Here is a 72,089-nt window from a genome sequence, read left to right on the forward strand (position 1 = left end):
TAATGGGTGTCAAGCACTGTTCTCAGTGCTGGGAATATATTAGTGTATAAAACAGAGTCTACACTGCAGGGGGAGGCAGACAATAACCTTTGCATATAGCATGTTAGAAAGTGGTCAGAACTATGGAAAAAACAGAGCGGGACAGGGAGCATTAATTGTGCTGGGAATGAAAATTAAGGCCTCGTTTTATATAGGGTGCTCAGACCTCTCTGAGAAGGGAATGTTTCAGTTATGCAGCATTATTGTAACAATACCTAGCTGACACGGGGAGCAAGCTACACAGACATCTGGGAGCGTAGCTTCCCAAGCAGAGGCAGCAGCTATCTCAAAGGCCCTGAGACAGGAAGTGAGTGGCTATTGTGTTTAAAAAACAGCAAAGAGGCCTGTGTGGCTAGAACAGACTGAGAAAGCAAGAGAGTAGAAGGAAATCGAGACAGGGTGGAGAGTTGGCCCAGTTCCATTAGGGTCTTGAAGGTTAATGTAAGGACTTTGGTTTTGAATGAATGACATGGAGAGCCCTGCAGGGTTTTGTCCAGGGGAGGCACATGACTTATATTTTCAAAGGACCCCTTTGGCTGCTGTATTGTGAACAGACTGAAGTGTAGAAGCTGGGTAAGGAGTTGGGAAGCTATTACCATAATCAGATGAGAAAGGATTATGGTTTAGACCAGGGTAACAGCAGTGGAGGTGGTGAGAAGTGGTCAGATTAGGGATCTATTTTAAAAGTAGAGCCAAGGGATTCCGATGTGGAGCACTCTAACCTTCAGAGGACTGAATATGGGTAGAAGTGAATAAATAAGCAAGGTGATTGAGAAGGTGCAGTTCATAAGGGAGGAAAAAAGCAGTACAGGGTAGCATCCCAGAAGCCAAGCAAAGACAATGTTTCTGGAAAGAAGTGATCAGTTACGTCAATGCTGCTGATAAGTTAACTAATATGAACCTGACCATTGGATTTAGCCATATGGAGGTCATTGGTAATTTGAGAAGAGCAGTTTGGTGGACTAGTTTAGGGAAATGCCTGATTGGTGGTACGTAGAAGAGAACGGAAGAAGAGAATCTGAAGACAATGGTCTAGACAACTCTTCTGAGGATTGTTTTGCTATAAAGGCAGCAGAAAATAATGGGGCAGTAGCTGGATGGGTAAGTGAGGTCAAGGGAGGGTCCCCTGAACTCACTGGGTAACCTCATAACTTCCTGCTTTTCTGAGCTTTCTCCTCCCTCTACTTGGTGAACTTCTACATTTCCTTGAGGAGTAAACTGAGGTGTGTCTACACTGACCCTTCTTTACTGTCTGGATTCATTCATCAAAAAGGGCTTATTGTGGGCCTACTATGAACCAGGCACTGGGCAATGAATTCATCTGTAAACAAGCCTGATAAGATCTCTGCCTTCCCGAAGGTTGTTCCAATAAGAAGACAGGCAATATACAAGTAAACAAATAAGGAAATAAAGTCATTACAGATAGTACGTGTTGAGGAAGCCATAAAGTGCTGATGGGATAGAATGTGAGATGTGGTGGTCATAGAAGGCCTCTCTAGAGAGGTGACCACTGAAACCCAAAGGATATGGAGGAGCTGGTTCCAGGAAGGGCCGGGAATATCCTTCTGGTCAAGGGAATTAACCTTTAGAGGCCTTACTATGGGAAGGGGCTAGAGTGGTGGAAGAAGAGAAAGGGGTCCAGTGTGGCTGGAGTGGCATGAGCTGAGGAAGATGGTGTGAATACATAAAGGGCAGAGGTTATGTAAGGCCTAGGCCTTGGGATGGGGTTTTAGCAGGGGTCCAGGCCCTAGACCAGTGGAGAGATGATAGTGGCTTTGTCAAGCAATGACAGTGTAGAGATGGTGAGCAGTGAATGGATGGAGATATCTTTCGGAGGTAAACAGACTGGTGGAGTGGATGTGGTGAATGAGAGAAAAGAACAAATCAAGGCTTGCTTCTTTGGCCTATGCAGCCCGGTGGATATAGTAGCATTTGAGATACTTAGAAGAAGGGCATTGAGGCATGGGGGTGGAAGAGGAAGTGGGGCTGGGGAGTGAAGTGGTAGGAAAACAAGGGTGTGGAGTTGGGGAATCATCATGAGAAAGTGCTTCAAGAAGTGGGAAAGGTCAACCAGTTACAACGCCGCTGAGAGATGGCATGGGGTGGGGGCTGACTGAGAAATCATTAGCGTAGCACTTACTTCTCCATAGCCCTCACATAGTTGTCTGGTCATGATTCCTTTCTGCCTTTCTCCTTCGTTACTTGACAAGCTGCTAGAGGGCTTGGGCTCCCTTTTTTATTCACTTTTATGTCCCCATGCTGAACTGTGTGCCTTAGGAATAATGTTGATTGCATGAAAAGACTCAGACTGAAAAGTGAAATAACCCTGGGAAGGAGCTGCTATCAGTTCAGGGATCAGCTGCCAGATGCCAGAGGGAGATGGGAGGGCCCAGTACTACTCCCTGAAGAGCCCGACCCAGAAGCTGTGTGTAACAGGTCCACTTGAGTGCCTTATAAGCTGAAAATGGTTGTCTTCTCGAAGCTAGAAAGGGTGTCCATGATAAGGCAGGGTGGGACCCTGATTCACTGGCGCACAATTGGCCGGCTTTTGTCTTCGCATCTGACTGGAAGTGACTCATGGGCTGGAAAAAAATAAAAAAATAAAAAACCTTTTGGAAACAAATGGGGGGGGGGGAAGAAAGTTAAGCCACTACTGCATTTTATTCTCAGATAAAGTGTGGATCTGCTGGCCCATAAATGTTGAATACTGTATATTTCCTCAGCCTTCCTTCAACAAAAACCCAGGGGGAATTATTAAGCCTGACAATTCACTCATTTTCTCCAAGAGTTTTATTAAATGCAATTTAGAGGGGATAAAATTTCCTTTCTTTTTCTCTCTCTTTCTCTTCACTCAAATAAAACCTAATTACCAGTAGGGCAGAAAAAAATGGGCTTTTAGAAGTCTGCTGTAATCGGTTAAGGATTTCCCTTTAAATTAACCCCTCTCAGGCTCTTCAAACAGTCACCAGGGCAGTTCCTGTCCACTCAAACCTTGCCCCCTTCAATGTGAAGAGCACATTGGTCACGCCACTGACACACGTGCTATGGGGGATGAAAGACAGTGGTGTCCACTCGGGGTTTACGCTTCAGTGGGGCAGCTAGTGTTGAACTCAGTGGTGCCATGTTGGTGTACTAATTAGGACTTTTTTTGGTTGCAAGGAGCAGAAATAGCAAACTAAGTTAAACAATAAGGAGAATTTATTGTAAAAATACTGTGCCGTCACAGGAATCTGGGGCAGGCAGGACTGTACCAGGGAACAAGAACAGCAGCTGGAGCTGCCGCCTTCAGAGCTCTCATTGCTCAGGGAGTCAGTCTCTCTCTGTCTTCAGATTGGCCTCTTGTCGGCAAGATGGGAAACACAGTCATACAGAAGGTTCCCAACTTGATAACATTTTGTAGTTTTATCCCTGGGGAGAAACTGACTTTCTCACTTCCAGTTTCAAAATTCCCCAAATGTTCTGATTGGACTAACCTGTTAGCCCTTCACTCTCTGTGGATCTCCTGTGGCAAGGGGAGGAACTTAGGAAGGGAGAGTGAGGAGTCCAGTTTGGGTCAAAGGCTTATCCCCCTACAGGCAACGAAGTGGCTCTAGTCTTTAACTCCGGGGTGGGGGTGGCTAGGGAGAGACTCCACCAAGCTAGGATGGCACGGGGAAGGGCTGAGCTTAGAAACAATGGGCCTAGCACTTCTGCCACCCAGGTTTTCAGAAATAACCCTAGATGATCTGGCCTGGTAGGTGTAACTTTACTAAATGAAGGCAAAGGACTGGTATATTTGAAAAAGAGAGTCCCTAAGGAAACCTGGATTTCATTATTGAAGGAATCATTGCTACCCCCATTTTACAGATGACAGAGAGAAGTTAAGCACCCTGTCCACATTCACACAGCTAACAAGTAGCAGAACAGAATTCAGCTCAGGCGAGCCCGTGGCCTCGGTACTGTCTGCACCACACCACACTTCGCACGACTCCACAGGGAGAAAACGACAGGCAATCCGAGGAGGAGCCCAGGATGACAGTGGGGGTGGGGCAGCACTTCGGGAATCACCGGTAGGATTTCACCAGGCCTAGAAGAGGGATGAAGGGAGCACCCCAGGCCAGGAGGGCTGTGGGCGCCGGGTCCCCAAGGTGCAGCCAGCCCCGGGTGTGGGCGGGAGGGGGGCGCTGCAAGGCCCAAAGGAGAAGTCCAGGCCTAGGAGGGAACGGCACGCCCCAGGCGGGAGTTCTTCCCTTCAGATCCCGGCCTCTGTATTCAATTCCATTTAAGGGCAACCCAGCCCGGTTCACACCTAGCCCTGAAGATGACAGATCGCCCTGTGGTCAATTTGCAGGCTGAGAACCGGAGCCTCCGTCTCTGCACCTGCACTGCCAGCGCCATAAACACAGCAAACCATGCCCCATAACATGTCACCACCGCTGAGGTGCCATTTCCAAGAGGGAAATAGACCACGGAGAGCGAGCCCTGATGTGCACAGGCACCGCAGCACCGGAGGCAAGCTGCGGACGCGGCCCTGGTGCAGGGTGGGGGAGGGAGCCGGAGCCCCCTTCCTGCCCCTGCTCCCCGCTTTGTAACCCAGCTGTGCCACGTGGTGAATGCTTCCAGGGGCCGGGGACGGCAGCAGTTCTTTCTGCGGAGGAGTTTTGGACAAAACGTAAATCGACGGCGTCGGCGCTGGAGCCCCGAGCCCCGCGGAGCCCCGCCTGGGCTCCGTGCAGCGACCCCGACGCGGCCTCGGCGGAGCCTGAGCGCCGAGCGGCCGCCCCTCCCCCGCCCGGGCCGCGAGCCCATTTTCGCTTGGCCGGTCCCCGCGCTGCCGGCTGGGTTGCGCCCCACCCCCAGCTCCTCTGCTCAGTCATTCAGACTGGGAAAGTCAATAACACGCTGACATCATCAGGGGTTTGTGTATTATTACACGGCTGCTTTCCAGAGTACCTGGCATTATCTAAGAGAGGCGCACTCCGGCCGCCCGAGCAAGGGCGCCGCGCGGGGAGCTCGGCCGCCTCGGGGCGGGGCGGCTGCTCTGAGCGAGGCCTTGTCCTCTGTGGGGAGCATCTCCAGGGTCCAATTAGAAACATGAAGGGCTTTTGCGGCACTAAATGCAGATGCACTTTAGATATCGATACATACTTCATTCTGGCTTGGGGTGCACTTAAGTGACCTCTATTTCTGCCAAAGACATCCACTTGGCCTTTAAGAGCATTTTTAGTGATTCTCACAGAGAGAGAGAGAGAGAGAGAGAGAGAGAGAGAGAGAGAGGAAAAAAAGGCATGTTATATGACAGGAAGCCAAAGTCCGATTCTTTTCAGACTCTTGGGGTATGTGTGTGAGATTCTCTATTATGTAATCGCCATCACGGGTGATTAGTCTTCTCTTTTCCCTCCAGGGCTGCGCTGGGTGGCTTGGTTGCTGTGTTTTTCTTAAGCCTCATGCAAAAAACATGTCACAGATTAATGGTGCAAAACTGCTCTCCAAGCAAATTGGCATAGAAGAGTGTCTCACTTTTGGAGAAGGGAAAAATTAAGATTCCTTATCTTACTACTCTGGCATTTCCTTTTCCTAGAACGGGTTTTTTTTTTTTTTTTTTTTTTTAAAGTAATTGTATGTATTTTAAATGTTCACTCCCTTCCCTCTCAGTTGTAATGGTAGTTGAGATAACTTCAATAACTAATTAATTGTATAGATTATTGTCCTTTTAAAACATCCCCTCTGTCCACAGAAAAAACCAAACCCTTTGGCATGGAGTGGATTCCTACTTATAGTACAGGACAGAGTAGAACTGCCCCACTGGGTTTCCAAGAGCTGCCCCATTGGGTTTCCAAGGAGAGGCTGGTGGATTCGAACTGCCGACCTTTTGGTTAGCAGCCGAGCTCTTAACCACTGCAGCACCAGGGCTCTAGTTCTCACATAAAACTGACACAAAATGGTACCTTTTCTGTTTTGTCAAACAGGCTCTGTACGCACATGAGGCTGATCTCATTTAAATTCTCTTAGTCTCTTAAATTGCAAAAAATGGCAGCTGGCCCCAAAATGGCTACCTGGGGAATTACAAGGTAAGAGCTGTTAATTGGTCTTATCCCTTGTACCTCGGACAAGGAGTGATCACTGACTGATAGAAAATTCTCTAGGGCTTCCCAGGGGGAAGCTGCAAAGCAGACATGTTTCTCAGCAATGTAACAATTTCCCTATGTGTGCTTGATCATTTCAGAAGAATTTGTGGTAGATTATGACTACTTCCCTCCAGATGGTCTGAAAGTAAAACTCCCATCTTGCACCTCTAAATCATCACCCCCAAGCTTGCCTCCCATCCACCGCCTGCTAGGCCCAGGAATTCCCCCTTCTAGGGTGCAGGCAGCTGGGGAGGTCCAGTGCACCAGCTCTTCAAGCAAGCTCATCAAGGGTTCAACTCTCGGAGCTTGAAATTGTCTAAGTGGGGAAGGGGGAGTGGGTAACTCACCACCAACCATGGACTCTACTTAAGGGCTTTCCCTCAGCTCATCAGAGAGGTGTGTAAGGCCTGGGGAGTTTGTTCCTTTGGTCCACCGGATTAAAACCGGTACTAAACCAGCTGCCACTGAGTCGATTCTGACTCACGACAACCACCCCCCCTGCCTCCATGGCGTCAGAGTCACAGTAGAACTGTGCTCCATACGGTTTTCAATGACTGGTTTTTGGGAAGTAGGTTGCTAGGCTCTTCTTTGGAGGCATCTCTGGGTAGACTCGAAACTCCAGTGTTTTGTTTAGCAACCCAGCGTGTTAACCATTTGTACCACCCAGGGAGGCCCCACTGGGTGAAGAGGCTCTTAAATCTCTAGGCACTTCTGTTTTCCAGCCCAGCTAACCCTTTGACCTTTGTCCAAGTGCCTCCCAGACACAAGTGCTCTCATCCCCTGACTCGGGCTTGGACAGAACCTCAAGGGGAGGAAGTTAGTTGCCAGGCATTAGCACTCAGCTTAGCACCCAGAACAGAAGTAGGTGGTTGATTCCCTTGCCTAGTAAGGACCCCTATATTTGGACAGGAAGAGAAGAGAATTCAGTGGAAAGGGACCATGTTGGGGAGACTGGGAAGCAGGAGTCTTGGCCCTGGAAGAAGTCAGTGTGTTTAAGGAGGTGGATATACATGTAAGAGTATGAGAGCATGTCCTCTGCCCCATGGTGAAGTTACTGGCCCTTGCCTGGGTGGGTCTTCCTGTGGAGGAGGGGGAACTCCAGGTGACAGTTGTCATCAGACCACTCCTCTCATGGTCCTGGAGGAACTGTGGTGGCCTTATCAACCTAGGAGCAGTCCTACAGGAATGACCCTGGCTTTTTCCTACACCTCTGGGGTAAAAAAAAAAAAAAAAATTTTTTTTTTTTTTTTTCTGGGGTAGTGGTTAAGTGCTACAGCTGCTAACCAAAAGGTCAGCAGTTCAAACCCACCAGGAGCTCCTTGGAAACCGTATGGGGCAGTTCTACTCTGTCCTGTAGGTTGCTGTGAGTCAGAATTGACCGGATGGCAATGGGGTTGGTTTTTTTATTCTTTATTGTTTTCTGAGAAGGAAGGTCACCCTCTGGGCGTTTACTGCCAAGTATTTGTCAACTGGTCAGAACTGGGTGCCTTTTGATTTGTAGACTTGTCTCTTTTCAGGTACCTCTTTGTGGCCAATGGGAAGATCTTGCAGAGACTGACAGTCAGTTTTCAAGCACTAATCTTGGTTGAGGAAAGATGGCATCTTCAAATGGATGCTTGACCCTAATGAAGACCATGGCAGGACTTCTCAAACTATCTGTGGGCAAGGATCAGTTTTATCTATTAAGTTTTTTGATTTCCAATCCATTGCAGACTGATATTTTTGTAAAAAAAAAAAAATTAGAAAAATCAATTAAAAAAACAGAGTCACAAAATACAAGCCCAATTTTTATTATTAGATTCAACAAACACAAAAATTACCCTGTCAGACTTTTATGATGTTTCTAAACGCTTATTTTCCATTGTGAAGTGTATGTCGCTGTGAATGTTATCAAACAATTTTTGGACCTGGGTCCTTGCTTTGAAAAGCGCAGGAGCAGAGGGTGCGAACCATAAATCCAAGGGCTGCTTTTGGCTCAAGTTTGTGTTTAGCTTGGCCTGAACAGCTTTTTTTTTTTTTTTTTTTTAATTGGATTTAAAATCCAGAGATTTCCTGTAAAAATCCAGCTTTTTGTGAAAGGTGAGCAGCTTATGGCAGCATACGCTTTGTCCATAATTGGCCGGTTTTGAGCAGCATCTGCCCCTAGGCACAACAGCCTTGGGTTGGCCACAGTTTTAACCTGTCTCCCTCTTGTCTTAGCCCTAGCCAGGCTTACTCATTTAAGCTGCCTGTTTGGCTCCAAAAGGCATTTGAATCTGTGTATCCTCTTGAAATGGGCTTCTTGGGTATTTTCCTCTGCAAAGGCCAAAGGAACCTGTCCAGGGCCATGTGATTCTGAGACTAAACGTTGTGGTGTCAGTACAAAGAGTTTCTGTGAACCCTTAGGCACCCCAAACACTATCTAGATGAGTGGATAAAAACACAAAAAACAAAACAGAACAACCTGTTGCTGTTGACTCTGACTCATGGTGACCCGATCTGTGGATAAGACACTTCAAATCTAAGTGGGTTAAAAATTTAAATGATTGTTGATGCTACTTTGATAAATAACTATTAAAATTTGTTTATTAATTAAAAATTGTTAGTGTATACTTACTAGCTTTCTGTTACTTAGGTTTCCTTGGTCAATAGATACAGGAAGTAAAACTACTACTGCTTTTTTTTTTTTTTTTAAGGTTTAAAGAGTGTTGCGTTTACCTGAAAAAGTTTGAGGGCTGCTGTTAACAGTAGTTATCTTCAAGCTGTTTTGTGCTTGCACCCCCTAAAATAATCTTGAAAAATGAAGTCTCCCCAGCTCTTTCTAAAAATGACATTTACATCTTTGCATCGTTAGTTGAAATTGTTGCAAAGAATATAATGCCCTTGTATGGCAAAAATTGACCTTTTAAAATAAAACAGTTACATTGCTCATTTAAATGTACCCGGTTGGATCCACAGCCCACAGTAATGGTATATCCATCATCATTCATTTAAAAAATAATCAAGCAAGTTCTTCTTTAACTCTGGTAAGTTTTATATCGTCCTCTTCTCCTTGAATTCATAAGCCCACCTTATCGTATGTCTCACCAACAAAATTCATATAAATTTAAATTATAAAAATTTTGCATGATTATATAACTCTAAGTTGTAAAAATTTTATTGGCAATATATATCTCAATGAGGTGAATATGGTTTTTCTTCCAATTAGCTTATATATCCATGGATGACTACTACCAGTTAGTGCTAGAATGAGACAGAGTCTGTATCAATTCTATTTCTAATTTTTTGTTCACACCACACACACACACACAAAATGTCATAACATAAATACGTAGACAGGAATGGAAGTAATTTTTAATCGCAGTATTATTCCCAAATTCTTTAAACTGCTTCTGAATGATTTGCCAAAGTTCTCATGGCTGGCCAAAATTTAGCTGTGATTAGATGCTACTTCAGTCTGGGGGAAGGCCAAGCATCAGAGGCTAACTGAATAGCAAAAGCATTCATTTCAAGTCTACACCTATTTTAAAACCTATTCAATTAGACCTGTTCTAACACCTATTCAATTCCTCCTTCCCTGGTGCTCTGAGTTATTCATGCCCTGAGGTGGTATACCACGGGAGAGTGCAGAGTGGGTAGAAGGTACGATTTTCTTTTGGGGTAAGAGGTGAGAATGTGGTCTCGTTCACATTAAGCTCTTTCTTAGATAGACAGTTCTTATACAAGTGGAAAAAATCGACTTCCTTAAAACTATTCCTTTCTTTGTACCCTTTGGAAGGTCTTTGTGTATCCACAGAGGTATATGTGTACCCCAGTTTGAAGATGGCTGCTCTAGAAAAAGCCAGGCCTGGGTCCTTGCAGTGAAGGACGATACCTGGAGGAAATGCTAGTCTCAGAACATATTCATTATGTTTGAGATCGTAGCCCTAGCTAGATCTTGTGGCCTATTCTGTGTGAGTTCCGTGTCTGGCCATTACTAAATTATGAAGGGGATCATTGCTGGGAGCCTTTGGTGCCTTGTGAAGGCTGCTAGTGTTTGCAGCTATACTACTACTGCTTGCTAATATAATTGAAACCTGGCTCAGGATGTCATTAGCATGATTCTGCCTTTTTCACTGGGATTCTAATGAGGTTAGTCTCTCCTCTACCCCCCAACCCTGGGTCGATTTAAAGAACAATTCCTATACCTTTCTAGGTGTGCTCAGCTGTACAAACCATCTCTGCCATTTATTGTTGCTGTTTTGAAGAAGATGGCCCAAAACAGTAACACCAAGAATTTCTAGAGGAAATTGTTGATAATATTCAAAGAACACCCTTTTGTTCTCCACTGGCATTTTCTTGTTTTTACTTCTGGGGCTTGCAGGAATTTCATATATGAAATAAAGCTGAAAGGTAAGCCAGTCTTCAGTCCTCCTAGCTATTTAGTCTAATGTCACCAATGACAAATGTGAACATCTCAAGAAGTCAGTTCCATTCTGGAAGTACCTAGGGGTTAGGGTACACATGAGTAAATCAATCTAGGACACTTGAACCAGTTTTAAACTGAATCTAATCTCCTACAGGTCTGCTGGAACAGGTCTGATCTAGAATCATAAAGAATTTTTTTTCTAGATACAGAATATTCATTCTGTATCAAAAGACCTCTGAATTGAAGGGAAGAAAATGGTGGGAAATTAAAAAAATTTTTTGTTTTTGTTGAAATTCTTGAGAATCTAGCATGTGTCATGAATTTTACACATGTTATTTCATTAAATCTTCACACTGTCCATGTCAGGTAGGTATCAGTACTCCATTTTCCAGATGAAGAAAGTCTCAGAAAACATGGAAGCTGAACACTTGAGCCATCCTTTGTTCCGTGTTTGCCTAAATGACCCTTGAAGTACTTATTACTCAACCTCAATTTTCCAATATATTAGGATGGACAGAAATTTGGCATAGATCAACTTTATAAAATAGTATGTATATAATTACATACAAATTATTTTTCTATGGTAATGTCAAAGCACCCCCATCAAGGTCCATTTAATCCTTCTGGTCTCTAGAAGATACCAGTTTGGATCTGCTAGTTACACTTTAAAAAGCCCTGTGGCACAATGGTTGAGTGCTTGGCTGCTAACCAGAAGGTTGGTGGTTCCGACTCCCTGGCCACTCTGGGGGAGAAAGTCCTGGTGATGTGCTTCCATAAAGATTACAACCTAGAAAACCCTGTGGGGAAGTTCTGCTTTATCATACGGGGTCACTGTGAGTGAATCGACTCAATGGCACCCAGCAGCAACAGCAGTTACCTTTAGCAAAGGGTTGAAGACTGAAAACTATTTCTTAAAAACATTTAGATTTATTATATATCTTCCAAAGTGGTTATTGAAAAAATTTTTTTCTAACATGATTGACTTTTAAAGTTACACGAACAATAGAATGAAAAGAATGAATTTGGACTAATTGGATCAGCACAATGATAAAAAGTACAACTCTAAGATATTAAAATACTTTACCCACACTGGCACTGGTGGCCCTCAGTGTAACAACACTGACTGGATTGTGACACTGTTCAACAAGATAGTGAACCCGGGGAGAACAGGTCTGGGTTGAAAGAAGAAGAGTTTGGTTTTAGACATGTTGATCCGGAGAAACTTCTGGAACAGCCAAATGATGATGCCCATGGGATCTACGGTTCTGGAATTTAGAAGGAGATCCAGACTATGATTGCTGTTGTTAGTTGCTGTCGAGCCGGCTCTGACTCGTGGTGACCCGATGTACAACAGAATGAAATGTTGCCTGGTCCTGTGCCATCTTTATAATTGTACATAGGGTTTTCACTGGCAAATTTTGGGGAGTAGATCACTGGGCTTTTCTTCCTAGTCTGTCTTAGTCTGGAAGCTGCACTGAAACCCGTCCCTCATGGGTGACCCTGCTAGTATGTGAAATACTGGTGGCATAGCTCCCAGTCTCATAACAACATGCATATAGATGGTGATTGAATCTTTTGGAAAGGAAGAGATCAATGGGAGAGTGTGTACAAGAAGAGAAGAAAGTTGGTTAACAAAACCATTAGATGAAATTAAACTATGAAAAAGGATGAGCCAGCAAAAGAGACTGTAAAGAAATAGCCAGAGAAGAAAAGTAAACACCAGAACAATGATTTAAAAGGAAATTTTCTTGTTTTTATTTTTTGCAAGGAAGATAAGGTTAGCTGGAGTTTTTGACAGTAGCAAAAGTAGCTGTTTGTGGAAGATGGTAGGGGTGGGTGTGAGACTGCAGGGGTGAGCAGGGAGCGGGTGGTGAGGCCAGGGAGCCAATGATTGGGTATAACTTTTTAAAGACACTTGAGTTGTGAAGGGCAGTGGGTGAAGGAGGGACTTTTTTTTCAAGATGGGGATTATAGCATGTTTAAATGCCAGGGATGGCAAGAAGCCAGTAGAGAGGGAGAGGCTGAAGATAGGAAGCAATTGGGACAAACAACAGATTGAGGTGGCAGAGAATGTCAGAAAGGATGCGATCAGAGGGCAGTAAAATTTATGACGCATTGAAGGTCTCACCCTCTTCTTTCTACATACGGTGAGATTATTGAACACAGAAAACAGGTATGTATCATCACATTTATAGGTCGATTGTCTTTCTTGTCTGTCTGATTTACTTGCTAGTTTTGAAGATGTTGTAGGAAAACACTACACATATTTAGCTCTATATTTCCACTTGTTAACTCGCTTTCTGTGCTTATTAGGCATTTTGATTAGTAACATTTTAGTACTTATTTATGCAATCAAGGAGCCCCGGTAGTGCAGTGGTTAAAGCGCTCGACCACTAACCGAAAGTTCGTTGGTTTGAACCCACCAGCTGCTCCGAGGGAGAAAGATGTGGCAGTCTGCTTCCATAAGGATTTACAACCTCGGAAATCCTATGGGGCAGTTCTACCCTGTCCTATAGGGTTGCTATGAGTAGGAATTGACTCAACGGTTGTGGGTATTTATATGATCCCAAAAAGTTAATGTTTTTTTTTTTTAAACAGAAGGATAGAACGTTAGGCTCCATCTGTAAGAGAGGAAAAAAAAAAAAAAAAAGTCCTAAGCCAGGGTATAGACCATGAAGGGGAGCAGTTCCTGTGAGTTCCAGGCCTGGCTATTGATCTCTCCAGATGTGTTGCAATCAAGTCAATCCATCAGGGAACGACTCAGGTGCATCATTTACCGCCTTCACTTTCTAGTTCAGCCGTGTTGGTTTGGCTGCATACCAACGTGATTTTCAATTTCTTATTTCCACAGAGAAATTCAAAGACTGACAGTTTATGGATTCAGAATCCCCAAGTTACACACATACAATCCATAATATGCTGGAGAGATATTAAAAATACAGGCTTGCAAGAGCAGTAGGAAATATATAGATGTTCTTCACAAAATATAGCCTGATGCTTTAGCTTGGTGTCTTGGTTTTGCTTTTGCCACATGGCTTTAGCAATGGAGAACAATTTTGTTATGTGCAGTCCTCCTACAGAATGCAGATTAGGAACCAACCTGCCACAATAGGGAATATAGGCAGTGATATAAACTGTGTCTAAGTAAGAACTCGCTGTTCCAAAGCACTGTCAGCTGCTCTAATTGAATCAATTTATTAGTGTCTCTCGTCAGCACAGGCTCCTGAAGATGATGTACAAGAATATAAATACATATTCAGGAGTAGTAGACAAGCCATGATTTTGTTTATTAAAAGAAAGTTCACTGTTTTAAAACTTGCTAATAGAATTCCATCCATGTATGGTTGACTAGAGTTACAGAAAGGAGCCCTGGTGGTACGACGGTTAACTGAAGAGTCAGCAGATCAAACTCATTAGCGCCTCTTGGGGAGAAAAGACCTGGTGATCTGCTCCCATAAAGATTACAGCCTAGAAAACCCTATGGGGCCGTTCTACTCTGTCATATAGGGTCTCTATGAGTCAGATTGACTTGAGGGCAAACAACAAAGTTTCAGAATGACTGGCAGGATGAGTTCATTCAAGTTGGTTTTACTGGTCAAATTTTCAGCTGAAGCCCGTGAGGAATTTGCCAAATGAAGAGGAAAAACTCAGGCTCTGTCCCGACATGTAGTTTGGAATTATTCTAATTCGCTATTATTGTCTTGTGGGGCAGCTTTTCAGCTGGTAGCTAGGCCTGGGTAATTCTATTTTGAAATGCCTCTTGTATCTGTCTAATTCTTTCCTTTCCTTCTTTTACCACCTGGCCTATATCTTCATAACTCACCTGTCAATTACAGAAACTGCCCCTCTGCTTCCAGTCTCTGCCAGCTTCAATCTACGTCAAGAGAATGTTTTGTAAATCACTACTTCCCCTTGGTCGTTTCCCTGTTTAAAATCTAAGAGTCTTGATATTGCTTACTGAATCAAGTAGGGGTTTGTATTTTGAATACAAATCATTTTTTAGCATAACTAAGGCCAGGTGAATAGCCACAACAATCGATTCCAACTAGCAATGACAGTGACGAAGGTGGTGCAGGACCGGGCAACCTTTTGTTCCATCATGCATAAAGTTGAGATGAGCTAGTTTTCTGGCCACTCAACAGCAACTAAGAACAACAGCAAGACCAGGTGCCTTGATTAAAAGTGACATAAAATGACAGTGAGACTGGGTTCTTTCTTGGAAATATAAAGTAAGAAAGGCATTAAAGAACTGAAGAGATGAAAAAAATCTTAGTGCAAACCAGGGTCCTCTGGGGCCTGAAGCTCGTACTACTTGGGGGCCCTCTTTCAGAAAAAAGAAAAGAAAGTATATGAATAAATTAGATATGGAAGAGGTCAGTCAAGTGAGGGGCCCTAAAGCTTAACCTTCATTAACTTCATACTATATCTGCTTCTGGGTCAAATAACCATGGCCCTAGTAACTGAGTTTATTTGTCTTTAATTTTCACATTTGGATCAAAGTAATACATTCACATGGTATCAGCTCAAATAGTGCAGAAATGCTTAGGATAAAAAGCAGTGTTCTCTGGTCCCCAGCTCTCCTTATTCTTAGTTCCAGCCTTAGAGACAAGCTATTTTAACTGTGTCTCATTATTGTTCCTCTAGTACTTACTGCAAAGCTCTAATAATATATGCTTATACTTTTTTTTTAATAAATCAATAAATCAAATTTAAATAATACTTACTGGTGCCTTGCTACAAAAAATGATGATTTGTGTTACAGAACCTCCTCCCAATATTTGGTAGTTAATTCTTACTGCTTTTAGTTCTTCTCTGAGTCTTGTGTAACTTAGAAATTGCTCCATAAATCTAATTCTTCTGCCCCTCGATGTGAAGCATCTCTTCTCTATTGGTTTCTCTGTCATTCCCTTTGTACACCCCACTGCCGTCGAGTCGATTCCAACTCATAGTGACTCTGTAGGGCAGAATAGAGCTGCCCCATAAAGTTTCCAAAGAGTACCTGGCAGATCTGAACTGCCATCCTCTTGGTTAGCAGCCGTAGCACTTAACCACTATGGCACCAGGGTTTCTGCAAGGCTCATAGCATCTCTCCTCCTCTCCCTCTCAGGCCTGTCCCACTCTGCATTCCAAAGTCCTTGAAGGCTCAGATCAATCTTTACCTCATCCATAAATCTCAGCTGTTCCAATGCACTTCGGTATCTCTCTTTGAATGCTTCTCACTTGACTTCTGCAACACGCAATTTAGCACTTAATTATAAAGCTTATTGCTTGTTTTTGAGCCCAGCCCTCTTGCTCTTCCTGGAGCCAATCACTGTATTCCTTGCAAGCTTGATTCTCAATAAATGTTTATTGAACTGAATAATTCTGTTCTCTAATTGTTTAAGGTTTGTGCATCTTATCTGCCTCACTTGATTAGAAACTTCATATACGTTTGTATTCTCCCATGTTGTTAAATACAAACTAGGAATTCAACAATAAATATTACTGAATAATTTCGACAGTTCGTTTCATCCACATTATATCTTACAGCATTTCCCTGCAAATTTCTCCTGCATTTACTGGAAGATAGCAAAGGGCTTTTTTAGCAAAGGGTAGGTGAAAAGGCCCTACTAAAAAAAAAAAAAAAAAATCTTTTTTTTTCCTGGGCCTTTCGGAAACCCTGGTGGCGTAGTGGTTAAGTACGATGGCTGCTAACCAAGCGTTCAGCAGTTTGAATCCGCCAGGTGTTCCTTGGAAGCTCTATGGGACAGTTTTACTCTGTCCTACAGCGTCGCTATGAGTAGGAATCAACTTGATGGCAGTGGGTTTGGTTTTGGTTTTTGGCTTCTGGGCCTTATAAATATCAGTATACATTTTCCCTGCTTTCTCTTTGTCTGCTTCCTAAACTCCCAAGGATGTTGTTAAATGTGGTTTTAAAAATATTCTTTAAGGTAGTTTTTGTGGGCAGAAAAGATTACTCAGAGGTATTTTTGTTTTAAAAATTAATAATCAATTAATATGACAAACCCATCAATGTAGCTTATTAAACTTTTGAGTTCAGCTTATAAATCTTATTTTTCTGTTTATAAATCTAGCTGATTTTAACAATCACTTATAAGGGGGTCTTTGACTAATGCTTGGTCCCGTTTACAAACTTAACTAAACAGCCTGGGACATTTGAAATTTTATTTTTCATTTAAGTATGATTCATTTTCTTTTTAAAGACTGCGATTATTTAACTGACAAAACCCTTTGTAAGGAGTTGAACTGTTACAAGTCTAACGAATCGAGCTTACAGATATGGGAACACTAAGATCTCTTAAATCTTCCGATATTATTTTTACTGTCACAACTCTAAATCAATAACTCAATTATATACAGGCAGTTCCCGGGTTATGAGATCCATTCCTCAGTCTGTCTTTAAGTAGAATTTGTAGATAAGTTGGAACAGGTACATTCGGTTCTTATTTAGCACCAGTTAGTCAGATGTTTGTCTTAGTATATATTTTACCTTTCCATGCATATCAAACACTTAAGAAACACTTCCAAACCGTGCCATGTTTTCATGAGCATCTCAATGTAGTGGGTGCATTTGTTATTATGAACCATTGTATTTCACTCAAAGGTTTAATGTAATAGGCTTTATGGAAGTCCGTCCTTAAGTAGGAGTTGTCCATAAGTTGGATGTTTGTAACCTGGGAACTGCCTGTATTTTAAATTGGAATTACAAGGCTGAACTATTACTCAAAGAAACTAAATTTTCTTACAAATACTGAAGATACCAAGTATGTACAAATTCCTTAATACAAATCATTAACATTATAGGTTTGATTTTATTTAAACATTTATAAACTTATTTCTAAGTTTTTTGAGGTCTAAAAGATGCTTATGGATTAAGAAAAAAGATATGCTGCCCTGATGAATTTTTGGTGTTGTCTTCCCACTTGATTTTGGGAGTTGCCTGTTAAGGCTGCTTAATGCCTGGAAATGTCTTTGGCTTTGCGGTCGTGATGTCTAAGCATAATCTATTACCAGACATGAGATGGGGATAGGTTTATAATATTAAGTCTAGAAGTGAGCAGTGTATATAAGCCAGTGATTATTTTTCTTCCTGATTCTTCCATGCTGTAGTGAGGAAGAGAGAGCTAACGGTGGAACAAAATGTGGTCTCAACACAACCCTGTACAGCTACAAAAGGTCTACAAAAGGACACGTCAGTCTCACGTAAGTAGCTGTGCCTCCTCTGAAACTTCGTCTAGAGGCCAAGAAAGGGGCTTATGTCCTGCAGGGTGATTTTCATAGAATGGAGTCCACGTCTTCCTCACTTAGGGTGGTGTCCTCAATGCCCAGAACAACACATCGTAAGTCTTTAATAAACATATGTTGGATGGATGGATGGATGGGTGGGTGGGTGGGTGGATGGATAGATGGATGGATGGATGGATGGGCGGGCGGGTGGGCGAGCGGGCGGACGGACGGATGGACAGATGGACAGCTGGATGGGCAGACGGATGACAGGGGGCACTAGGCAGGCCTACTTCCGTTCGTGTAAAGGATGTGTGTAGGAGACTATTCATCTAGCTGCCATTTGACGTGGAGCTAGATCCCGATAAACTGCAAAATTCATGAATGGAGCAGAGGAAGGTGATTTACTTAGGAAAGACTTGAGCCGCTTAAAAACAAAGAAACTCAAAGTAATACAACAATAACAATAATAACGTAAAAGCCCTAGAACCTGACTGTCAAGTGCAAGGAAGCACTTCATGGTGGCCTTGATGTGATGAGTACAATGTATGGATTACACTTAAAAATCAGGACTGGGTTTCTCCAGTCATCCTCTGGTAATTTACTATAGGCATAGATGCGTGTAACCCATGTCTACAACACCAATGAGGCCAGACCAGCAAGTAGGATACCCTGATCTGGCCTGTGATCGCTGAAATAGCAGGATTTTTCAGACTGGTATTCCTCCTTAGATTCTCTTAAATTCTGCACCAAATAACACTGTAGCTGCTGGTCATAGGGATCCTCTCTCACACAGCAGACAGATTCTTGCTTAACCTGGCATTTCTTACTATGCAGTTATGGAGAAAAACAATTGAACAAGGAGCAAACATATAAAGCAAAGTCTTGGTTACATACAGGCACTGCAATATATTCATTTTGTGGGCTGTTGTGAGAAGAGAACTCACAGGAACTGCATGACAGGGTTTGTGTATAGGGAAGACTGAGACAGAGGTTAAAAAGCATTTCTGAAGAGGAAGTAGGATTTCAGGAGCTGCTAAATGATGAAATGTGAGCTCTTACTCAGAAGAAGATGATACTTTAGTTACAGGCTGGATCTGAGGGGGTTGTGGAAGGATGGCATGGGGCCTTGGAAGGTAGGGAGAGGACTACTGGGGACAAGAGAATTTACCCTTGTGAAGCAGCGTTTGTTTTTAATGTCTGTTGTTGTTGAGTCGGTTCCGACTCATAGCGACCCTATTGGACAGGGTAGAACTGCCCCATAGTGTTTCCAAGGTGGATTTGAACTGCCGACCTTTTGGTTAGCAGCTGAACGCTTAACCACTATGCCACCAGGGCTCCTTTTAATGCCTAGGGGATTGAAAGAGACCTGGGTTGTAAATCATATTAAAGATTGAATAAAGAAGCGCATTTTGAGCACCAGCTGTATGCAAAAAAAAGGGTAGTGCAAATGATTAAAGCTCTTAGCTGCTAACTGAAAGGTCAGAGGTTCCAGTTCACCCAGAGGTGCTTGGAAGAAAGGCCTGGAGATCTTCCAAAAAATCGGCCATTGAAAAACCTATGGAGCACAGTTCTACTCTGACACATAGGGAATCACAATGAGATTATAGTTGACTTGAGGACAACTGAGTTTTTGGTGTATACATGGCACTGGAACATTCTTGTGCTTTTCCCCCTTATATTTTTTGTACACAGTTGCTTCTCCTGAAGGCATACGGGTAAGGAAAGAAGAGTTCGACCATGTCTGTGTATCTTTGGTCATTTCTACCAAGAGAGCACAGACAGACAAAGACTGAGCCAGCCTTGAAAAAGGAACGCATTCATGCACTCTCCCCCATTACTTTTTATTCTTATTAGCTACAACTTAAGCAGTATGACACCCTAGCTGTAATGCTCCCTACTGCTCTTCAAAATATGGCAATTACTGAAATGGTTCCTTTCACATTATGTAGCCCAAAAGGAGTGAAGTCATGAGGTAGGCAGCAAGAGAAAACAATATTTAATTTGTTCTCGAAGGGTGCCGTGGGAATAAAAATATTCTCCTTTTCCCCTGAGGTTTAAATACATGGACACAACAAAAAAATGCAGGAGCCATGCTGCACACCAAACAAGCCCACACTTCACAGCCTAATTAAATCATTTTAATCTAATGAATATAAGCAACAAAATAAATTGGCCTAGCGATGAGTCAGGGAGTGATTCCAAATGAAGCAACTGGGGAGCTGGCACTGCCTTGCTGGGACACGCACAGCCGTTCCACTCATTGCCCAGCGACGCCCTATTTGCACTTTAGCCCCAGTCACGTAGGGCTGAGAAGGCAGCTTTATCCGGTTGCTTTCCGAAGGCGGGGCACCTCCCACAAGTCTTCACCTTTTGCCTGGTGAAAGCTAGATTTTAGCAACCAGGACAGAGTCTTGGTATAGGTGTGTCCCCCAGGGCTGTGCTCGGCTATGGTGGTGGTGGTGCAGGGGTTTCCCCAGCTGGCCTGGAGTTTGGTGGTAACAGGTTCTTTGATCTTGGTATTGGTGGATGGAAAAAGTTCATGGTGTTATTCTGTGTTGCTTTGGCATGAGATCAAAGATGAGCTGTGCTCTGCCTCAGGATGGTGAGGGGTAATGGGAACCTTTAAAACCAAAAAAACTGGTTGCTTTCGAGTGGATTCCAACTCATAGTGACTCTATGGGCAGAGTAGAACTGCCCCATATGGTTTCCAAGGAGCAGCTGGTGAATTTGAATTGCTGACTTTTTGGTTAGCAGCCGAGCTCTTAACCACTGTGCAAGCAGGGCTTCAATGGAAAACTTAGAGAACAGTTTTTCAGCTTTTATCATCTTGTTTGAAAATAAGTCTACAACAAGCACAGGTTAGTGCATTTTACGATGGAAGAATCAATGATTTTAGAATCATTCTGATACACACTCACACACACACATACACAGACACATACATATGCTGAAAACCGGGTTCCACCGCTCACTGGTTCTGGGGCTGTGGGCAAGCTCAGTTTTCCACCTGTAAAATGGGAATAATAATGCATATTCAGTTAGATCACTTATGAAAAGCACACACAGACCTGGGGTTCAAGGAAGTCCGGTTTCCTTCTCCGAGATAGATGTATACACTCCATTTACAGCCTTACTTTCTAGATGCCTCTGTGGCAGGGGATTCCCATCTTGTCACTTCGACAGGAAAGTCCCCTCTTGCTCTGTGGGTTGCAGGGGTGTGGGAAGATTTCTTATCACTCTGGCAGTGAGGGTTAGGGGAGTCCCTTTTCACCCTTCAATACTGATAGGAAAGGAAGGAAAGAAAACATGGGGGAAGTCACTTTTGGGCAGTGTGGCTCAGGGGTTGATGGGAGTAGAGACAGACTCCATTCTTGCTATCAGTTTTGCATTTCTGAAGGTGGAGTGCTGGTCCATTTCTAGTGCATATTTCGCTGTAGGCTGAACCTCCCTGCCCCCATGACGCCTCCGCCCAATCTTGTAAAAGCAGTACTATCGCATTATAATGTGTTCTTGCTCCTGTAAGTCTCCTTTTCTTATTTGTTCTGGCTCTTAATTTCGGCTTGCCAATAATGTGGAAACAACCCTATTTCTAGCTAAAGGTGCCCTGCTTCAGTTTTCACAGCACACAATCCTCACCTTTAGAGAGCTTGCTGCATAGGGGACAGAAATGAGTATGTGGGTACTAGGGTACCAGTGTGATGGAGAAGAAGCTTTGGACCTTCAGGTGGCCGTGGCACTTCCAAAAGTGTATACATTAAAAACAAACAAACAAAAAAAAACCAAACCCACTGCCATTGAGTCAGTTCCAACTCCTAGCAATTCTATAGGACAGAGTTGAACTGCCCCATAGGGTTTCCAGGGAGCAGCTTGTGGGTACGAATTGCTAACCTTTTGGTTAGCAGCTGTAGCTCTTAACCACTGTACCACCAACCCAAAACCCAAAACCCACTGCCATCGAGTCAATTTCAACTCATAGCGACCTTATAGGACAGAGTAGAACTGCCCCATAGAGTTTCCAAGGAGTGCCTGGCAGATTCGAACTGCTGATCTCTTGGTTAGCAGCCGTAGCACTTAACCACTATGCCACCAGGGACTCCAACTGTACCACCAGGCATCAGTAAATTTAAAGGCTAGATGATTTCATTGTGCAGCCCAGGTTGAGAATAAGATCTCGAGGAACCAGAACTTAAACAGATATCAGTTAGAGACCGAGTTAGCAAAGCCAACTGAGAGGTAGGATTAGCACAGAAAATGGGGGAAGGCTGCTTCTTTAGGCATTTGGGATTAGTGGAACCTTCAATACAATGTTGAAAAGAAATAATGATTGTGGTCATTCTTGTTTCATTCCTGATTTTAAAGAGAATGGTTCCAACATTTCCTGTATCATAGATACTATGCTAGGAAACTCCCTTCCAGTCTTCTTTTGCAATGAGTTTGTTTTATGTTGAATTTTATTAGATGCTTTTCCTGTACCTGTTAAACTGATCTTATGGTTTTCTTTTATTTTATATGTTCATGTGCTGAATTACATTACGGGGTTTTTATTAAACCACCCTTGTATTCCTGGGGTGAAATCAACTTGATAATGTTATACTGTTCCACAGGGGTTCAGTGGTAGACTTCCTGCCTTCCATGTGGGAGACCTGGGTTCGTTCTTGGCCAGTGCACTTCATGGCTCCGCCACCTGTGTGTAATTGGAGGCTATGATGCTGAACAGGTTTCTGTGGAGCTTCCAGACTAAGACGGACTAGGAAGAAAGGCCTGATGACCAACTTCTGAAAATCAGCCAATGAAAACCTCATGGATCACAACAGTGCTATCTGGAACCTGTAAGGGGATGGTGCAGGACTGGGCGGCATTTCATTCCACCGTTGTGCTTGGAGTCGCCATGAATCGGGGGCCGATACCACGACTGCTAGGGACAAAAACAACAACATACTGTTCCGTTTGACATTGCTAGTATTTTGTTTGAGATTTCTGCATCTTTATTTATGAATTAAAAAGGCCTAAAAGTTACCCTTCTCTTAATGTTTGGTATTATGTTTATGCTCAATGTGTAAAATGACTTGGGCGCATTCTCCCTTTTTTCTTTATTTCCTGAAAGAAATTCTCTAAGACAGATGATCTTTCCCTTTACAAGTTTGGTAGAATTTTTGTGTAAAGCCATCTGAGCCTGGTGTTTTCATTGTGAGAATATTTTAAAATATTGCTTCAATTTCTTTAATAGTTATAGTACTCTTCAGGCTTTGTATTTCTTCTTAAAACAGTCTTGGAAACTGGTGTTTTTCTAGCTCTCAACCTCCTGTATTTCTGCATCTATTTCTAAATGCCTTTTCAGACAAATTTCTTTCTGTCTCCATTTTTTCAATTAACATTTACTTCTCAACACACTAAAATCTGGCTTCTGCTTCCCCCGAAGCTGTTTTGATAAGGTCACTAATGGATCTCCATGATGCTGACTCAAAAGGAGTCTTTTTAGTTCTTTTTCTTTTTGACCTTTATACTTTATTTTGAGAGTGTTTACCAGTTACTCTTTCCTGAAGCTTTCTTCTTCCTTGGCTTCTGTGACAGATTCTTCTCTGATCTCCTCCTGTCTCTCTGAAGGGATTCTAAGAAGTCATAATTTCCTTCTTCTCTCTCGTCTACCTTGTGAATCTTGACATTTTCAGGTTTTCATTCTCAGTTCACTGCTCTTTTCAATCTATATACTCTCTTATGATTTAAACTCCACCTGGGGGTAGGTCCAGGCTTTGTGAGGTCTGATGCTTCTATAACTTTGGGGTCTCCCTTTAAAAAAAAAAAAATACAAAATTAGGTACCAAAAACCCAAAACCAGACTCATTGCCATCAAGTCGATTCTGACTCATAGTGACATAAAGGACAGAGTAGAACTGCCCCATAGGGTTTCTAAGGAGCACCTGGTGAATTCGAACTGCTGCCCTTTTGGTTAGCTGCTATAGCTTGTAACGACTATGCCATCAGAGTTTCCAAAATTAGAGACAGGGCCTCATTAATGTTGCAATAAATGTGCCTCTGCTGCATCTCTGGATAGATGACTTCTAAACTGGTATTCTTCTTTGACCTCTTTCCTAAACTCAGGTTCGTATAAATTATATTACATATTGGGTATATGGAAACCCTGGTGGTGTAGTGATTAAGTGCTACGGCTGCTAACCAAAGGATCAGCAGTTCGAATCCACCAGGTGCTCCTTGGAAACTCTATGGGGCAGTTCTACTCTGTCCTATAGGGTCGCTATGAGTCGGAATCGACTCCACGGCACTGGGTTTGGTTTTTGGTTTTATTGGGTATATATTGGTTAGGTCCCACAGTTTTAAAATATGGCCCCCAAATTATTGAGAAATGGAGTCTATGACCCTCTCTTTGAACCTGTGCTTTGTGACTACTTGATCAGTAGCCTATAGCAGAAGTGACTGGGTGCTAATTTCTAGGCCCAAACCCTTAAGAAGCTTCCACTTTCTGTGTTTTGGACATTTGCTCTTGGAAGCTTGACACCTGCTGTGAAAAAGTCAAGCAACCACATGGAAAGCCCACAGATGGGTGTTCTGGCTGATAGCCCTGGCAGAGGACCTAGTGGGCAGCCAGCACCAACTTGCCAGCCATGTGAGTGAGCCATCTTTGAAGTGGGTCCTCTAGCCACAGTCACGCTGCCCTAGTTGACACCACGTGGAGCAGAGGTGAAACTTGCCCGTTGAAGTCAGCCCGAAGTGCAGACTGTGAGCTAAATAAGTGATTGTTATTTTAAATTCCTGAGATTTAGGATGGCTTGTTTCACACTCCAATAGATATAACCGAAACACATAGATACTGCAGCTTGTTCCTTCCCCTGGATTCCCAATCATAATTAATGACACTACCAATGGCACTCTCACCCATACATTATATGCGCGTTCATTCCCATTTTTCCCTATTCCCTCATCCCCCACATCCAATTCATCACTAAATTATATAGTTTCAGATTTGGCCTCTTAGGTATTTCTTTCATCTATCTCTTCCCTATTCCTTCGTTAGTAAGGCCTTCCATACCCCTTGCCTGTGGCTTTGTAGGAGATCCTAATGTATTTTTCAGTGTCCATCTTTGTCCTGCCCCAAATCCATTTCCCACACTACGACATTGCTCATGAAACAACCATGCTGCTTCCCCGTTTAAATGCTTTTGAATAAGTAAACATAAAATAAAAATTTAATACAATTAAAACATTTCTGAATTAAAGACCTGAGCTGCAGATTTAAAAATTGCAACACTAACACATGAATATATTCTTAAAATATTCCCTACAGGCATCCTAACCTCCATATTGCCCTCACCCCTCTTACCCCCCATCAAACAATCACCACATTTTACCTACGATGAAATAAAAAGCAAACTGCTTTTGATTTTCCAATCTGCAAGTGATAAATATAAAAAAACAAACAAACAATAGAACAGTGTCTGTGGGGCTTGAGGGAGGACAGCTGCTAGCCAAAATTTTAACACCCAGCCAAGTTGTCATTTTTGAGAGAAATAGAAATGCAAGAACTCAAAAAAGAATTTCGCCCACATACGCTTCCTAGAAATAAAAATGATTTTAAGTCTTACCTGTAGTCTATCTTGTCCTATTTACAATGAAACTTTCCATGCCTAGTTATGTCATGAGATTGGAAAATACTGTAGTAGCTATTACAAGACTGGAGCAGTGGTTAAACGCTCAGCTGTTAACCGAAAGATCAGTGGTTCCAATCCACCAGCCGCTCCTTGGGCGAAAGATGTGGCAGCCTGCTTCTGTCAAGATTTACAGCCTTGGAAACTCTGTGGAGTAGTTCTACTCTGTCTTATAGGGTCGTTATGAGTAGGAATCGACTCAACAGCAATAGATTATTTACACGATTGCAATGATAAATACAGTAGCGTTAGTCAATGCTTTTCGAATATATCAAAATAGCTCAGCAAAGTTATGGGATAAACTGGCTTCTAAAGACTAGTTGTGGGGACTAACTGCCATTTCAAAATCATGTTTCAGTGAAAAAAATCGTTTTCAGCTTCCATGCCTGTAACTTAAACAATTTTTGGAATGTAACCTGAGGTGTCTGAATTAATTTGTCTGTCTGTCACACAAATGATAGCTTGAATTTGAACATTTTACAGCCAAACTGCATACTCTTGATGTTTAAAAGATTCGCATATTTATGAGAGTGCTAAACAATGCTTTCCTGAATAACATTCCTGTTATGTTTTGCTATTTCTTTAGATCGGTGAATGTTTGGAGACCGGATTCTGAGCCTGTCTCAAAAATGCGACACCCAAGAATTGGCTTCAGTTTGACATCAATCAGCATTGCTTTTTAGTTTTCAGGTTGCCTTGGGTCTGAATTATTACAGCAAGTGACTCCCCTAAATCAACAGGACACAGGTCTTGGGATTTAGAAAAGAATAATATTAATACTTCAATATTTAATTAGAAATTTTAATACTTGGAGTACATAATAAGAAGAATGTATGGTACCAATGACCAGGCAACATTTCATTCTGTTGTGTATACGGTCGCCATGAGTTGGACCTGACTCAATGGTAACTAATAACAACAGTAACATGGCATTAATATCTTTTCCAGAATCACATTTAAACTGTAGGGATGTTCAGGTATAACACGTTCAGAGTAACTTGTAAGTAATGGCAGCGCTGAGACAGTTTTTGTTTAGGGTTGATTTTAGCCACATTTTTTTTTCACACGTTGTTACCACGGAAGTGGTTATGCTGCAGTGTAAGTATGTGTTGCTGGGTGGTAGGTGACAGAATATTGTAGGTGACATAATTCTAATCCAAATTTCGCATTCAAAATGGTTATTTTCACCCAGAAATGATTTTGTTGGGTAGCCTGGTAACAAGTTTAACAGGCAGGAGCAAATGAAGGTAGGTATCTTCAACCCTGTGATAAGGAGTGTGGTATGTAACTGCGTCATAGATTGGACCTTGCTTTTTACCTCTATTTTAAAAATTTTCCTCTTCACAAATATAGGAGAAAGAGAAGAAAAAGAGAACTAGTTGATTCTTTTTTTGCACCCTTTTAAAAAATGGGTGGTGGTAAAAGATATTGTATGTTTTTCTAAAGACTCAAGTTACTAGACTTGAGAAAGTTAGCTTTTGTTTTCTATTGAACAGATTATAAGGAGAGAAGGATTGAAAGAAATGTGTCAAATGTAAAATGATCCTCTTGTTAGGGTGTTGAGTTAGAATGAAGAAGAAGGACTGGGAATTCAGGAGATAGCTTCTAAGTTAGGCATTAGTCCCATTCCCCCCGCCCCTTTCATCCTGTGTCTTAGAAAAAAAAGAATCTGAACAATGAAGAGCCAGGCAGGACCGGTCATGCAAATAAAGAAAGGGCTCATTCTACAACTTAATTTGGTTTCAACATAACCTCAGTGAAACCACAAAAGACTTATGTAACCTGAAATTTCTCTTGCCTGGGGCTTGTAGGTCCCTAGTTCAATGGAACCTGGAGAAAATCCTAGAATTCTAATGTTATCTTGGTCAGTCCCCACAGTCATCTGTTTACCATGACATGACTAAAACAAAGCATGAACGTCAAAGAGTTTCCTGGGTTGGTCAGCGGTGGCTTATTCTTTGTTTTCCAGTCTTCTCATTCATCATCATCATCATCATCACTTAACTCTATTTAGGACTTCTACCATCTAGCCACAAAGTGCCTTGTTGTTGGATTACTTGAAGACTGTGAAGGCTGCAAAGTAGTTATTTGAATCTTACTTCCTTTAAACTCACCTTACGATGAAAGCAAATAGTTTGCTTAGCTGTTTGTTAGTATTTTCTGTGGTTATATGTGAGTGGTACTGTTTTGCCAAATATTAAGGTTAATCTAATATCATTTTGGAGCTTTGCCTAAATCATAGACAGTGCCCTTGTACTAATTTATTTCTGCTAACATTGGACTTCCTTGGCCTAGAAGGTTAAAGGAGCCCACGAGGGAACCTCAAAAGTCTTCTTGACTAGGAGGTATTCCTTAAAAAAATTAAATGGATCAAGTAAGATTGATTAAAAAAAATAATCCTGTGGTTTTATTTTTGTTGATACACAATTCATAATTATCCAGAAGTGATAAGCAAATTTGTGTTTCATCGTATTGCACCTTAAAAAAGGGATTTTTACCTAAGTTGCTGTAGCCTGAATTTTCGTACCAGCTGAGCGATGAATGGGAATCTGCCTGGCTTAGGAAGTACAGTAAAATTATAGGTAAGGGGATTGCGGGGTTTGGACATCTTGTCGTTACGGGTAGCAAAAAACCTGTATTTCCCTATGCCATTCTACTACCTATTACAACTCAATATCCTAGTATTAAAGAGGAAAGGATTTTTACTGGGACAAGAGGCTGCAAAGGGTGCCGTGGCCTAAACTTGACTGGGGGAGGGATAACAGCTGGTGCTCTCATTTTTGAGCTCATACTTTGTGCCAGGTATTGTGTTAAGGGCTTTACAAACATTACCTCTAAAACTTAGCCCCCCCCAAAAAAACAAAGGCGGGTATAATTAGCCTCATTTTACAGGAAGATGATCCCTGAAAAGGGGTGGGGGAGGGGCAGAGTTCTTCTGACTGTGAGGACTTTCATTCTGCAATGACTGGGATAAATTTTCCTGAACTTACTAGAAGTCATGAAGCAAAAGGTACAGGGCCTGACAAAGAAATGATAGGTTTTTAGAAAAAAAAATTTTTTTTTTTTTTTGTGTGTACTAATAGTTAAACCCATTGCTGACCAATTGATTTTGACTCATGGAGACTCTATAGCAACCTTATAGGGCAGAGTAAAACTGCCTACATAGGGTTTCCAAGGAGTGGCTGATGGATTCCAACTGCCAACGTTTTGGTTAGCAGTCATAGTTCTTAACCACTGAGTCACGAGGGCTCCATACCAATAGTTGAGGATTGTGAAATTACCAGAGTTTCCCGATTGTGAAATTTGTACCTACTAAATAAACCAAAAAACATACCTATTGCCACCGAGTCAATTTCAACTCACAGTGACCCTATAGGGCAGTAGAACTGCCCCAAAGGATTTCCAGGGAGCAGCTGGTGAATTTGAATTGCTGATCTCTTGGTTAGCAGTCAAAGGCTTAACCACTGTGCCATCGGGGCTCCACCTACTACATATGTACCTATATATGTCTTTACTTTGTTTAGATGGTTAACTCATTAAGTATTCATTGGGGACCTACCATGTTCATAGCATTTTGCTAAAGTAGGGGACTTCCATTAGTTATTTCTGATCAAATAATTTTGTGAGTTTTCTCCTTTGTCTGGAAACTCTTATTCATGCTTCAAGAAGTAGCTCAGACTTCACATCCTCTTTGAAGCCCTCCCTGGACCCACTGAAGAGACATTAATGAACCCTGGTATACATTCATGTCTGTACTGTTTCTATTTGGAGTTACTGGGTTGCTTAAATAGTTAAGTGCTCGACTACTAGCCAAAAGGTTGACTGTTTGGATTCACCCAGAGGTGTCTTGGAAGAAAGGCCTGGCAATCTGCTTCCAAAAGATCACAGCCTTGAAAAACCTATGGAATGAAGTTCTTATTCTGCAACACATGGGGTTGCCATGAGTTGGAATTGACTTAATAGCAACTGGCTATTTTTTGCTATAAATGTCTGTAGTGCTTCTACTAAAGAGCTCTGGTGGCACAATGGTTATACACTTGGCTGCGAACTGAAAGGCTGGCAGTTTGAATCCACCTGGTGGCTCTATGTGTGAAAGACCTGATGATCTGCTTCTGTAAGTACTATAGCCAAGAAAACCTATGGGGCAGTTTACTCTGTCACATGGGGTTGCTATGAGTCAGAATTGACTCAAAGGCACCCAACGACAACAGTATTTCTGTTAAAGAACTGATCACTGACCATGCTTTTTTGTTAATATTTCTGTCCCCTCCTACTAGACTGTGAAACTGGAAATTCTACTCCAGCAGGGTCTGGTTCTTTTTCACGCCATACCTCCTCTAATCCTGCCCCAATTCCACAGTGGTTATGTCAGTCTGACACATAATGTGGGGAAGTGAATTAATATGGCCCTTCTAGCCATAGTCTTTGTGACTCACACACAATGATTGAGTGGCACTATGGAAATAAGGTGCCTGTGGTCCATTAAGTGAATTGGACAGCTTGCTGATAATGCAAATGAGGTACATGCCACCCTTGTGAGGGCGGGGCCTTGCAAATAAGGAGTATGGAACTCTAAGAAGGGGATTGGTCAGTTTTGCCATCTTAATGTAGGCTTAAAGGGATCCAATTCCAGAAGCAAAAAGGGGGACCTCACTATCATCAAGAAAGAAGAACCAGGACTGGAGCACATCTTTTACACCTGGGTTCCCTGTGCTGAGAACCCCCTAGGCTCAGGAAACAAAGGGAGCTGTAACATGGAAGACAGCAAGAGATGGCGGTGCCACAGTAGCAAAAGCGATAGTAGCATGAGATGGCAGCAACCAGGAGACTGGTGCAAGACAGCTGTGTTGGTATTTGCAGTCTCTGAGAAGGCTCTGAGCGGGGCCCAATGGCAGAAGGCGAGAAGAAGTTGCCCGAATTGACAACTGTATCCTGGGTTGTTTCCGTTACTTCTAAGTCATTCCTGACTCCAAGTTGTACCCTGGCACTTCCCTAATAAACCACATAACTGTGAGTATGGTTTGTGAGTTCCGTATGGCCATTACAATGAATTATTGAACACAGCAGAGAAATAGAGAGTGCCGTGGTAGGGATGGCTGGTGTCAGAATTGGTAAGAAGGTTAGAGAGAAAAGGCATGTCTGACTTCCACTTCATAGGAATCAGTCTTGGGCTGTTGATGATGCTGATTCTCCCCCCTTGTGTATCTAGACAAGATCTGACATTACCTTACCATTTTTACACATAATGGCTGTGCTTAATACACAAATGAATGTATACCAGCGATTCTGGGTGAAGCAGGAGGTTACTGTCCTTCAAACTCACTCAAAATTACAAGAGGTATGACTTACTGGGCACCTGCTACTGGATATTTGTGGGGTTTAGAGTTAACTTTACCCAAAGAATTTGGTCTTTGTTCTTGGTTCCTGAGAGATAACCTCTAAAACCTTGGAAATTCTCTAGTAATTGAAGTGTCTTTGATGAGCCTCCAGGCCACACCTGAGGGTTTATGCTAATGAGTCACTGAGTGATATCAGCTGATTTCAGGGAGGGGCGGGCATGGTTCAATTAATTGGGATTATGTAATGAGGCCCTGGTACGGGCTCTGGACATGGAAGCTCTATGGGCTTCCTGGTTGGTAAAGACATGGATGTATGTGGGAGGGTGTGTCCCTTTTTGGGACAAGGATGTTGCACATTGGGAAGCCTCCCAGACCTTGCCTTATGTGTCTCTTCATTTGTGTCCTTTTTTTCTGTAATACAACTGTTGTTACAAGTATAACACTTTCCCTGAGTTTTGTGAGTCATTTTAGTGAAAATTGAACTTTAGGGAGAAGTGGAGCCAGTGGTGGATTTGAATCACTGACCTTTTGGCTAGCAGCTGAGCACTTAACCACTGCACCACCAGGGATCCCTGTTAGTATTTAGTAGGAGAGAAAATGTCTCTGTATCTTTCCATCTGGTAATAATCGATACACTCAGCATCCACCAAAGTTTTAGGTATCCTAAAGAGGAGAGCACACCCAGGGTCTGAAACGTCTTTACAGCTCAAGACTATAGGCTCAAGAGAGACCAGGAAAATGCCCGAGTGGCTGGTGTATGTGGCAGGCAGATAGATCAGAGTGTTGTTCTGATAAACACTATCCCTGGAAAATTCCAGGTAAGTTCTGAATCTCTCAAAAGAAAGACATTTGCAGCCTGGAAGTTAAACCAGGAAGACAGAAGGCCTGTGTGGAAGAGTCCCTTCTAGATGGAGGATATTCAGTCCTGGAGATTGTGAACTCCCTTTCAGATAAAAAGTTACCCAGGATGGGGATGACTTGCTTCACCAGCATACCTTGCTTACAGTGTGTAGTGCTCAAAAGATCTGCTCAATAAATGTGTGTTGATGAGGTCCTATCCATTGTCATAGAGATCAGCTGGAGCCATATCCCAAAAGAATACACTGTGGTTAAAAAATAAACTATTCTAGATTTGAAAATGAGATATAGGATATGCCCAGCAAGGTTGAGAAGAGAAATTTTGGGAAATCAGGATATCAGCATAAAAATCTAGACATCATTTTTTTGAAGGGACTGTAATAGCACAAGGAACAAGCAACATGGCTTTATTAATAGCTAGTGAAATGGCAGGGCATACACTTCATAGAATAGCTCCATATGGTGAGAGCTGAAAGACTACATCTTTTAATACCACACCTTCCCCAGCAGCTAAAGTGATAGCCTTGGAGTGAAGAGCTGCCAATAGCACACTGCAAAATGACAAGAGCCCCACAGCACATTCAACTGCTAGATTATATTCATGCTCTGCACACAGAGCAGGAAAATCCCACTTATGATGTGATTGTGCACACGTGTTCTGTGTGTTTGAAGCTCAGCCTACTGCTTGAGCTTCTGCAGCTAAAATCGAATAGAACTGGGCATGTGTCTGAAGGCAGCAAAGGAAATACAAGGAGAACTGAGATTTCTCATAAACCAGCCATAAATGGTCATTCTCCTTATCAAACTTAGTCATCTATTTAGCTCATATATTTCTTTGAAGCAGTAAAAATATTTCAAGTATCTCAGAAGTGCTGAGCAAAGCATTATATTTTTTTGGAATCGAGAGTGCTAAGATTATTGCATTGTGTGAATGTGACACTAACTTTAGCATGTTGGCTTCAAAAGTTCATTATATAAATAATATGAAATTAGAGATAAGACCTGTTAAGAAATACTGATATTCTCACTCCTAAGAGATAACCAGTCTTAACATTTGAAAAACATATTTATGGACCCACAAAAATGGGCTTATGCTGTGAATATTGTTTTATAACATTTTTCATTTATAAATGTATTGGGGCCAAATCTCCATGCCAATACAATTTTTAATTTATTAAAATAAAAATACCTATAGAAAAGTACACATACTGTATTTTATCAATGCATATTTTTTTTTTGCTGAGAACAAATTTGATTTTTATTTTATTTATTTTATCTTTTTTTTTTATTAACTTTTATTGAGCTTCAAGTGAACGTTTACAAATCAAGTCAGTCTGTCACATATAAGTTTACATACATCTTACTCCGTACTCCCACTTGCTCTCCCCCTAATGAGTCAGCCCTTCCAGTCTCTCCTTTCGTGACAATTTTGCCAGCTTCCCACTCTCTCTATCCTCCCATCCCCCCTCCAGACATGAGATGCCAACACAATCTTAAGTGTCCACCTTATATAATTAGCTCACTCTTCATCAGCATCTCTCTCCCACCCACTGTCCAGTTCCTTTCATGTCTGATGAGTTGTCTTCGGGGACGGTTCCTGTCCTGTGCCAACAGAAGGTCTGGGGAGCATGGCTGCCGGGATTCCTCTAGCCTCAGTCAGACCATTAAGTATGGTCTTTTTATGAGAATTTGGGGTCTGCATCCCACTGATCTCCTGCTCCCTCAGGGGTTCTCTGTTGTGCTCCCTGTCAGGGCAGTCATCGGGTGTGGCCGGGAACCAACTAGTTCTTCTGGTCTCAGGATGATGTAGGTCTCTAGTTCATGTGGCCCTTTCTGTCTCTTGGGCTCTTAGTTGTCGTGTGACCTTGGTGTTCTTCATTCTCCTTTGCTCCAGGTGGGTTGAGACCAATTGATGCATCTTAGATGGCCGCTTCTTAGCGTTTAAGACCCCAGACCCCACATTTCAAAGTGGAATGCAGAATGTTCTCATAATAGAATTATTTTGCCAATTGACATAGAAGTCCCCTTAAACCATGGTCCCCAAACCCCCGCCCTTGCTCCGCTGACCTTTGAAGCATTCATTTTATCCCGGAAACTTCTTTGCTTTCGGTCCAGTCCAATTGAGCTGACCTTCCATGTATTGAGTGTTGTCTTTCCCTTCACCTAAAGCAGTTCTTATCTACTAATTAATCAATAAAAAACCCTCTCCCTCCCTCCCCCCCCGTAACCACAAAAGTATGTGTTCTTCTCAGTTTATACTATTTCTCAAGATCTTATAATAGTGGTCTTATACAATATTTGTCCTTTTGCCTCTGACTAATTTCGCTCAGCATAATGCCTTCCAGGTTCTTCCATGTTATGAAATGTTTCACAGATTCGTCACTGTTCTTTATCGATGCGTAGTGTTCCATTGTGTGAATATACCACAATTTATCTGCCCATTCATCCGTTGATTATCAATGCATATTTTAATATCATTTTTTAATGGCTATGTAGTACGCCATTTTATGCGTATATCACAGTTTTTTTAACGAGTGCCTTGTTTTAGAAACACAAGATTTTCCCATCCCCTCCACTATTATGAGCAATGCCTAAAAGAATGTGAATGTATATATATCTTTGCGCTTTGTTGTTGCTTCTGCCTCCTAGAAACCTTAAAGGGCAGAGAAGAACTACCCATAGGGTTTCCAAGGCTGTCATCTCTACAGAAACAGACTGCCACATTTCTCTCCCTCAGAGTGGCTAGTGGATTCGAACTGCCAACCTTTTGGTTGGCAGCTAAGCACTTAACCACTGCATCACCAGGGCTCCTTTCTCTGCACATATCCTTAACTTATTTCCTTAACACTAATTACAAAAATTGGAATTACTGGGTTAAATGAGATGAACTTTCTAAGGCCTTGCTGTATCACTTTCCAGAATGGTTCTGTCAGCTGTATTACTACCCACAACACAGGAGAGTGTATGGGGGGCAAGTGTTGAGTTCCATTTACTTCTTTATTTAACTTTGTTGTGCCTAGGTGAAAGTTTACAACACAAACTAGTTTCTCTTTCAAAAATTTGTGCACAAATTGTTTTGTGACATTGGTTGTAATCCTCGCAGTGTGTCAGCACTCTCCTCTTTCCACCTTGGGTTGCCCATGTCCATATGTCCAGAGTTCTTATCTTTTCCTGCCTTCTTATCTTGCCTTTGGGCAGGAGTTGCCTATCTGGTTATGAATACTTGACTAAACTAAAAAGAACATTCCTCATGTGTGTTATTGTTTCTTTTATAGACCTGTCTAAACTTTGGTTGAAAAGTGGGCTTTGGGAGTGGCTTCAAGTCTGAGTTGATAGGGTATCCAGGGGTTGTAGTCTCAGGGCTTCCTCCAGTCTCTGTCAGACCAGTAAGTCTGGTGTTTTTTGTGAATTTGAACTTTGTTACTACATTTTTCTCCAGCTCTCTCTGGGACCCTCTATTGTGATTACTGTCAGAGTGGCCGGTGGTGGCAGCCGGGTATCATCTAGCTCTTCTGGGCTCAGGCTGGTGGGGGCTATGGTTCATGTGGTCCTTTAGTCCTTTGGGCTAATATTTTCCTCGTGTCTTTGGTTTTCTTCATTCTCCTTTGCTCCGAATTGTATGGGGCCAATAGACGTATCTTAGATGGCTGCGTGCAAGCTTTTAAGACCCCAGACGCTATTCATCAAAGTGGGATGTAAAACATTTTTTTTCACGAACTATGTTATGCCAGTTGACATAGATGTACCCCAAGACATGGCCCCAGCCTTCAGCACCAACAACTCAATCCCTCAATGTGTTTGGTCGTGTCTATGAAGCTTCTATGACTTTGCCTTCGTCAAGTTGTGCTGACTTCCCCTATATTGTGGTTGTCTTTTCCTTCACCAAAGTTGACGCTTATCTACTGTCCAGTTAGTGAGTTTCCCCATCCTTCCCCTCCCTCGTAACCATCAAAGTTTGTTTTTTTCTGTGGGTAAACCTTTTCTTGAGTTTCGTAATAACGGTCTCTCATGCAATTTTTGTCTTTTTGTGATTGACTTATTTCACTCAGCATAATGCCCTCCAGATTCATCCATGTTGTGAGATGTTTCACAGATTCATTATTGCTCTTTATCATTCCATAGTATTCCATTGTGTATATGCACCACAGTTTGTATCAAAAAGCAAAGATGTTACCTTGAGGACTAAAGAGCACCTGACCAAGTCATGGTATTTTCAATTGACTCCTATCCTATGCATGGGAAAGCTGGACAATGACTAAGGAAGACTGAAGTAGAATTGATGTCTTTGAATCATGGTGTTGGCGAAGAGTTTGAATATGCTGTGGACTTTTAGGGGAATGAACAAATCTGTCTGGGAAGGTATACAGCCAGAATGCTCCTTAGAAGGGAGGATGGCGAAATTTCATCTCACTTACTTTGGACATGTATCAGGAAGGACCAGCCTCTGGAAAATGTTATCATGCTTGGTAAAGTAGAGGGTCAGAGAAAAAGAGGAAGACGTTCAATGAGATGGATTGACGCAGAGGCTGCAATAATTGGTTCAAACATAGCAAAGCTTGTGAGGATGGCACGTTACCTGGCAGTGTTGTTCATAGGGTTGCTATGAGTTGGACCAACTTGATGGCATCTAACAACAACGTACGTGTGTGTGTGTGTGTGTGTGTGTGTATACCTGAAAGGCAAATGAAGAAAAATTGAATTATTTATACATAGGTGTCACAGTGGTAAAAATGATCAACTGCTAACCAAAGGTTGGCAGTTCAAAACCATCATTAGCTTCATGGGAGAAAGGTGTGTCGGTCTGCTTTTGTAGAGACTTACAGCCTTGGAAACTCTATGGGGTTACTATGAGTTGGAATCGACTTGATTGCAGTGAGTTTGATTTGGGTATATGTAACCCATAAAACCCAGTGCCACAATATACATACATAAAACTAAAAAAATTTTCACGTGTAGACATTTTAGATTTTTATCTAGTGGCTTAAAACAACAGAAATTGGTTTTTTATAGTTCTGGAGGCTAGAAATTCAGTATCAGGGTGTTGGTAATGTTGATTTCTTGTGAGGACTCTGAGAGAGAATCTGTATCATGCCTCTCTCCTAGCTTCTGATCATGGCTGGCAATCCTTTGTGTTCCTTGGCAGCAATAAGTCCAGTCTCTGCCTCTGTGCCCATCTTCACATGTCTCTGTCTCTCTCTTTTTCTGTATTAAAAGCCAGGATTAAAAAAAAAAAAGAAATTATTTATTTGCTGTTGGTGAGAATGTACGCCAATGCAACAATTTCTGTGTGTGTCAGTTAGTGACACTGATTACATTCCTCGAGTTGTGCAACCATTCTCATCCTCCTTTTCTGAGTTGTTCCTCCCCCAGCTGTGTCCCTTTTTATAAAGACACCAGTCATATTGGATTGTAACCCACCCTACTCCAATATGACCTCATGTTACCTAGCTCAATCTATTTCCAAATAAGGTCACATTCACAGGTACTGGGGTTAGGACTTCAACATACCTTTTTGGTAGACACAACTCGACCCATAACATTAATTATTTTTTATTTTTTTAATAAATTTTTAGTGTGCTTTAAATGAAAGTTTACAAATCAAGTCAGTCTCTCACACAAAAACTTATATACACCTTGCTACATACTCCCAATTGCTCTCCTCCTAATGAGACAGTCTGCTCCCTTCCTCCACTCTCTCTTTTCATGTCCATTTCACCAGCTTCTAACCCCCTCCACCCTCTCATCTCCCCTCCAGGCAGGAGATGCCAACATAGTCTCAAGTGTCCACCTGATCCAAGAAGCTCACTCCTCACCAGCAACTCTCTCCAACCCATTGTCCAGCCTAATCCCTGTCTGAAGAGTTGGTTTTGGGAAAGGTTCCTGTCCTGGGCTAACAGAAGGTCTGGGGGCCATGACCACCAGGGTCCTTCTAGTCTCAGTCAGGCCATTAAGTCTGGTCTTTTTACAAGAATTTGGGGTCTGCATCTCACTGCTCTCCTGATCCCTCAGGGGTTCTCTATTGTGTTCCCTGTCAGGGCAGTCATCGGTTGTAGCCAGGCACCATCTAGTTCTTCTGGTCTCAGGCTGATGTAGTCTCTGGTTTATGTGGCCCTTTCTGTCTCTTAGGCTTGTAATTACCTTGTATCCTTGGCGCTCTTCATTCTTCTGTGATCCAGGTGAACATTAATTATTTTAAATTCATCCTCCATAAGAGGACAGAATGCTATGATGGGAAGAGTCTTGAAGGAAGACAGAGCTGGATTCAAGTCCTGTTTTCTCTCCTTACCAGCTGCGTAATCTGCCAAGTCAATGCTTAAGGCTGAGTTTCCTCACCTATAAAATGATAATACCTTCTTCAAGAAATGAAAGGATGTTTGCAGCATACCTGGCACAGTATTTGGAGAGATGATAGACGCTTGATAAATGTTGGTTAAATGTGTGTTTTATTCTGTTTCCTTTTTTTCTACATTGGGAGAGATGTGAATCATAATCTTTTTGGCATGTTTGTGGAATAAACAATTTCATAGTATTTTCCATGAGTCATTTGGTGAATTGTTCTGTCTTACAGAGGGAAGAGCAAGCAAATGATGGACTCTTCCAGGGAGCATGACTCTTCCAAGTTTCCAGTTAGAGATCATTGATTCCTGATCATTAGGCCACATAAAGTATGACCTCATGTCATCAACTCTTATAAGTTTTCAGTGCCTTTGCTCAGGGCTCCCCTCTGGCTTGGATAGTCCCTCAGCCACATTCCTTTCCCTACCCCAGCACTGTGCCTGGGAAACAGCTTTTAAGACCTAATTAAAGATAATGCAGTGAAGCCTGTGACAGCCAGAACCCGATGGGACTTCCTTGTTTTTTCGGGTCTCAAAAGTTTCCACCTTTGACAGGGTGCAGACTTACTGCTTTTCTATAGCTCATTTTAGTGGAAAATATTTGAGTCTTCCTTCTCTGGCAGGTGTCTAGGTTACAAGGCTCTGGCTTTCTCAGGTTTTACTGTAGTTATATTCTCTTCGTGTAGCCATTCCTTTCCCCTCACAACTCATCAGCATGCTTCCACAGAACCTGCTGTTTTTTAGAGTACTTATTTGTAATTATAATCTTTACTTCTATTTGGTGCCCTGAGCTACATCCCCAAGACCCAGCACAGCACTTGGCACATAGTAGGTGCAGTGATTAAGAGCTTGGCTGCTAACCAAAAGGTCAGCAGTTTGAATCCACCAGCCACTCCTTGGAAACCCCATGGGGCAGTTCTAATTTGTCTTATAGGGTCACTGTGAGTTGGAATTGACTCAGTGGCAATGGGTAGGTGCTTAATAAAGGAGCTCTGGTGATGCAGTTGTTAAAGTGCTTGGCTGCTAACTGAAAGGTGGGCATAACTGCTTTGCAGGAGAAAGATGTGGCATTCTGCTTCTGTAATGATTACAGCCTTGGAAACCCTATGGGGCAGCTCTCCTCTGTCCTATGTCACTATGAGTTGGAATTGACTCTTTGGCAACAGGTTTTAGGTGCTTAATAAGTGTCTTTTGAAGGCATGAGTGATGAATTAATGAATGGTGAAGGTAGAGAGTGGTTATGATGGAGGTCATCACCGTAGAAAGTGGCCCACGTGCTGTCTTTGGAGTACCACAGGGCACTTCATATGGGCCTTCAAATAAGGGGGAAAGGCCTATTTCCTCAGCTTTCTACAAAGGTGCCCACTGGGCTGAGGGAGTTCAAAGGTGACTGGGATACTTGCTAGAGAGTCAACAATGCTTTCTTATTGTTTTGCACAGTTAAGATGTTCATCATTTCACTGATCTGCCTTATTTTAAAATTAAGGGTAGCAAATGATCGTATAAATAAATGGAGAAGAGACATGTCTTTCTTAGAGAATTCCAGATAATACATGTTGACATTCCCCCCCCACCGATGTTATTTCTCCCCACCCTTTTTGAATATAGGCTGGACTTAGTGACTGTCTTCTAAAGAATAAATCAAGCAAAGGCGAAGGTAGTTAATTTATGGTGGAGAAACCTGGCAAATAATACACTGACAAAGGCTGAAGGTTAATGTCACCACTGATGTCAGGTAGATGTCACGTACTCCCTGATATGATGTGACGAGAAGAGCACTTCATGACTGTATTATTCTTTCAAAAAAACCCCACAACTCAGTCTAATCACAAGAGAAACAGTAGACAAACCCAGATTAGGGGACATTCTACAGGATGCATGACCAATACTCCTCAAGACAGTCAAGGTCATCAAAAACAAGGAAAGACTGAGGAACTGTCACAAACCTGAGGAAGCTGTGGAATCATGGCAACTAAATGCAAGGTGGTGCTATAGGTGGATCCTGAAACTGAAAATGGACATTAATGGAAAAGCTGATGAAATCCAAATAAAGTCTGGAGTTTTGCTAATAATAATGTGCCAATGTCAATTTCTTGCTTTTGACAAAAATGTCATAGTAATGTACGGTGTAAAAAATGGGGGAAATGGAGTATCATGGATTGTATTGTGTCTCCCCAAAATATATGTCAACTTGGATAGGCCATGATTCACAGTGTTGTGTGATTTCCCACCATTTTGTCCCCTGACGTGATTTTACTCTGTGTAGTAAATCCTACCTTTATGATGTCAGTGAGGTAGGATTAGAGGCAGTTATATTAGAGGCAAGGCTGAATCTACAAGATTAGGTTGTGTTTTAAGTCAATCTCTTTTGAGATACAAAAGAGAGAAGTGAGCAGAGAGACAGGGGGACCTCATACCACAAGAAAGTAGTGCTAGGAACATAGGGTGTTCTTTGCACCTGGGGTCCTGCTCTGAGAAGCTCCTCCAGCAAGGGAAGATTGATGACAAGGACTTTCCCCCAGAACTGACAGAGAGAGAAAGCTGGAGCTGGTGCCCTGAATTCAGACTTCTAGCCTACTAGACTGTGAGAGAATAAACTTCTGTTTGTTAAAGCCATCCACCTGTGGTATTTCTGTTATAGCAGCACGAGGTGACTAAGATACTGGATGAGAGGTATATGAGAACTCTCTGTACCACCTCTGCAACTTTTCTTTTTTAAATAAGCTATTTATTTATTCCGAAATAAATAGCTTATTTAAAAAAATAAAGGAACCGGGTATCTTAGTCACTTTATTTCTTTTTTAAACCTATTGTCAAATGACGGAAAAACCTTTGGAGATAGACAGGGAAAAATGAGTGCTTTGAATGTGGGAAATTCCTGCTGTATTTCAAATTAAGTCCTATTGTACCAAAAGCTATAAAGGAAAAAAAGAAAACAAAAAACAACACTCTATTAAGAAAAAAAAAAAAAAAGAATATTTTTGCAGGTTATGTAATCTATACATTCCAAGGGAATGGTACTTTTCTTTTGCATGATAAAACTCAACTCAAGGACTGAAGACCTCTTCCCCCTTTAAAAGCATTGTTGCCTTGCTTACTTGGAGGCTTCGGTTATTGCTTTCCTGGATTTAGCAAGTACGGATTTGGTAATCTGTGAGGACAGTGGATTAATTAACCAGTATATTAGTCCTCAAATGCATATATATTTTCTGTAAACATTGATTTTTTTTATTTTCAATGTGAAAAAACAAAACAATGAATGGTGGATAATTCTCTGGCAACCTACCAAGGTTGGAGGAGAGAGAAGGTGAATTTTCTTGCTTACAGGCTAAAAAATACTCTTAGCCCAAATCACAATTCTAGAAACGTGATTAGGCAGAGAAGGAAATTTTACAATGTTTACCCCTTTGATTTTTCCATTTGCCACCCAGCACTGGCTTCTTCGACAGGTCAGTTCGCATCGTTAAATGCGTGTGAAACCAAACTGGGGGTTTTACCGAGCTCTAATTGCTGTATGATTCGATGTTACTGTGCAGCCAGGCTGTGTTACCGGGCAATCATTTTTCTGACTGCATTTCCATCTCTTTTTTTTTTCCCCCACCCTGGGTTATTCTGCCTGAAGGAGCCTCTAAAGCAAAATCTGAACAAACAAAATTCTCTCAGAAGACCATCTTTCTTTCATTTCCCGAAACATCATTTGCAATGGGTAGCAGCCTCGGCATAATACGGGCAATAATATGACAGATAACTGTAATTCTTAATTGGTTTCAACTTAAGGTTTTATTAGGGGAGAGAGCAAAGGGAGGATGGGTGGCTGTAAGGAAAATACGGTTTACTCTGTTTTCATTGCCTTTTCTGGCATTTCAGACAATAGAATGAGAAAGTCATCCTTTTAGGTCTCTTGCTAGGTCCAATTCTAGTTTTGGAATGTGGGTTTGCGTTACAGTCCCCTAGTACATTATGTCATCTGCAGCATGGTTATTGGAGGAAAATTCATGGAAACAAATTAGATATTTGATTAACCACTTGAAATACTGATCGATTTGTATGGCTTCCTGTACATCGCCTTTTTCATACTAATCAATAGCTCAGGCGATATATAAACAACAGCCTTCTGTAATAAATAAATGCATTATATCATGCTAGTTAAATTTAGAAATTGCTATTTTATTGCATTTCTCACTCATAAAACGTAGTGCCAAATAGTAATTGAGATTGAGTTAGTCTCTCATAATGCTTTGCTTCCCAGTCCAATCCGGGAATTGTTTCTCTCCGAAGACCTATAGAAAGTGATCCCATGGGTAATGATGGATGACTGAGGAAGAACGGGATGGGGGGGGAGAGAGGTGGGAAAGAAAAGAGTTCTAAATGAGATTGGAGTGCGTTCAGAAAAAAAATAAAAAGCTAGATGTGGCAGGTTGCCTCTTTTGGGTCCCAGCAAACCATTTTGATGGAAATGGGCGGTAGGCAGGAAGCGCTTAGTTGGGAAAGGCTGAGATGCTGGCCCTGTGTCCTCAGGAGAGCCAAATGTCTCAAACAATAAGATGAGAGATTTATTACAAAGAAACAAAATGTGCTGTTTCCCTGGTGTTTCTAAAGCTCTTTGCTTGGTGATAGAATGTAGACTCCAGTTAGCTCCAGTTGCTTTAGGCATGTCACTGGCTGCTTTGAGACCAAATATCTACTGACTATGAATCAGTTGGGGAAACCCTGGTGGCATAGTGGTTAAGTGCTATGGCTGCTAACCAAGAGGTCAGCAGTTCAAATCCGCCAGGCACTCCTTGGAAACTCTATCGGGCAGTTCTACTCTGTCCTATAGGGTCACTATGAGTCGGAATCGACTCAAGGGCAGTGGGTTTTATGAATCAGTTGTCTCCCTGGCTACACCCCCAAGGATAAGCTGTATATCTTTCTTAGATAATTCTGTCATCACATACAAGAAAAATGAAAGTCTCCCAGGTGGTTAGAAAACTTGGGAAAATGAAGCTATATTACATTAGTTTTGTAATTGGAAGGTGTACCCTCATCTCAATGCAGGGTGATAAACAGTACTCCTTGCAGCCCAGCTATCTGGAAGGGCAATATTTCCAGTTGAAAAATATGTAGTAACTGTGTTTTGAACATTCTTTACAAACCTCAATATATTTTGATTATATGTTAAAATCTAAATGAGAAAGTAAGACCAACATGGAAGGCAAAAGAATCAAATGAAGCCCCACTGGTGATTAAATAAAGTAAAACCTGGAGCTGTGCCTGCAAAATTATTTCAGTTGTGTGGTCTTGGAAGAATGGTTCTTCCTTTCTTGGAGACCTGACATAGTCTTCTAAGCCAATCAGAGTTGATGTGAGAACTCCAGGATCTGACCTAGTCTTCTAAGCCAATCAGAGTTGATGTGAGAACTCCAGGATCTGACATAGTCTTCTAAGCCAATCAGAGTTGATGTGAGAACTCCAGGATCAGCTCAAAACTACTACAGCTAATTGTGTCTACAATTTATTTCCTCTTCTCCCCAACCTGGAATGAATTCTCTTATTTCTTGCTCTTAACGAAAGTTTACCATCTCTTCAGGGTCAGTTCAAACTCTACCTTCTCTTTAACAAACTCCACTCTCAGTGTTTTCTTCCTTCCTTGAAGTTTTATTGCTAAAGCTAAACTCTTTAATACATAAAGATTCTTTAGTTTTTAATAAGTGTCTTGTCTTTCCAACCAAAGAGTAGTAAGTGCTTTGAGGAGAGCAATCAGGTCTTATATTTCTGTCTGTGGCATCGTCAATGAACCTAACACAGAGATGAACTCATGGAGTACTTGTTGGTTGGTTGATTGGTTCAGAAGCATGAAGATCTTCTCCAGATATTTCCAATGTAGCCCAGGAAATTATCATACAGCAGGCATAATCAAATAGAATAAAGGCCTTAAAGTGTTCCTTAAAGTGTTGTAATGACCACACATCAACTCCAGATCGCTGCCTAGGCATGGAATGAAATGTTTTGTCAGCCTGTTGATAAGGATCCGATAGGAGGAACCTTAAACTCAGAATTTAGAGTGTATTTGACTCCACAATCTAAGTAAGGCCCTCACCAGAATTCTTCTCATATGATTCCTATTCACCAAATTTACCTTCCTCTTGAATGTCTCTTTCCTCTGCACTTGGGACAGATCAAGCAACCTGGCTTTGCTGTTGTTCTTAGGTGCCCTCAAGTCGATTTCTACTCGTAGTGACCACATGTGACAAAGTAGAACTGCCCTGTAGGGTATTCTTGGCTGAAATCTTTATGGAAGCAGATCGCCAGGTCTTTCTGCCTCAGAGCTGCTGGATGGGTTTGAACCACCAACATTTCGGTTAGCAGCCAAGCTCTAAACTGTTTGCACCACTTGGGCACAACTTGAGGTGGGGTGCCAATTAGTAGTTTCTATTGGCCATCACAGTTTCTATCACCAGCTCTGAGAGACCGTTCAGCAATTTAACACTACCTGCCTGAGGCTCTATTTTCCTCATTTAGGCCCCTGACCACAGACAATGTCTTGTTGGTCCAGTCTGAATTTTCCTCTGATTTTGGGACTAAGGGATATGAGTGGTTGTCATACCTCTCTTCTAATTATTTATTTTTTTTAAAGGGAGAACTGACTGAGCAGTATTCATGCATTTAGCACCTTAATCCACTAGAAATTACCAGTTGCTGTCCAGCTGATTCCCACTCACGGTGACTCCAAGTGTCAGAGTAGAACTGTCCTTCACAGGGTTTTCAGTGGCTGATTTTTTTGGAAGTGAATTTCCAGGCCCTTCTTCTGAGATGCCTCTGGGTGGACTTGAACCTCCAACCTTTCAATTAACAGCCAAGCATGCTGTTTGCACCACCCAGGGACTCCCATTAGAGATGAAAAAACCCAACAACGAAGCTTGTTGTCATTGTGTCAATTCCAAATCATAGTGACCCTATAGATTAGAAGCAGCAATATAAATGCAGGAAAATAAATAGCTGTGGAAATTTGGACCAAAGCAGGATATGGGTAGGGAATCAATACAGCAAGGATTGAGCATGATATACAAAAATGTATATTACTGGTTCGTGGTCCTGCAGAGTTGCTGGATATGAGCTATATGTCAGCATCGTAGCAAGGATGGAAACACACAGGTGCAGAATTCACCATGTTCACCTTTACAAAGTGACTATTCAGGAGAATTCAGCTTTTCCTGATACTTAGTGCAACAAGAAATGTTTCCCCACGGTTCTTGGTAAGGAGGACACTGTCAATGCAGTGGACGATGATGCCTTCAACAACATCTTCGTATTAATTTTGTCTTTCAGTGTTAGATGATAATGTCCTTCAATGTCAGCTGATGGCTGTACAGCTTGCTAGTGTTCTTGCTTGATCCAAGGATGAAATTTGAAATGTCTGAAGGAATTGACAGACAGCGTATTCTCCAGGCACCCTTCCATCAATATTATCTTGGTCAAGTACTTCCTACCTGTTTTAACTCCTAAGAGGCAGTACAGTGAGTGGTTAAGCATGCATGCTTTGGAATCAGACTAAACCAAAACCAAATCCACTGGTGTTGAGTCAATTCTGACTCAAAGGGACCTTACAGGACGAGTAAAACTGCCCCATAGGGTTTCCAAGGTTGTAATCTATACGGAAGCAGTTTGCCACATCTTTCTTCCGTGGAGTGAGCTGGTGGGTTCTAACCAGTGACCTTTCAGTTAGCAGTGGAGTGCTTTAACCACTGAGCCCCTGGTGCTCATTCTGGAATTAGACTGCCTGGGTTCAAATCCCAGCTCTTCCAATATGACCCTCAGTTTCTTCATCAATAAAATAGGGTAATACATACCTCACAGAGATGTTACAAACATTAAATGAGGTAATGTATTGTAAAGTGCTGAGTATTGGAAGTGCTCGATAAATACAAGCCATCAATACTCATAGGTCATACATGGATCTCAGCTAGGGTGGCTTTACTATCTCAGTTCCTCACAGGGTGACATTCTACACATTTTTTTATTTGACTCTCTTTTTTCTTCTCAGGGTTGGAAGATAACTGATGTGCCACCACAAGGCATTGACTCTTTCTGCTGACATCCTAACAGGGTCCCTAGCCTAGGCCCCTGAACTTGACCTGCTTTCCTTTCAGGATGAACACCTTTTCCATTTAGCACATGTGGCCGGCTTTCAAGGGCAGCCCTTCTTTCCCTCCTTGTTGAAGAGTTTCAGACCGGAGTTTTAACTCAGACCTGAGTTTTTAACCCAGATCCGAGTTTTTAACTCCCAACAGGTCCCTTCATTCTGCCACGAAGTTAATCAACTGATATAAAGAAAACTCTGGTCAGTCTGCCTTGATCTATCTACATTCCTGAGAGGGGCACCAAGAGTAAACTCTTTTTTGGTAACTTGATATTCATGTACTGTGTAGATAAGACTAGGACCAGATATTGCAAATAAGGCCCCTAGTCAGCACAGTATTTCAAAATTAATTTGAACTTTTAGGACATGGGAAAAAACCAAACCAAGCTCATTGCCGTTGAGTCGATTCCAACTCATAGCGACCGTATAGGACAGAGTAGAACTGCCCCATAGGGTTTCCAAGGAGCAGCTGGTGGATTCAAACTGCCAACCTTTAGGTTAGGTGTAGAGCTATTAACCACTGCGCTACCAGGGCCCTTTGGAGGACATATGCTCTCTAATTTCCACTGTTCCCACAATTCCCTATGGGTTGCATTCATGCAGCCAGTGCTGGGCAGAGCCATACTGGAGCCTGAGGTAAAAGGAAAAATCAGTATACTACTGTCTTTAAAATCTTGATATATTTAAAAAAAAAAAAAAAGGATGGATTTTAGCATTAGTTTTGATTTATTAAAATATGATTAAAATTTAATTCATATAAAACATTGCATTAAATATTACATCTCTTGATTACTGAGTTTCTTGACACCCCCTTAAATTCTCCATCCGAGGCCAGTGCCCCATCTCTTCACTCTAGTCCTAGCCCGGCTGGCAGCTTCAGTGATTTGGTGCTGATCGGTCTCCTGAAGGTATATGAACTCTAGATCTGAGGGCAGTTGTTCCCAAAGGGAGGCCTGTAATGAAATTTTCATCCAACTGAGGAGAAATAAGAACATAAAGAACAAATATATTAATATATTAACAATATAGTAATAAGAAAATGAAGGACAATATATTAAGTTTTTTGTCAAGCTAATTTTAATGAACAAGATAATGACTTTCTCAGTCTTTCTGAGCTAAAATACCATCTATTTAAAAAATCAGAGCCTGCAAAAAATTCCATTTACTAAAGAAAATATTGATGTTAATAGATGGATGTGACTTTTTTAAAACATGTACTTGTTAGTTGCGGTTGAGTCGGCTCTGATTCATGGTGACTCCATGAACAACAGAATGAAGTGTGCCACGTCCTGCACCATCTTGATGATCGTTGGTGAGATGGAGTCCGTTGTTGCATCCATTGTGTATTTTTTTCTGAATTTTATTTATTTTGTTGTTGTTGAGAAAATACGCAGCAAAACACACATCAATTCAACAGTTTCTACATGTACAATTTAGTGACATTGATTACATTCTTCTAGTTGTGCAACCATTCTCACCCTCCTTTTCTGAGTTGTTCTTCCCTCGTTAACATAAACTTATTTCTCCCCAGTGCTCCTATCTAAACTTTCGAGTTGCTGTTGTCAATTTGATTCCACATAGATAGTTGTTAAAAGAGCAAAGTGCTCAAGGCAGACCTTTTCTACTAGTTAAGCTAAACTATTGTTCTGTTTTAAGATGACTTCAGGGGATCATTGTGTATTTTGAGTGCCTTCCAACCTAGGGAACTCACCTTCCAGCACTATATTGTCCAATATTCTATTGAGATCCACAGGGTTTTCATTGGCTTTTTGGAAGTAGATTGCCAGGCCTTTCTTTCTAGTCTGTCTTGGTCTGGAAATTGCTGAAACCTATCCACCATAGGAGACCAGCTGGTATTTGGAATACAGTGGCATAGCTTCCAGCATCATAGCAACATGCAAGCCACCAACGGACAGAAACTGACAGACAGGTAGTAGAAACATGTACGTATTGGCCAAAATAAAAATTTGGTGATTCAATGAAAAAAACAATGAACTGCTTCAGGAAATCTGACACATACGTGGCCCTCCGCACTAGGAGCTTGGTTATCCCTCACATCGTAGGACAGATTAGAAGGACTAGTGACAAAGGGGCGGTAACCGGAAGTCTTTGGCAGGAAGTGAGGGATCAGAAAGCTGACTGCAAGGTACCTGGACACATGCTGGGGATAACTGAGGCATGATAGGTGACAGCCTCCAGTGCTTTCAACCAGGGACAAGCTCTCATGCAGAGGCCGGGAAGCAGGAAGTAAAAATGAGTCAAAACCAAGAGAAAATATTGAGCTGCAGAGAGAGTGGAGAACTTGTGCACCCTGGTTCAGAGAATTCTGCCGGAGGCCTGGTTGTTTTCCAACTGGCTGTCATTTCTGCTCTCTCCTCAGAGAGCTTTAAATGCACCAAGCTGCAAGCTCAGGCAGATTTTCTGAGAAGAAGATGTTTTCTGGTGAATCTAGTGAATTTATAAAATCAAGAAGGATCTGAACGCATTGAATATGCTTCAATTCCTGGAAAGCTGGAACTACAGGCCCCAAGTATAGTCATTTCAGAGCAAAGAGAAAGAAGCGTAACTTCGCATAGCAGGTTCAGACAAATGGGAGTCACCAAGAAGAGCAACAGCCTGAGAATGCAGATTAAGTTCAAGAAGATAAATGCAAGGCTGATATTTCCATGAAATGGCAAATGTTTGCCAGAATGTTTCCCACCTTTGAAAAAGTAGAGGTTTTATTTTACGTTTGTATGGTTGTTCATCACCTTTTTTTTTTTTTTAAAGTGGTAGGTAGTTTGAAGTTAGATCCAGAGGACTTGAGTCCCAAGTTTTGGCTTTTTCATAAACTTTGGTATTTGTGTTACATGACGGAAGTCACTGTTTCCTGAGGCCTCGTCTTCCGCTTCTGTAAAAAGGCACGGATTGAACTTTATTGGATCTTCTTTAATTCCAAAATGTTATGATTTGTTATGATGACCTGGAAGGAACACACATACTCTCTGATAAAGCATTTCTGGTTGCCGTTTTTCAAGTTCAGAAAAATGCCTTGGGCTAGAGATGCCTGTAGGGGAATTCCCACCTTCATTCTGGAAATGTTTGTTATGCGATTTCTGATATTATTTATTACAGTTTCTTATTACTAAGTTCCTTGGGACTATATGAAGGCCATTGAACTTCTAGGGGCCTTGATGTGTTACATCTATAAGACCCTGGGTTTCCATATCTATCTGACAATCTTTATTTTCCGGGTGGAAAAAATTAACTGTTTTATTTGTTAACGTGAAGGTAATTGACAGGGACTCTGTGAAGTAGGGTTCACTTAGCAGGCTACATAGAGCAGGACTCCACCTCCCCCACCCCCCATAGGCAAGTCCACTTTATGGGCTGAGATGCTGAGAATCCCACTGTGTGTTCCATTGCTTCCTTGTAATGGTGGTATTATTCATGCATGTGTCCAATCACGTGGGCACAGCACCCTTCCAACTGCTCCTGCCCGCTGGCATATCTGACCAATACTATATTGAGCAAGGAGTCCCCAGGCAGAGCGAACGGTTAATGTCACAGCTGATAACCAAAAAGTCTGATGGTTTGAGCCCACCCAGAGGCAACTAGGAAGAAAGGCCTGGCAATCTACTTCCCCAAAATCAGCCATTGGAAACCCTATGCAGCACAGTTCTACCCTGACACGTGTGGGGTTGCCATAATTAATTGACTCGACAGCAACTGGTATATTGAGCAGAGACGCAGCATCCAGTGGCCTGTAGTCCAGCTCCCAGATTATGGAAATTTTCTACTGAAGAGTCTCAAAAGTACCAAGAACCGTACATGTTTCAATAAAAATACTCTCAAGACAGGCAGTTTAAGGAAGAGCTAATTCTTTAATATGACTGAGAAGTGATCACTAAAGTTTGACAAGTACTAACCCTGTTGCTTTGTGAAATGCAACAAAACTCATGGAAAATGTGGTTGTATAGTATTTGCCTACCTTGAGCAGACACTGTCATGGATTGAACTGTCTCCCCCCCGAAATATCTGTCAACTTGTCTAGGTCATGATTCCCTTGTATGATTGTCCTCCATTTTCTCTTCTGATGTGATTTCCCTAAATGCTGTAAATCCCGTCACTATGATGTAATAAGATGGATTAGCGGCAGTTATATTGATGAGGTCTACAAGAGTAGGCAGTGTCTTAAGCCAATCTCTTCTGAGGTATAAAAGAGAGAAGCGAGCAGAGAGTCATGGGGACCTCATACCGCCAAGAAAGCAGCGCCGGGAGCAGAGTGCGTCCCTTGGACCTGAGGTTCCTGTGCTGAGATGCTCCCAGACCAAAGGAAGACTGATGCATCACAAGGACCTTCCTTCAGAGCCGACAGAGAGAGAAAGCCTTCCCCTGGAGCTGCACCCTGAATTTGGAGTTTTAGCCTACTGGACTGTGAGAGAATAAGCTTCTCATTGTTAAAGCCATCCACTTGTGGTATTTCTGTTATAGCAGCACTAGATGACTAAGAGAGACACCTTAGAAAAGATTGAGTTCTCAGCATGTACTTTATATCCCTTTGCTGATTTTATTTTTTTAAAAGAAGCTAACTATTTTAAGAACATGTTTCCTCTACTCAGCCTTTTCTCAGTGATGAGATGGAGGTGGAAAAAATAGTTACACTTGAACATAATATCTTATTTCCTAGAAGCAGCTGATTGCCAATTAAACAGGAATACTGTAAAATAGCAGGTGGATATTTATCGACCAACAACAGGGAACTGAGGAGACAGAGAAGGGCCTCAGGAAAGAAGTTATTATTGTCAATAAAAGGTAGTTAGCAGCTTGAGTTGTCTTCATGCAATGATTTAGTTGAAGAGTCCTGACTTGTCCCTTTCCAGCTCTTCCTATTTTTAAAGTAAAACTGCTTGCCTCTCTGCTAAGACTTGCGTTTACTTTGGATGCTAGCAAAGACTTATGGGTTGTTTCAAATCAACTACAAAAACAGAACATCTCTGATGTTTGTTTTTCAGTGATCCAGGGTGACTTCCTTTCTGAGCCTTCTGTCTCTCCAGGTAGAGTTAGTCATTTCCTCTCTGGGCTCCCTCAGCCTGGGCTTATTTCTGTCACAGCACACATCTTAGCATGTGATAATTATTTGTTTATGTGTCTGTCTGCCTGATTGTTAGCTCTTCAGAGGGAGAAAACCTGGCAAATAGAAGGTCCTCAATAAATGTTTATTGGATGAATGAATTAGTAAATGAATGAAGGACTGAATGACGGAATAGTGAGCATCTCCTCATCAGCTGTTGTCCTTCTGAGCCACTTGTCTATTAGCATGGGGATCCCCAAAATTTGGTGCTCAGTGGTCATCCTTGCTTAGCAGAGTCAAAGGACTTCTCTGACATTCTATGGTGAGGTTTTTGTTTTAAGTCATAAGTGACATGTTCTTACAGGAATGAAAGGGTGACTTTTCCCCTCCTCTCAGCACAGGGTTAGGAATCCATGATGCATATGACCAGCTGCTTGTCACAGCCCCAGCCTTGAGTGATACTTGGACACATCTGCTTGTGACTCAGAGGCAGAACCTTCATGGAAGCTGCTCACCCTGAGCTCCACATCTCAAGGAGGCCTTATGTGGCCGGGCCATGAATGAGATGGTTTGGGGAGAAGAAACAGTTGGCTTTTCCAACTAGCCCAGAAGAAGTTTCAAGCTCATAAGTAACATAGTACCTAACATCTAACAAACACTAATTACGTATTTTAGTGTGAGTGATTAAATGATTCCCAATGCCTGACAAATTACCACATCCTATACCAAAGCAAAAGCAAAATTTTATCCACCCCCACGAATCTCTCAGGCATCGTGTTGCCCTTTGACGAATTCTTTGATGTTGTTATTAAGGATTTTTTTCCAGAAAACTAGGGCCTGGTTTGCTACAGGATAGGATGGATTCTCTAATGTAGCTTCATATAGATAAAGAAGATCGAAGAGGAATTGATGCCTTTGAATTATGGTGTTGGTGAAGGATATTGAATATACCATGGACTGCCAGAAGAACGAACAAATTTATCTTGGAAGAAGCACATCCAGAATGCTCCTTAAAAGTCTTCATCTCATGCATTTTGGTCACGTTATCAGGAAGGACCAGTCCCTGGAGAAGGACATCATGCTTGGTAAAGTAGAAGGTCAGTGAAAAGAGGAAGACCCTCAATGAGACGGATTGACACAGTGGCAGCAACAATGAACTCAAACATAGCAAGGATTGTGAGGATGGCGCAGGACCATTTAGTTCTGTTGTACATAGGGTCGCTATGAGTCAGAACTGACTTGACGGCACCTAACAACAACAACAACATAGATGAGGATATTGGGTACAGAGGGGGGCAGAGAGACCTTGACTTTACCATGTAATTTCCCCTAGATCATACACCTTCTGAGGTTTTCTCTTAGTTGCCACTTCTAGGGAGGCCAATCTGAGAGTTGGTTAGCCTGAGGCCTCTGAGTGGATTTCACGGATGATGTCAGGAGGTAGATGCTTTGTCTAGTGCTTCACTTTGATAAAGATAGCTTACAGGTGAGTAGCGGACACAGAGGCATTGGTCATTCAGTGGTAGAACTCTCGTCTTCCATGCAGGAGACCAGGTTTGATTCCCAGCCGATAAACCTCATGCTCGGCCACCACCCACCTGTCCGTGGAGGCTTGCATGTGGCTGTCATGCTGAGCAGGTTTCAGTAGAGCTTTCAGATTAAGATGGACTAGGAAGAAAGACCTACTGATCAAACATCAGCCAGTGAAAACCCTACGAATCACAGGACCAGGCAGCCATGTTGTGTTTTGTTGTGCACGGGCTTGCCATGAGTTGGGGTGGACTTGATGGCAGCCAATAACAGCAACATATGGGGGACACAGAGAAAATTTTTACCAACATGAGGTAGGCTTGTCCTATGCTCGTGATCTTTAAAAAAACAATCTGGAGTAGGTCTTCTGCTCAGAGTTCTATTCCTGCGGAGAACTCCTTCTCCAAACTTGAGGGTCCACTGGTTGTTTTCAACCAAGTTTTAGGGTTTGTTAAACTTGATTTTTTATTTCTTTTTAGAGAAGTCTTTATTGAACGAGAATGGCACATTTAACTATAAAAAACAAAAACTAGCCTTATTCATATTAGGTCTTGTAGAGTGCCAAATAAGAAAAAGAAAATGGCATCTTGAGAAAAATAATGGTGCAGATTTCTCATAAGGTTGACTTGTCGATTGATTGCCTTATTTGTTGAGTGCCTATGTACAATGCAACGGCCTGGAAATAGGGATACAAAAAGGGGCTGGGCTGGGACTCAGCCCTCAAGGAGCTTATTATCTAGCACAGCAGGTAAGACAAAAAAGCAAATGGCTGTTTTACAAGATAGGTCACGGCAAGGGCCAAAGACACAGATAAAATGCCCTGGAATTACAGAGAAAAAGGACTGTGCTCCCTTCTGGGAAAAACAGCGATGCTTCATTGAAGATACAAGCCTTGCAGGATGGGTGGAAATAGTGGGAAGTGTGCTCCATGAACAAAGTGAGAAAGTGTTTTCATCTGGCTACAGTACAAAACGCTTGACCAGGATTAGTAAGGATTACTGTCGCAGACGCTGTGATTGCTTACACAGCAGCCATTTCCTCTTCTGTCTTCTAAAGAGTATGTGCCACAATTTTTCAGGGCTCAGCCGCTCCCCACAGCAGCCCTTCCCGTCTGGGGCTGATTTAGGACTGATCCAAGATACTCTAATGAGTTAGGAGGAGGGGTTTGCTGTTGGCATTTGAGAATGTTCTTTCTCATTTACTTGGGTGAGCTCCTAGAAGGCACTTTTTCTCTTCATCTGCTGGATGCTGTTATCTACACGCATATGAGTCCCAGAAGTGTTGTAGCCGGCTTGCCATGGGCCTGAGCATAAAGGGGCACATAGAAAGTTGCAGAGCCAAAAGAATCCTAGGGAAGTGAAATGAGAACCACTGGATTAAGTCATCTCAAAGCCCATCCTATTTCTGTCCTCCCAGTTCCAACAGCAAATAAGTTCCCTAGCTGTTCAGGTTAGTTCGTGTTGAGAGTTCTGTTAGTAGCGACAGAAATTATCTTAACTGATGATACAATTTTATTGGAAATAGTGTTTGAGGAATTTAGACAATATTCCAAAGGCAATGTGGAACCATTTAAAAATTTTCAGCTGAGGAATGAAGTGATTAAAATGTTAAGAAGATGAATCTGGCAGATGTATGTAGGATGGTTTAGAGGAGGGAAGAGAGTACAAACAAGGAGGCAGTACACTCCTTGTAGGAGAAGTCTCCCCAAGTGGGATTACAGTGATTAGTGAATTTAATCTTTGTCCTAAATCAACTGAAATTTTGCGTAGTAAAACGTAAAACGAATCACTGTATAAATTTGCTACAGGGAAATCCTAGATCACATTTGGTCCTTAAATTGATTTGCACGGTGCAGTTTTTTCTGCCTTGTTCTAATCGGATCTATGTATTCTTAATAAAAAAAGAAAGGGTGATTCATGTCAGCAAGTTCCTACATGCAATAGGCATCCTTTTCTCAGCTTTGGATTTCCAGAGATTTCTAGGTAGAATACTAATACCAGTGATATTCATCAATGAATACTCACTAAAGTTTTGAAAACAAACCAACATACAAACCAACCAACCAACCATGAATCATAGAGTAGCTGGCACCTGAGAGCTGATTCTGCCACTTACTCCGAGACCTTGAAAATTTATTTCACTTCCTTAAGCCTCAGTTTTACTAACTGTAAAATCAAGATGGTATGATATGCACTGAAAGGGTTGTGAGGACTAACGCGAGAATATAAGTAAGCCCACAGTAAATTCCAACACATTTTAGTCGTGTTGTGACTTGTATTAATTACCAAGAGTAATAGAAGATTGGACATCTGTTTCCTTAGGAAGCCTGAGGTGTACTCGTGTGTCTGGAGTGTTGATTTTCTTTATGGATCAGATACTAGTTTAGTACAAGGAGGAAACGAACATTTCGTATCTGATTTTGAAAGGGTAAACAAAGTAGGCGAAGATAAAGATATTTTCTGCGCTATTTAAAACTCAAAGAACCTTGATCTTTAATTTATTGCTGACTCACAGATATGACATTAAAATAAAAAGGGATTACTGACATTAAAAACAAAAAAGGATTGTTGAACGATGAACTGGAATGGCAGACATTATGCCTTTTGAAGAGTGAAAATTCAAAAGAAAAATGTTGATTTTTGATAACATCTGTGAACGTTCTCTGTGGTTATGTTCTGAAAACTGATATGCTCACATTATCTTATGTTTGATTTAATAAAATTTTCATCTAACAAGTTGTAAAAATAATATGTTTTATTTATATATGAGAACTAGATATAGAACTGTGACATCTCCTGCCTCGGTCTTCTTGGGGGTCCACAAAAATGTCTAATTCCAAGTACCTAGGCTTATCTAACCTTGCTTGTTTTTTTCAAAAGAAACTTTTTATTTTGAAATAATTTTAAACTTACAGAAAAATTACAAAAATACTACAGAGGGTTCCTATATACCTTTTACTCAGCTTCCCCTAATGCTAACTAATGTTTTACATAACCATAGGACAATTAACAAAGCTTAGAAATTAATACTAGGACAACACTATTATCTAAACTATTAACTTTATTTGGGTTTCCTCAGTTCTTCAAGTAATATTCTTTATTTGTTCCAGCATGTTGTTGATGTTGTTAGGTGCTGTCGAGTTGATTTGCCCTCACAGCGACCCTATGTACTACAGAAGGAAACACTGCCCAGTTCTGTGCCATGCTCACGATCGTAGTTACGCTTTAGCCCCTTGTTGTAGCCACTGTGTCAATCCATCTCCTTGAAGGTCTTCCTCTTCTGTACTTTACCAAGCATGATGTCCTTCTCCAGGGACTGATCCCTCCTGATAACATGTCCAAAGCATGTAAGGCATAGTCTCGCCACCCTTGCTTCTAAGGAGCACTCCGGTTGTACTTCTTCCAAGACAGATCTGCTCATTCTTTTGGCAGACCATGGTATATTCAATATTCTTCGCCAACACCACAAGTCAAAGGCGTCAATTCTTCTTTGGTCTTCCTTATTCATTGTCCAGGTTTTGCATGCATATGATGCGATTGAAAATACCATGGCTTGGGTCAGGTGAACCTTAGTCTTCAAGGTGACACCTTTGCTTTTCAACGTTTTAAAGAGGTCTTTCGCAGCAGATTTGCCAAACACAATGTGTCTTTTGATTTCTTGACCGCTGCTTCCGTGGGTGTTGATTGTGGATTCAAGTAAAGTGAAATCTTTGACAACTTCAGTCTTCTCTGTTTATCATGATGTTGCTTATTGTTTTCTTTATATTGAGGTGTAATCCATACTGAAGGCCGTGGTCTTTGATCTTCATCAGTAAATGCTTCAAGTCCTCTTTACTTTCAGCAAGCAAGGTTGTGTCATCTGCATAACACAGGTTGTTAATGAGCCTTTCTCCAATCCTGATGCCTCATTCTTCATACAGTCTAGTTTCTCAGGTTATTTGCTCAGCATACAGATTGAATAAACATGGTGAAAGGATACAACCCTCACGTACTTCTTTCCTTACTTTAAACCACCCAGTATCTTCTTGTTCTGTTCAAAGACTGCCCCTTGATCTTTGTACAGTTTCCTAATGAGCACAATTAAGTGGTCTAAAATTCCCATTCTTCGAAATGTTGTCCATAATTTGTTATGATCCACACAGTCAAATGCCTTTGCATAGTCAATAAAACACAGGTAAACATCTTTCTGTCTTCATCCAGGATCCACCTGACATCAGCAATGATATCCCTGGTTCCATGTCCTCTTCTGAATCCACGTCCCCTGTCAATACACTGCTGCAGCCAGGATAGTCTCTCTCAATCTGGGGATAGTCCCTTGGTCTTTCCTTGTCATTCCTGATCTTTATGCTCTTCAAGATTGCTGGTCAGTTTGAGTCTATCTAATGTCTTATCATGATAAGATTGAATCAAAGCCAATACCAAACTCGTTACCGTTGAGTCGATTCTGATTTATAGTGACCCAATAGACAGAGTAGAACTGCACCACATGCTTTCCAAGGCTGTAAATCTTTACAGGAGCACGCTGCCACATCTTTCTCCCGCAGTGGGGCTGATAGTTTGAACTGCTGACCTTTCGGTTGGCAACTGGACAGTTTAGTCACTGCACCACCAGGTCTCCCAGTGTGATTGAAAGTCTCCTTTTTTGGCAGGAATTGCAGAAAGTGATGTGTCTTCTCAGTCAGTGGGTCATATCAGGAGTTCATGATGTCAGTGTTACTCTTTCTAGTGATGTTAACCTTGATCACTTGGTTAAGGGGGTCTGCCAAGCTTCTCTTCTGTAAAGTTACTATTTTTCCCTTTGTAATTAATATCTTGAGGGAGTTACTTTGAGACCATGCAAGTATCCCATTCCATTCTCCTCAAAATTTTACCCGTTAATTTTAGCATCCAGTGGTGGATACAGCAATTGTTACTGTGGTATCCTAGTAGTGATTTCCCATTCTGCTTATCCATTCTGTATCTATTAATGGAAATTCTTGTCAAAGGGACACTCTTCTTTCTGGTAATATTAAACAGATTGCCAACACCCATTGCTAAACTCTCCTTAGGGTCCCTAAGGAGCAGCTAGTGGATTCAAACTGCTGACCTTTTGGTTAGCAGCCTGAGCTCTTAACCACTGTGCCATCAGGGCTCTGGTAATAATTACCTGATAAAATTTAACTATAACTTCCCAATATGCATTTTCATTTTAAAATGATATTTCTGTGAGAAAAAAATTTTTGTATTACAAACGCAATGTGTACTCAATATAAAATGTAAAAAAAAAAAATACAGGTTAAAAAATCCATAATTTCACCTAGAGACAACTATTGTAATATCTAGAGTCTATATTTCCACATACTTTTCTATGCATATATATGTGTATGAAAACACCAGGTGGATCATGCTGTGTGTGCTAGTCTGTAAACCTGCTGCTTTTATTTAACAACACATTGTGGACATCTTTCTATAGCAATAGATACATTTCAGTAACGTCATTTGTAAGGACAGCCTAATATTCGCTATACAGATGTGTCGTCATTTGTTTCATGAATCCCTCATTATTAGATATTTTGTTGCATTTCAGCTTTCCACTTTCACAAATAATGGGGTGATGGCCATGTTTGTACCATCAATATGGATCAAGAACAGTAGCGACATTTATTGCATACTCCTCCCATGCCAGGACACCATGATGAGCATGTACATGCTTGCGCTTATCTTATCCTTACAACATCCCCGGAGATGGGCATCACTATTACCCCCATTTTACAAACCTGGACATTGAAGTTCTTTCACATTAAGTAATTTGTCTAAGGTTTCCCTCAGCCAATCAGCAGAATCAGAACCTGAACCCAGAGTCTGTTGACATCAAAGACTGGCTCTTAACCACAGCACTGTGTTGATCTTTCTGGTTGCTGCCTTAAGCAAATTCCTAGAGCTGGACTTTCTGGTTAAAAAAGTACACACATTTGAAAGACTTTTGATGTGTGGTATCCAATTGCCTTCCAGAAAATTGCTCAAATTTACGTTCTACTCCAGTGAATAGGGTTGCTATGAGTTGGAACGGACTTGAGGGCAACGGGTTTGGTTTGTATTTGCCAGTGCATAGGTAGGGTGTGTGTGCTTATTTCCTAAACCAAGGCCAAAACTTAGGAGCAGATTACCCACAGCAGGTGAAATTGTGCGCTACAGATTAGTAAGTAAGCACAAGTAAGCCTGTGCATATCTTGCTTATTGGGTAATCCATCCCTGCTGATACTGGGTGTTATTATTTTTAAAAACTCTTTTTTAAGGGAGGTTTTTAAAGGGGCCTATTTACATTTTTATTTACATAGAGGAAGGTCTGGTATGACTGTTCTTGGCTTCCCTAACTTCCCCTTGGCTTTCTGACCCAAAGTTTGAAGGCTCTAGGGAGTGAAGCCCAAAGAAAACAGTTGTGGAACAGTGAATGAACAAATGAATGGATGCACCCGCTCAGCTGATGGCCTTAGCTTGGCCACTTCCTACTTCAGCAGTTTTGGGAGGGTATCTCCAGAGATGGCCACAGCTCTGGCCGTGGCCACAATGAAAGGAGGGACCCTGCCCTAGCTGAGGAGGAGAGAATAAACAAAAGCTCAAGCGACAGCTCTGACTTTCACAGTCACACACTTGGATGTGCAAAACCGTAATCTTCATTTTCAGAGAATAAATGTAATTTCTGACGGAACAGAAAGTTTTGAATTTAGTCATTTCCATGTACTCAGTCTGATTCAGAATTTCCTCAGAAAGTTCAAGTTTACAATTCAGTCACATTCAAGTTGAAATTCCCCCAGTCCCTTTTCTTCTTCCTCTCCCCCACTTTGTAGTGGTGGATTCTAGTCTTGTAGGAAATATTGCAGCTCCCTTGGCATCCTTGGAGAAGGATACTGTCGGCCTCTTTATTGTGATTTGTCTTGGTCTCTTGCTGTCCTTCCACCCCACATGTACCTCCAATGGCCAGCTGGGTGGTCTGTGGGGCAGTGATTGGCTTCCCAGAGCTCTCTGGTGCCAGAGACATTTGCACCTAAGTACTGTGTGAACTGAACCTCTGGCCTTCGGTTGCTGCACACCTCTTTGTTCCAGTCTTAGGGCTTCCTGTCAACATCGTTGTTGTGCTGTCCTTCAAGCCTGGCCACCTACTTCCGAAAATCCAGCCAATGAAAACCCTGTGGATCACAATGGTCAGATCCTGTTGTGCGTGGGGTTACCATGAGTTGGGGTGCATGAGTTGGAGCCAACTTGACAGCAGCAAACACAACAGCAACGGGACCACAGCAATTCTTCTAAATTCATTTATAACTCAGAATAAAGAAATCTCAAACCATGCGTCCTGATTTTGAATCAGAAAATCTGTTTATTGTAGCTACAGCTGACTTTGAAATATGAAGGACGGCAGAGATATCGTTTCAAAGGTTCAGTGGGTAGATTCTTATCTATCCCGTCTACACATCAATGCAACTGCGCATTTCTCTCACTTGGACTCGCATTGTCTGTACAAATGTTCATTCTGACGTATGAGTGCACCCTTGGCGTTCACGGATTTAACATTCCTGATTTCAACTATTTGCAGATGACCCAGAAGATTGATGATGTGTAGCAGTTTGTTCCTCGGCTGAAGCACAGATTTGAATTGCCTGCTGTGTGGCCACAGTGGCCCTGGAGTCATTTAGCTAGGGTGTAAGCTTAGCTGACTGTGCGGCATCCCCGTTTTGCAGGTCAATCATTTCTATTTCTCCTAACACAGTCCATTATTTTCATTAAGCACCTGATTACGTTTTTAGCTCATTTCACTGAATTTAACGGGAGAAATGCTAGGATGTGCTCTGGAGAATGTATGAATCTAGGCTTTTGATGAGTACTCACACGTATTCTTTGGGGTTACATCTAGGGTCTAGGACACACTCCATTGTCAACATGTCTCCCTTCCCACTGGAACGAGGGTGTGCTATACAAATGCTCGCTGGCATGAAGGAATGTGAAAGAAGCCACTTGAGCACCTAGGAGTGGCCAGAGATCACTCAACCCACTTTGTGCAAGGTGAGTAGCCAGGCTGGGAATCTGCAGTCTGGTTTCTCCGCTCTGAAGGCAATAAAGTGACCACATGCCTGGGCAGGCAGGTAGGCAGGCAGGTAGGCAGGCAGGAGAACCGGTGGGGCAGCCAGCGCGCTCCAGCCTAGTCTGCTCCAGCCCAACCAGGAGCTCCTCTGTAGCCAGTGACCAAGGTGACTTTCCTTTGGCCAAAACTCCAACAGTGGCTCTCAGTCCTGCCTCCTAGAATCACATGGTGAGCTTGTTACAAAAATAGAGGTGCCCAAGCCCCATTAAATCAGAATTGCCTGGGCTTTGCTATTATTTAAAATATCCCATCAAACCAAAAAAACAAACCTGTTGCTGTCGAGATGATTCTGACTCAGAGCAACCCAATACCCCAAAGGAGTCTAATTTGCAGCTGGGATTGGGAATCACGGGGCCGTAAGAGGGGGGTCTTGGTGGTTCAGTGACAGGGTTATTGCCTTCCATGTGGGAGGATTTGCTTCCCAGTCTATGCACCTTGTGCACAACCACCATCTGTCAGTGGAGGTTTGCGTGTTGCTATGATGCTGAATAGGTTTCAGTGGAGCACCCAGACTAGGACAGGCGAGGAAGAAAGGGCTGGAGGTCTACTTTCAAAAATCACCCAATGAAAACTGTATGGATCACAACAATGATCCAATCTCCAGCCAGTTGTAGAGATGGTGTAGGACTGGTCAGTGTTCTGTTCTGTTGTTCATGGGGTTGCCATGAGCTGTAGGTCAACTTGACAGCAGCTAACAACAACAGGTCATAAGAATGGCTTTTCTCGGCCCTGAAAGGGCTGGTGGCATGGCCTGTGGGATCCTTCAGGCCAGGGATACTTCACAACCCCATTATACCCCAGACATTCCAAACAACTCAGATATGACACGCTTCTCCACACCTCTGCCTTTGCAATTGGTCTCCCCTCAGCTGGCTATTTTTCCCTTCTCTGCTAGGCCAACTTCTATTCATCCTTCATCAAGAATCTCCTTCTTTCAGAAGCCTTTGCAGTGATCTTTCCTCCCAGCCTTCCACTGTCACCCCCAGATCCTGGCTGGCCAGGCACTTCTGTGTCCCCAGAGCCCCTCGGGCACATTGAATATTTTTGCAATGTGTGGTTTGTTACTTGTCTATCCCTTTTGTTGGATTGTATTTCCATCTCCACTCCTCCAGTTCTTCACATGGTAATGGTGCCTGGTGTGCTTGCGTACACCATACACACATGTACACACATACACTTGCAGTGATTATTATATGAATTGATCAAGTTTGGATTATAAAGTCCAAGACTTGGATGATGTATTGGACAAAGGAAAAAAAAAATCTACTCAATAGATAAATAAAAATACATACTTGGATAAATGCAAAAAAAAAAAAAAACCACTAGTTTTTAAAAAATATTTTTCTTGAAATAGTGTATTTTTCTTTGGGTAATGCTATGGGGCAGTGATGTTAGAACCCAACACCAAACCAAACCCCACTGCTGTTGAGTCCATTCTGACTCAGAGCGACCTCATCAGGCTTCCAAGGCGGTAAACTGTTACAGAAGCAGACTGCCATATCTTTCTCCCACGGAGCGGCTGATGAGTTTGAACAGCTGACTTTTGTGTTAACGGCTGAGTGCTTTGACCCCCGCACCACCAGGGCTCCTTGGTGTTAGAAGTTGGTTCTCAGGTTTGGCTGCACCCTGGAATCACCTAAGACAACAAAATTTTCGTGCTTGAGACCCACCCCCAGCAATTCTGACTTAATTGGCTTGGGTGCAGCCTGGGCCTTGGAATTTTTTAATGTCCAGGTGAGTCTAAGGAACAGCAAAGTTTAAGAACCACTCATCCAGCCCTGTGTCTGAACTTGAATGTGTCATAGGAACCACCCGTGAGGCTAGTTAAAATGGCAGAATCCTGGGGCTGGCCTTGGAGATCCTGATTCGCCTGAGAGGCTGGGGTTGCCTATTAGAAAACATCCAGGTTATTCTGATGGGGGTGCTCTTCCAACCAGACTTTGAAAAACCTTGGCGCAGGCAGTTTGCTTCAAAACCCACTTTGACCAGAGATACACTGGCAACTGAGGCAAAGGTTCATTTCATTCGAGCTTCCCAGGCTCAACTTTTCATTTTGCACAAGTCAAATATCTTAGCAGATTTCCAGGAAGATACACACATGCACACGTACCCGTATGCTTTCCATCCATCATTAAATGCATGGTATTTTTCTTCTATTTTATATATCTCTCCTGCTAAACTGCAAATCTCTCTGGGCCTGAGGCTTTATTTTTTTCATTTTGTTTTTAGCTCCTTATCATTGGCACAGTGCCTTGCAAATAATAAGTGATCAATAAACGTTTGTAGAATGAAAGCAATACAAAAAGCAATTAGGCACTGTTCTGAATCAGCAGCTTGACTAATTCAATTTTTTTTTTTTTAAAAGATGGTCAAGAGAGGAGTATGGGAAAATGATGTTAGTGGGAATTCATATCAATTTCCAGTATTTTCAGTTAAAAAGTGAAATGTTAAAAAATATTTTGAAACAGTTCCTTGAGGCACATGTTTTAATTGCCAAAAGATTTTTATTCTTTTTCCCTGCCCCTAAATATTTTAAATAGCGTCTCTCACAGTAAGATATAATTACTGAGGAACTTCCACAAACTCAGAACACAGAGTTTGCTCAACTCTGCAGGCCTGTTTGATTAGAATTCTCAGTTGTCTGATTTTGATTCTGAAAAGTGCTCTCTGGAAACCTGGAGAGAAGACCGTTCTCCCCGTCTTCATCGTCCTAAATTTTTTAGTCAAGATGTTATTTTGACCTTCTAAAACTGTTTTCCATCTTCACCTCTACAACTTTGTGGCTGGGAGGGAGGTAGCAACAGGGAACTCCCTCCCTCAACAGTTCAGGAAGAGACCTACGCCCCCTCTAATGGACACATTATTTAGACACGTTCTGGAAAAACAGGGAAGGATCCCTGATGGTGCGGTGGTTAAGCGCCAAGCTGCTAACCGAAAGGTTAGTGGCAGTTTGAACCCACCAGTGGCTCCACAAGAGAAATGACCTGGTGATCTACTCCTGTACAGATTACAGGGCAGTTCTAACATATCCTATAGGGCTGCTATGAGTTGGAACCGACTCCACGGCACAACAACAACGATAGTGAAACAGGTGGAGGCTACAGGCTTAGGAATTGCCAAGTCTTTCTCTGATTTCTTTGTATATCTTCCCCCTATCCATTATCTACTCATTTCCAAATCCTTATGTGGGGATAGAAGCTCCCCAGTCAGGAAAATCTGGGGGCCTGTTGCTCTCTACACATTTAGCACAAGACCAAGGAGAAAGCTTGAGACCAGGCCTAGGATCTGCTTCCTGCCCCTTTAACAAACACTTGGTTTACTAATAAAGAATGTGACATTCCTTTCCTAAATATTGTCATCCTTCATTTACACAAATAAGGCAGGGGTTAGTGAACTTTTTCTCTAAAGGGCAGATAGGAAATATTTTTGGCTCTGTGGGCCATATGGTTTCTGTCTCAATTATGCAATTTTGGCATTGTAGCGAAAACAACCATAGCAACATGTAAAAAAAAAAAAAAAGGCCTAATGGTGGTTACAAAAATATCTCATGGTAGAGAGGGAGTGGTTAGCAAACAAACATAGAAGGCGTGCATTATTTGGGTAAAATATGATGAACAAATTGTTATTGGTGTTCTAATAAAGCTTTATTTATGGACACTGGAAATCTTCTTTTGATTTTTTTTCAGCCATTTAAAAATGTAAAAACCATTCTTAATTTGGCCTGTGGTCTGTAATTTGCCAACCCTGGTATAACCAGAGTTACTGCAAAGTTGATTCCAATTCAAAGCAACCCCATGTGTGCCCGGGTAGAACTGTGCTCCACAGGGTTTTCAATTGCTGATATTTTGGAAGTAGATAGCCAGGCCTTTCTTCCAAGGGTGGACAGGAACCTCCAAACTTTTGGTTATCAGCCAAGTGCGATAACCATTTGCATCACCTAGGTACTCCAACCCAAGTGTAGCACCTTTATAAGAGAGGGAAATAAGGAGGAAGGGATGGCAAAATCAGTTTGTCCATAGATTGCAATGGGATTCAGCATGTCGAAGGGTCTACAGGAATCTGGAAACACAGTAGTTTGCTCATTCTTATCTGGAAACAGCTCCTGAACAATCTGTAGTAAATAAGGATTTTGGAACATAATATGGAGTGCATGCCTTTATGTCTCTAAATCATATTAATATAAATTGATCTGGTCCACCTATTTGCCTGGTGGAAGAATCAATTTCTGATCACTTTTTCCTTGGGATTACAAGGAATTGAGTTTATTCGACACTCATGGGACACAACCGAGGAGATGTTTATCTTCAGTCCATGGTGGCTGCATCATTATTCTTGCTTTCTTGGTGTCATTGTCGGGGGTCAATCTCCTGACTACATGGTGGGGCCTCAGGCAGACATTGTGCTCCTCGCTGACTGCTCTGGACCCCACCACTCTCATAGTGTGCCCTTCTGCAGGCATACCATGGTATTGGAATGATGCAGGAAAGAAGGGCCTGGTTGTACACCGTGGGTGAACGCCCCCACCTGCTAAAAGGCTCAAATCTGAAGAAAAACAGCTCTAAGGACCCTCAACTCTTGTTTCCACTGTGCTAGTTCTTGCTGCCTCAGCCTATAAATTCCAAGCAATTTTCTCCATCTCCACATCTTGCCACCCACTCCATATTTCACGGTGATCCCAGGGCAATTTCTCTTCCTGGGTGAAGTATACAGAGACTTGTGACATTTAGAAGTACAATGGTTCTCCTCTTTGGCAGGACTGGGACTGACGTGGGAGAGGTTAGGGAAAGGAGATGCTAATATTAGTTAATATCTTTCATAAAAATAGACTCTTTTGTTTCCTTCCCCATATACCATCCCCTACAAGGAAATGCCCCAGCTGCTTCCTGGTTGCCATGACTCCATCCTTCTGTAGAAGTTAGTTCTGGTTGGAGGCAAAAATTAGAAAGAGATGAGTCCCTCAGACACAGTGGGTGTTGACACACGATTTGAAGAACTTTCTTTTCAACTGGAATCAATTTCTTCCTTACCCCTTTCTTCTCCAGATAGTTATTTGGATATAAAAAGGTGGGCTGGGACCAAATAGTGAAGGGCCTGGTACTAAGGAGTCTGGACTACATTTTATAGGCAGTGGGGAGCTATATGCTAGAAAGTGGCACAATTGGATTTTTATTTTGGGTAACTAACTCAGGCAGCAAAGCAGAGGATGTACGAAGAGGAGAGTCTAGAAAGTGGGCACCTGGTATTTGGCAATTGCAACAAATCACGCAGTCCTGATTGTGATTCTTTACCCACGTGTCTGCCCATCTCTTTAGACTGTGACCTCCCTTACCTAGTGGGGATTGTAAGGTTCAATTTTTAGTTCCTTTAGCCCCACCACCCAAAGCTTCTGATGTAGTAGTTTACACATTTTGGACACTTTAATAAATACTGATTGAATTAGATTGCTACCAAATGACTTCTTAGAATAAAAACACTCTAAAAGAGAGAATCTGCATTTTCACAAGATTTTTTACTGTGGTCTATGTATAGGGTCACTATGAGTCAGAATCGACTTGACAGCAATAAGTTTGGTTTTTTGGTTTTTTATGTTGGAGCCCTGGCGGCATAGTGGTTAAGATCTCAGCTGCTAACCAAAAGGTTTGCAGTTTGAATCCACCAGTTGCTCCTGGGAAACCCTATGGAGCAGTTCTACTCTGTCCTACAGGGTCACTATGAGTAGGAATCAACTCAACCACAGCAGGTTTAGTTGGTTTTCGATATTGGAGAGAATCACCTTAGTTGAAGCGTTTCAGCTGGCCACTAAAACGGAGGACAGCTTTGGGTAAGCCCTTCTTCCCCTCCCTCTCCACCAGAAACTAATTCTCTACTCTGGCCTGTTTTATAATATGTATTTATGACAACAAAATATTAAAACCACATTCTCAAGTCATAAATAGCACAAACCATATTTTTGCATGGTATTGCACAGCCACAGTATTTTGCAACAGTTCGGCATGGAATTCTAAGTAGCATGCATTAAATTTCATATGCCCTTTAATTTTTTTTATCTCTTCATTTGCATGCATGTGTTTTATAATCATTTATTCTGGTAATAAAACCCACAGGATTTTAAATTGAATTGAGGTCCCAGATGCTTTAAAAGAATTTATGTTGCATAATTGTACTGCATTTCTGAAAACAAACAATAATGTATGACTTAAATATTCTGCCCAGGAGAGGAGTCAGATTCTTCCTTAGAATTCCCTGTCTTCTATTGACTGACTTGTTGTGAGGGGAAGACTCAGAAAACTATTGGGAGTATAAAAAGAATGGAGCAATGGAATGAGAATCCTTAGTGGCTTTCTGAAGAACCACGTATACATGTTTTAACTGAAAATATTTGTAAACTAGCCATCGAGCTTATCTCTCAGTTAGAGAGGGGGAGTTTGACTTAAATCAGTGCATCATCGTGGATGGTTTGTTTATGGGAGGGAAAGGAGAAGAATTTTTCTCCCTTCAGTGGGACCAATCTAACCAGGCCAAGGCAGAAGAAATGTTTAGTACTTGGAGGAAAGACTAGGAACCAGATTTGTTATCAATTTCTGCATATCAAATTACCCCATACTTAGCTTAAAACAATATATACATATATTGTTTTCTGTGGGTCAGGAACTCAGGAAAAACTTAATTGGTGGTCCAGCTCAAATCCTTCATGAGGTTGCTCCCATTGTTTGCTAGGGCTGCGGTCTAATCTGAATACTCAACTGGGGAATGATTGTTTTCTAAGCTCACTCACATAGTTTTGAAAGGCCTTAGTTCCCCGCAGGCTGTGGCCAGTCTTTAGTTCCTCGCCATGTGAACCTTGCTGTAGGCTGCCTGAGTGTTCTCATGATGTGGCAGCTGACTTCCCCCAGAGTGAGTGATCCAAGAAAGAAAGAGAACAAGCACCCAAGATAGAAGTTACTTTTCTTTTATACATACATAACTTTATATTATTGAAGTTCTGGTGGCACAGTGGTTAAGAGCTTGGCTGCTAACCAAAAGGTTGGCAGTTTGAATCCACCAGCTGCTTCTTGGAAACCCTATGGGACGGTTCTACTCTGTCCTGTAGGGTCACTATGAATCAGAATTGACTTTATGGCAACTGGTAACTTAGTATTAGAAGTGACATATCATTACTTCTGCCATATACTGTTGGTTACATAGACCAAACCTAATACAGTGAGGGAGAGTACTGCACAAGGGTGTGAATACTAGAAGGAGAGGATTGTCGGCAGCCATCTTAGGCTGCCTAACCCAGGTTTGACTAAGTAGGGGCAGTGACTCATGACCACAACCTGAAGATGGCTTCTGATTCATGTCATTGTTTGATGAGGGCCAGAGAAGAAGAAAGGAGAGGGCCAAGGCCATGTGAGGCCCCTTAGCTTCCTTCTCACCCCCTGACCAATGCCATAACTTTATACTATTTCTCTGAGCTGTTCCTGGGTAACTCCAGAATAATTAGTGGAGAAAGCTCTTGAGTAGGAGTCAGGAGTCAGGAGTCAGGTTTAAGCAGTTTGACCATTAACAGTTTGGCGGCAGAATAAGTTTCATTGGAAGCCCAGTGTTCAGATCTTACCAGTTATGTAACGTTTGGTAAGCCATAGACAAGCCTTGTGAGGCTCAGTTTCCATATATAGGAAATGGGAATAATGCTTTATCTTGTAGTTAAAAGGATTAAATAGAATGTTAGTCTCCTTGCTCCTTCCTTGTGTGACATTAAATTGTTACTTCATGTATCTGGATTCAGTCTCAATGGAAAAATGACAGTGATCAGGCTCTTACCTGGTGGGGTCATTAATGTGTTTTCATTGGGGCCTACACACTGTAATTCTCTCTGGTGTAGATCTGATCTTGTGCCTTATCAAGTTATGCAATCTGTGGGGGGGGGGGACCAGGTTGGGGTAGCCACATAATCAAGCCAAGATAATGGTGAAGATGGGGATGAGTAGATGCAGGGTGAAGAGTGGCGCTGTGAGCTGGGCTTTTCCTTAGGAATAGAAAGCACCTTTCCCCATGACTTAGAGGGAACATAAGAAGGAAGTATGATTGATGGTTTGTATATTGTTGGTTTTACCAAAATAAGAGAAAATGTCTATTAAAAAACACTTAGGCCAAAAAGAATCATAAATCACTCTTCTGAGAAGGCATGAACTTTATCTTATGCTTTCAGTTCTAGGCAAATGTTCTTTAGTGGCAAGGAACAGATACCTACTCCTGCTAGTTCAAGTACAACAAAGGAGGTGGCAAAGAGCACAGTTAAAATCAGGGCTTTGAGCGGGTGTGTTCTAGCTCAAACCCCTGCTGAGAATTTACATTTCTGGTAAGTTCCCAGGTGATGCTAATGCTGCTGGTTAGGGATCAGTTCTGAGAACCACTAGTAGAGCAGTGGTTCTCAAAATTTGCCATACGTAAGAATCACCTTGGAATCTTGTTAAAATGCAAATTCTGATTCAGTGTATTTGGGATGGAAATGCAAATTCTTAGTAGGAATTCAAACTGGAATGAAATGGTTCAAAACCCTGGGTAAAACACATCTACACCTCACTTATCAACCATGTAATTATCTGGCATTTTATATTTATGGAAATAGTAAAAAATCTACTATCTGACTATTTTGTGCTTTAACAACATACATCTGACAATGATGAATGCTGCGGCATGAGGCAAGAATAATGCTGGCTATGATGGTTAAGGTTATGTGTCAACTTGCCAGGTCATGATTCTCACTGGTTTGTCAGTTATGTAACGATATAATTTGGCAGTTATATAATGATGTAATCATCCTCCATTTTTGCATAATGTCAATTTTTGCATAACAACCTGGTCTTTGGAACCTAACCATGTTGATAAGTGAGGTTTATGGATCTCATAGGATCCAACTGAAAATGGGAACTGAAAATAAACAAAGCTACTATCACCATTTCTCAGGAGTTTTTTTTACATTTTAATTTCTCTCTGATGTTTTTCTTGACTGGTTTTCTCTGCTTACTCATCTTTCATGTCACTCAACACGACCCCATTAGCCTCAATTTTGCATCATGGCCTCGCAGATTTAGTAACCCCCATAGGCTATCTTGGAAACCCTGGTGGCATAGTGGTTACATGTCCATCCTGAGACTGTGTACTGAGCAGTTTTCTAGAAGGGACTATGAGAGATGGACAGTCAATGAAATTGTGTCCAGTACATTTCACCCGATATTAAATGGTGAGTTTGCAGAAAGTGGTTAACTTGCTACTTCTTTGTATTTAGGAGGATATTGGTAAAGGATGGAAAAAGTTGAAAAGTTTAGCACAGAGGAAAAGGTTGAAAAGTTTAGAGCAGCTAATAAACTCTATTCTTCCAGGAGAGATAAATCTGGGAATGGGGAAAAGAAAAGTCTCCTTTTTTCTCTCGTGTCTGAAGTAATACACATTTTCCAAGTCAGTAGTTTCCAGATGTTGAGAGTTCACAGAGAAGTAAAACTAGAAAAATAAAAAAAGGTGTTGGTGGTGGTGGGGGGCTGACATAAGGTTGTGGACTTCATATTTTGCCAAGCAAAGATCTTAAAAACCTCCAACAATTATCTTCTTTTACAATTTCATAAAAGAAAGGACATTTCTGCCCCAAAGAAATACAAAGGACATACTCTCAGTCCTTTAAATTGAGTAAATTTTGCTTTTTGAGAAACTAACTGTATTGTCCTTATTTATCTCCACTCATTGCATGCAGGCTGGTGAGAATTTCATCATGGCTGACACTGGTTTATGGGTTGGTGTTTATTGGCCAACTTCTGTCTGGGAACTGTTGCTGTAATTCAAAAGGAAAGTCATATAGGTCATAGAGAGTTAGAGCCAGTCATCTAGTGACAGGATGAGAAAACCAAGACTCATTTGATCATTCATTGAATAAATATTCAGTGAATATCACTGTGTGGTTCATAGATATTAACTCATCCAAACTTACTAATTAGTCCTTGTTAGTTAATTGGGCCAAAAATCAGTACCCTTTCTATGTATATTCTTCTGTCTTTCAAACTGGAAGATTAAACCCAATTTTTATGCATGTTGGAGCAAGCCTTTGAATTAAGTTTTTCAAAGAAGGGGCCCATGGCTAAATGAAACCTCCAGAAAAAGTAAAGTTGAACTGTCCATTGCTATTCAAATGTACAGAAATGGCTTTTGCCAGTGGACTAAAATGCAAAATCCTGAATCATTTTGATTAAATTAAATCTTTAATTTTTAAAATTTCTTTTTTCCCCCTCTGTGGTAGGCAACATTTATGTAAATCCATATATGTGGAAAACCTTTTTACTTCAATGAAGCCACATCTCTGTTCTGAATAATTCCCTCCCTCGTTCTTCAAAGTACTGTGTCATTTATGTGAGTGTCGGAACATTTTCTAATTCCTAAGATTTCTGATCATGGCCAGATTTTTGCGCAGGTGCTGCTCCTCTTCAAATAGGAAAGTTTGAACAAACCCTTTATCTTCATTTGACAGAGAGGAAAAGCACAGGCAAAGATGTCCCAGTTCTCTCAGTTTCTATTAACTTTAAGCAGAACTTTGCCTGTGGAAAAGAAGATATTCTGACGGCAGAGACTGAGGAGATCAAGTGACTTGCGCCCCACCGTGTAGGATGTCATTCACGGTCTATCTAGATAACCTGCTTTCCAGATTCATACCAAGTTATCCACTCCACTCTCTGCAGTCACTGATGGCGCTGGTTTACTCTGGGACCCTTCCCTGAATGACAGTTCAGTTACAGGGCAGGTGATCTGCATCTTCGTGGAGTTGTGAAGCCCATGAACTTTATTCCTATGCAGTCCATTATCATTGCCGATAGCTTATATTCAATGTCTGTAGATGTTGCTCATAGTGTTTTGGGGTCATTTCCCCCCTCCCCTTTTAAATGCACTTATGTTGCTGTTGTTCTTGTTAGGTGCCCTCGAGTCGGTTCCGACTCATAGTGACCCTGTGCACAACAGAACGAAACACTGCCCAGTCCTGAGCCATCCTTACAATTGTTGTTATGCTTGAGCTCATTATTGCAGCCACTGTGTCAATCCACCTCATTGAGGGTCTTCCTCTTTTCCGCTGACCCTGTACTCTGCCAAGCATGATGTCCTCCTCCAGGGACTGATCCCTCCTGACAACATGTCCAAAGTATGTAAGACGCAGCCTCGCCATCCATGCCTCTAAGGAGCATTCTGGCTGCACTTCTTCTGAGACAGATTTGTTCGTTCTTTTGGCAGTCCATGGTATAGTCAATATTCTTCGCCAACACCACAATTCAAAGGCGTCAACTCTCCTTCGGTCTTCCT

General features: G+C 41.9%; 1 long non-coding RNA gene across 1 annotated transcript; it reads left to right on the forward strand.

The window, feature by feature from the left end:
* The first annotated feature begins 11,387 nt into the window (after positions 1 to 11,387).
* LOC135227209 (uncharacterized) lies at positions 11,388 to 32,899 on the forward strand. Its single transcript, XR_002787281.2, has 3 exons — positions 11,388 to 12,706; positions 17,644 to 17,736; positions 22,365 to 32,899. It is a non-coding gene; the product is annotated as an uncharacterized LOC135227209 (long non-coding RNA).
* The last annotated feature ends 39,190 nt before the right edge of the window (positions 32,900 to 72,089 follow it).

Source organism: Loxodonta africana, chromosome 23 (genome assembly GCF_030014295.1).
Source record: "Loxodonta africana isolate mLoxAfr1 chromosome 23, mLoxAfr1.hap2, whole genome shotgun sequence".
Lineage (NCBI taxonomy): Eukaryota > Metazoa > Chordata > Mammalia > Proboscidea > Elephantidae > Loxodonta > Loxodonta africana.